The sequence below is a fragment of the Spinacia oleracea genome, chromosome 1 (assembly GCF_020520425.1).
Source record: "Spinacia oleracea cultivar Varoflay chromosome 1, BTI_SOV_V1, whole genome shotgun sequence".
NCBI classification, from domain to species: domain Eukaryota; kingdom Viridiplantae; phylum Streptophyta; class Magnoliopsida; order Caryophyllales; family Amaranthaceae; genus Spinacia; species Spinacia oleracea.
Window position 1 is genome coordinate 100,700,257 of NC_079487.1, and position 72,089 is coordinate 100,772,345.

Below are 72,089 nucleotides of genomic sequence, written 5' to 3' on the forward strand. Positions count from 1 at the left end.
AGTTCCAATCCTCTTTTGTACATTATGTATGCTGGTTCATTTTTATAATTGTTCCATAGACGCACGAGTACTAAATCCTAGTCACTGTTTCTCTGCATATGATTGGTGCATCGATCACTGATTCCTTCAACCCAATGAACAAAGAACATAGAAAGACTCAAGGTTTAAATGTTCAGCAGACCATCTTTCATTCAGAGTTTGCTCTGAATCTCTGATAATTCCTTGATTCTTAGTCGTCTTAGTAGACAATTTATTGGGTCTAGGAAATTAACAATTTAGAAACCATTTAGAAACTGGCATCTCATTAACAGATAGACAATAACAGTTCTAGCTGATTCATCCCGTTCACATTATTTAGATTGACTATTCATATCCTCCAGGGAGAGCATTCCTTTGACTTCCCTAAAACACGCCAGCTGGACAACTGACAACCAGAAATCCTTGATCCACAAAATACAAAATTGGAAGGGGTGAACCAGAACTCGATTGGACCAGAACCAGAAACACTAAAATGGCAGGCCAGGACAAGATCTAAAAAATATTATGATTCACACTGGAACACTGCGAAATACATAACTCCGGTTTGTCCTTGCACCATTTTCACTTCTTTTTTCCCTGTTGACTTATGTTTCGGCCCCGTTTAAAACCAAATTGCACATTATTCATGCCGTTTACCTACTTTCTTTTTCAACTATTTTCTACATTCTTGTAAATCCCATTGGAAGATGAGTGGACAGACCTAATAGAATCTAAAACTTAGGATGGTCGTGTGGGTGGTAAGCCAATGACTTTTCTAATAAAACTTCAAAAATAATTGAAAAAAACTACTATTCGACTGCGTACTTAACCGAATAAGAATCTTAAATCCATTATTTTAAGGAAAAGGACGGATCACAGACTGTTAATCACCTGTTCTTGTTTATCTCAAATTAGAACTTGCAAACCCCTGGTCTAAATGTGTCCTTGTTTAAGCATCAAGGCTTTAAATGTGTCCATGTTTAAAGTGGTTATAATCAATGTACTCCGTATGTTTTAATAATAGAGAATAACATGGAACTATAGTTAAAAACAAATAGGACAGGAGTGATGCATGGAATAACATGGAATGACAGTGACAACATACAGTAAGATATAAGCACATACGTGAGAAGTGACAGCAGTGACAGCAGTGACAGCAGGCAAAAGAGAAATAACATGGAATGAGAGTGACAGCAGTGACTCCCACACGTGAGAAGTACATACAGTTAGATATAAGCACATACGTGAGAAATTATTGATAAATTAACTCATAATGTAATAAAGATATAAGCACTAATTAGGAAACAAACAAAATATCAGGCAAAAAAATATTGAATGATATGTTACTGGTGCCCATATTCCATCTCAATTTCAACAGATGCAGATCAAAGCAAGTGTTATAAAGTTGGCAACACAGCAGGGCAACAAACTGTTTTACCCAATTTCAGCCCATAGCCAAACAACCAATTTCAAATTGAACTATACCAGTTGGAAGTTTCAAGTTCAATATTTCCAAAATCGAACTTTTATCCCAACTAAAAAGAATTTGCTATTTACTTTTCACATAAGTCAGAAATAATACAATAGAGAACAAGAACGAATATTGGAAAATGACCTAGGGAATAAGGGATACGGAAAACCGAAATGCGAATAGTATTGAAATGTGAACACAATTAATTCATCAACCACAAATACTTTTAGTTATTTCAGAATTCAATATCAGAATAAAATCATGTTCTTTTTTATTAGGTTGATTTTCATGCTGGGAGATGTTAACTCATTTGATCATAGCTTGATGCCTCATGCCTTGCAAATTAAATATTGACAGATAAATTATCAGATACCTTGCAAATTAAATATTATCAGATACCTTGCACATTAAACAAGCCCTGCGAAACTTTCAGCAAATTGAAAATTGAAAGAAAATTGAAAGAAAGCTAAAATAATACAACAATCAAACTGAAATTTTCAAAGAAATTTGAAAGAAAGATATAATTTGATGAACAACAAAAATTCGTTTATCTGATGAGAAATTCGTTTACCTTGGAAATTCAACCCTTGGAAATTCTGCCCTAGGAAATTCGTTTATCTGATGGGATTTTCCGCCATTGTGACTCGTGGGAGGATGAATATGAATAAATTATTAGCAAACAATTGGAAATATTAGATTAAATTGACAAAAAAGAAAAATAAAAACAGAGAAGATCGAGCAGCATATATAGGAATTGAATTGAAGGTGGACGAATGAACGAACCTGAAGACAATGGCGAGAGGCTTATGGCGGAAACACAAGACCGATTTTCAGAGAAGAAGAACGATTTAGGGTTTGAACGTGGCTAGGAGGACTGAGTAGTGGAGTAGGGCGGTTTTCCAAATGTTCAGCGCGATTCGGTTTTCCTCAAAATTGAAAGAAATAGCATCACGTGCTTTTCACGTGGTTTATCCACGCTCCTTGGACGCTTTAAAACGTCCCCACATTGTTCGACTCCTACAAGCGTCGAGGCCACACGGAATTTCTTCCCCCCGCAAACTCACTATCTTTGGCGTCGAGGACCAAGCGTCCAGAAAGGTCGCGTTTTGTAGTAGTGATAAGGATGACAACTCTTACCTTATGTTCAAGAGCAAGCACCGAGCGACAAAGGAATTAGGTAATGCACACTTGTCCCTAAGGACAAGTGGGAGACTGAAGGAAATAATGCCCTTGGTCCAAGTATGCATTCAATGATAAGTCTAATAAATGCGGTTCAGTATTAATTAACAAGTTAATAATTCAGTGAGATCAAGTGAGCTGAATGCCTAGCTAGAGGCCACTTCAGTTCAAGTGGAATTAATGATATTAATCCACAGCTTACTCTTGACTGAACCCGTAGGGTCACACAAATAGTACGTAAACGGATCAAGTATTTAATGGCATTAAATACTCTATCTATGGATATTCGGAATCGACGGATCTTGGTTTCAGTGGGAGTTGAGATCGTCACAAGCAAGTGAATACTCTAGAAACGATGATATTGCCGGAAACGGAAATATGGATCGCATCGAAAATATAAATATTATCCAAGTCGTAGATGTTGCCGGAAACGGAAACATGGTACGTATCGGAAAATATTATCAGAAATGGAAATATTGCCGGAATCGGAAATATTGCCGGAAACGGAAATATTGTCAGAATCGGAAATATTATCGGAATCGGAAAATAATTCCGGAAACGGAAATATTAAATATTTGTTCGAAACGGAAATTAATTCCAGAATCGGAAATATTAAATATTGTTCGTATCGGAAATGAATTCCGGAACCGGGAATTTAATCGGAAGCGTATCGTACGAATTAGCATCGGACGAGGCCTGCCGGACGAAGGCCCAGCACGAAGTCGGGCCATCGCCCAGCAAGCAAGACGCACGCCAACACGCACAACCCATGGCAACGCCAGGCCCACCGCAAGGCAGGCCCAGCGCGCCAAGGCGTGGCTGCGTAGCGTGGGCCAAGCGCACGCACGCGTGGGCGCCCTCGTGGCTCCGTGCGTGTGTGTGTTTGTGTCCATGCACAATTCCTAAATCTATTAGGATTTGGTGTATGATTAAATTCCTATTCCTAAAAGGATTATTTATTTAATTAGAGTCCTTGTAGGATTCTAAGTTTAATTAAATCGTATCCTACTAGGATTCCAATTCCCTTTCCAAACCTCTATAAATAAGGGCCTAGGGTCATAATTTATGGACATGGGATTGAAGTATTCTAAGGGTAAGTTTTGAAAGAAAAATAAGCCAAACACTTGCAAACACTTAACCGAATTTCCTAGTAACCTTAAGGGCGATTCTAGTTGGTCTAACTTGAGGCGGATCCGGACGTACTGTGGACTATCTACGGAGGGACGCCATTTGGAGTCCTAAAGGCTTGTTCTTGTTCGGTTCGGGCGCAGCTAGGGAGGGCACGCTACAAAGTGTATGCTCCTAAATTATGCTAAATGATTATGTGTAAATAATATGTTTCCTGGCATTAAGGTTTTTCCGCATGATTTATGTTTTGTCATATGTATCATAACCTATCAACAGGGCTTCACTTGCATTTCATTCGACTGAACCCTGCATTTTCAGGGCTTCACTTACATTTCCAGGGTTTCATTTGATAGGTGGTGATCCATACAATAAAAGAACTAATGCTACCATGAAATATTGACGGATCAGTAAGTTGCACTTGGTACTTATATATTTATATTTTCAGGGCTTCACTTGCATTTCATTCGACTGAACCCTGCATTTTCCTATTAATTGTCGAATCTTCATTGAATATCATATGAAATTTAGCTTCAAAAGTTTATAGAAAATGATGGAAAGTACGTTTAATTAATGAAATACTTGAGGGCTCCGCAACCTTCAAATTATCACATCACTACTGCAATTTTATTTGAGGTGTTTTTCAATTGTGTGTCAGGAAGAAGATGTATACTCAATTTTGAGCCAGGGCTTCCTTCTAACAATTCAAGTCACTTAAGAAACGAAGCATTTGATTCTTCAAGGTCCCCTGAAATATCTCCACCAAATTAACCCACCAGCCAGTAGAAGTGGATCAAAAGCGTCACATGGAAAGACCCAACGTTCAACCTCAAACTCAAAGAAATTGACAAACCGTAAAAACGGTGGGCTCTCACGGAAAAAACCCATCAGATAAGACCTCCTGGAACGTGCTGGACCTTGAGAAAGATAACTACTTCTCCTGCGATGTCGAGGGAACTCAGACCAGTGCTCATTACACAATTGGATCCTCAAATGATGTTGTCTCATTTTTGACGAGATTGTTTAAACCATATTCGTCTATCTCATTTTCTTCAAAACCTTGACCTTATATGAGGTCACAATTCTTGATACATGCTACCTATAGGCATTATGATTGTAGAGCATAATACAAGATGTGTCTAACTGTTAAGGCGGTGCTAAGTTGCTAACTGGTTTTAACAGTCAGTAATTTTCATATAACCTCCTAACAGTCAGTAACTTTTGTCTTTCAATTATATTTCTATCCCCCATTGATCAATTGGGAATCTTGTAGCTATTATTCTTGGAAGACCGAAGCGTTTCTGAGTCAGCCTGATATTTCTAAGATTAAATATTGAATCGTAGTAAGTATATCTAATGCTTTACTGTATTTGATGAATGTCAAAGGATGTTCATATATCTATCTAACCAATAGGTAGCAACCATATTTGCAACCATTTTAACATATAGTATAAATTATTTTGACCATTGAAATACGTACCATCATATCAGTAACTGGGGTACATGGTAACATTTTCTTTGTTTTGATGGAAAGATTTAACATAGGTTAGTCTTCTCTCAAAAGTGTAGTTTTTCAATACTTTTATTGGGTTGGGGGGACTCATGTAGTAAATTATTTGCCTTTTCAAAGGAATGAGAAAGAATACACGTATTGATGTTTGGCGAAGTGTTCTTTCTGAAAAGTTAATCACTTAATCATATCAGTAGCTGCATTTTACCGACTACAGTTGCACAATTATTATCGAGGCATTTTTTTTTTGAAATAATAGGATTGGTTAGGAACCATGTTCATTACCGAGCTCCATGTGTAAAGTAAATTATTGGCAATATGTGTCTAATGACTATTTGTGTCTTTTTTGCAAACAAACTTTAGATATGTTGCATTGCTTCCGAATATGTTATTGGGGTAACTCTAGGTACTATGATTGAGTATTTTGAGGAACATGAAGGGCCGGGGTTTGAATCATCATGTTCAAGGAAATACCAACACACCCTTTTGCTTGTTATTATACGTATACCCGAACTATTAAAGACAACTATATTGTAAATGTATTTATGATTTCTTATCTCTATTATATGCACATACAACTTTAGCATGTCATTTTTAGGATCTACATATTTCTTGCGTTTACCATAAATTTTCAACTTACGTAGCATTTTGACAAAATATTTTTTATAACTTGGGGGACCGTGCGCGCTAGCGCACGGTCCAACAACTAGTGAAAGGAGAAGAGAGAAAAGAACATAGAAAAGAATTGTAGGCATAAAAAGCATGAGGGGAATAAATTAATTCCCTTAAAGTGTTTATAGTTTCTATTGTCTAAAATAAAATAAATAAATAAAATAGAAGTCGTCAATGATTGGTCGATGGACGATGACGTGGCAATGAAACTAGAGCACGACCAAACTGCCTAAGCAACACACAAGGCGCAAAACAATAGTAGGGCGAAGCATGGCAACGAGGGATCTTTCGTACCATCCCTCTTTGGCATGTGTGTGTGACGTAACTGTAGCAAGGAGAGGCAGCTAGGGATCTCGCATGTCATCCCTCGTTGGCCTGGTGAGATGCGTAGCAAGCAACGATGAAGCAATGGGGCAACGAGGGATCTAGCGAGAGAGCAAGGGATCTGAGCGAGAGAGCGAGGGATGTGGCGAGCCAACAAGGGATCTTGTGAGCCAACGAGGGATGCTTCCCTCTTCTATGCAAAAGAGATACCTCGAGCTAATCATCCGGATTGACATAATCATTCCCGTAAAGCTCAATTCTCCGATCAAACACTTCGTCTTCGACTCAAACCATATGGTGATCATTCAATCCACCTCCAAAAACTCTGAATGCATCCAAATGATTGTAAAATCACCTGAAATACCAAGGAAAACACAAACGGAGCGTAATGAGTACAATAACGACGACTTATTCAATTATGACTTTAAATGCAATTAATTAATATGCGACAAATGCCTAGAAATGCATCCTAAATGCGCGTAAAACATCCTATACAAATATGATTCATCAAGAAGCACCAATTTGGGAAAACATTAAGATAAAGATTACCTATCTTGGAAGCTTTCACTCTAGTTTCAAGGAGACTGAACAATTTGATTTGGTGAGAAGAGATCATCTCCCTCACTTTGATATGTTTGGCTTTCCTGTTCAAACCACTGACATTCCAACAAAGTACTTTATCCATTAGGCTTAGGGGCCATCACACCTTTGCCTGTATCATTTCCTGGCATTACTAACTCTTCACCGTGATTTCCATCAGAATCATCCTCTAATATATCCACTAAGTACCTGATACTTATTTGTAGTGTTAACTGGTTTCAGCTGTTGCCCTTTATGTTTACTGAACCTTGCAGCTTATAAAAAACCCACAAGAGTGTGGTTATCAACATCTATGTGAGTGATGATGTAGTCAGACTCATTGTAGATCACCACAAGTGGGATAGGACAAATATGTTGAACAACCTTAGGCACCCACACTCTCTTAGTAGTCTTGGTTGTTTGCATTGTGCAAGAGGTGTGATTGTGGCCATATCCCTTACAAATTGAGCATGAAATAGGGATCCAATCATATTTCTCATTTACAAAGTGTATCATAGCAGGAAACTCCTGACCAATATCCACATCAACTAGGAATTTTGCAAATATTAACTTGTCCCTATTGTGTGTTGCTTGATCAACTTTGACCATGGAACCATTCTGATTCACAATCTTGGAGAGACTCTTGTCCCCCCAATATTTAACACCAAGAAAGGGTAATTGTATCCATATTGGTAATTTCCTGATGGAATCCTTGGTAATATTCATGTTAGCATACCAAGGTTTCAAAATGACAGGTTTCCCATCAAAGAAATTGAATCCACCATTGATGACCTTCTGGCAGTTTTTCATGGTGGTGAAACGAACCAGAAATATACCCTTCTCGACTAGAGAGACTTTGTCGACACTATACTTGACCTATATTGGTCTAACAAATCCCTCCATAACACTATGAGGTGGGTTTTCCCTAAGAACATAACATAAAACGATAGATTCCCAAAATGAAATCTCATCTTGTATGTCCTCAAGATCAATTTGTATGATTTTAGGTTGTTTTTCATTATTCATTGTAATACATTCCGAACGAATATCATTATTCAGGGTATTAACACTATCATTATCAGTTTGAATTACTTGATCAACAATTCTACTCCCGCCAATATTTGAATTCGATTGAAAATGGGAGCGAATATAATTACTCGATTGTAATCCGTTAATCCAAGCATTGAATTCATTTCTTACGTTTGATCGATGTTGCAACTGCTGGAGAGACGAGTTGGGAGTAAGGATTTGATCCTCTAAAATCGCTTCTAAATCCGGGTTTGATCGCAAATCAGAGTGGTCTGAAATTGAATCATTGTCTACCATGTCTGTGTTTGAAGGTCGTGTATTGGTACTAGGTTGCTTCTTGTTGACCGTCGGTGTTTTGGCTTTCGTATTCCCACCACTATTGTTGCGTTTTGCCTGCTTGCGAATGTTGGCCATGGCGTCGAGGAAGGGAACCCTCTCAAGCGCAAAACCGGTTTCATATTTTGTGTATTTATTACACAAATTAATAAAAACATAAACACATTTTAAATTCTCAAAACCCATTGGATCAACCCGAACTCAAAATTTCTAGATTTTGAACAATGTAAATCCGAACGAAAAAACCCAAAAGTAATTTTTTATAACCCGACTCAGCCGATGAGGAAGTGTTAGCCTCAAGTGGCTTGTGTCCATATGGACACCAGTGGCTCGTACTTGTACCCGTTAATTTGACATTGGTACTAAAACTAGTATGGTATTTGTGTACCAATACTTTGCTAAGAAGTACTAATACAAATTATTTGTGTTTTTCATAGTGACATATACTGTGTTGATACTAAAAGTAGTTATATTTGAGTCACTTATATCAACATAGCCCTTGTTTGGTAGTAAGAGTTTTGAGACAAAATTAGAGTTTTGAACCACTATTAGAGGTTTGAGTAGTCAAATACTCTAATAATGGTGTTTGGTAAGAAGAGGTTGGAGTTTTGGACTCAAACCTCCAAATTACAACACGCTGCTTAGAGCAACGTTTAGAAGAGAGGATTGGAAATACAAAATTGTAATTGTCGATTCTGCCCACTCTTTGACCTCTGCTACTACGACCATGATTTACAACACAACCACAAATCTAACTCAAAAAAAAAGTCTAGAAAATGTATTTACTTATTTGGCGATGAAGAATAAAAATCACTATGAGCAGTAAAAATAAAATTATAAACTTCAATTGGATAATTCGGATAAATTTTGGGGGAAAAGTTTGTTTGGTTGATATATATATATTTATTTCCTTAATTTATTTTGGCAAAATAGACTTTTATATGTATATTAAAAAAAATACTATCCTTAATTTGATATACCTGGAGAAACTAATATCAAAAAGTTGCATCCACTATCAAATTGCTTCTCCTACCTCAAGATCATGTTGCATGGTTGAGTTCTATCAGATATGGTTTTTTGTTTTTTGTTTTGAATTGTTGATAGTAATTGATAATTATTAAGGCAAGCATGGTTGATATTTGAGGAAATTAGGATGTTGGTTTTTCCTATTTTCTATTTATGCATAAATGTGTGACGGAGATGTCGAAGTGAGTGTTGGATTGTTGATCTTAGGAGTTTGAAAAATATTTTTTAAAAAATAATTACTTAATGGGCTTGGTTTTTTTTTTTATTAGGGGTTGGATAGCTCACTTTTTTGGTAGATTATTTTTTACTCCGTTTTTTTCCAATATTTTTGTGTGATAGATAATGTTACACATTAAATATAAGTAACTTATGTGATATTTACTCATTTTTCCAAAGTTGTAAAATATTTTATTAATTAGCAAATCCTATTTTATATCTTAATTAATTAAGTATTTAGAAATAAAATGAATGCTACAAAAGAATAATGTCCATAAATGTCTTTTTACACAATCAAATAATGACCAACTTTATCAAACCTCTAAGTGTTACCAAACAAGTTTATATATGGGCGTGTTCGGCGGTAGCGTTTGAGGTAGCGGGTAGCGTTTTGACCTAGTCAAGACGCTACTTGTAAAATCTGTAAGTGTTTGGTAAAGTAGCGATTTAGGTAGCGGTTAGCGGTTGAGGTAGCGGTTGGGTAGCTTTTGTCAAACGTTAAAATTAGTAGCGTTTAAGGTAGCGGGTAACGTTTGACAAATTTTTAATAAAGTTTTAAATAATATTCTTGCTTTTATTTTTATTTTTTTTAATATCAACCGCTACTTTTACCGAACACTCATATTAGTTACCGCTACTTCGACAGCTAACCGTTACCCGCTAACCGCTACTATTCACCGCTACTCGCTACTTTAACCGCTACCCGCTACTCAACCGCTAACCGCTACCCGCTACCGCTAATTTTGCCGAACAGGGCCTATATAAACAGCTAGTCAAATTCGTAGTCAAATCTGTTAAACAAAAAGGTAATCAGCTAACTGCTAATAGAACAGTAAAAACTAAACGCTAAACTCTATCTACCAAACAGGGTCATAGACACAAGCCAATTGAAATTTAACATTCCTCCCTTGGCCGACCCCGTTTCACCGTTCCGTTTCCGTTTCCGTAGTTTATAAAGTTCGATTAACCGCTGTCTGTTCTCTCTCTCTTTCCCCTTCCTGACCTTGAGTTCCGCCTCCACCGCAGACATGGCAGACATAGAGCAGCAAAACAATGTCGATGAAGAAGTAGTACCAAAACAGAGGACTAAACACAAGGGTAAACACGATAAGGACAAGCCATGGGATGACCCCAGTATCGACCATTGGAAAATCGAAAAATTCGACCCTTCATGGAACGATTCTGGCTTGCTCGATGTCAGCTCTTTCTCTACTATCTTCCCCCAATACAGAGGTTATTTTCTTCTCTTACTCTAATTAACTTCATATCCCCCCTTGATTATGGCTTCTATTTTTTATAATTTCAATTGGGTATGCTTTTTTCATTCATTTACTTGATTTTTCGAGCTGCTTTACTTGCGGCGGAACGTTTTTCTGTAGATAAATGCGCGGTTCGATCTATATGTGTAATTTTTTAGCTTAGTTTGTTGTGTTAATTTAGGGTTTTTGCCTCTTTTTTGTGTGTGTTAATTTAGGGTTTATGCGTCCTAATTAAAACTAGTTTGCTGTGTTAATTTAGGGTTCGTGCCTCATACTTAAGCTTAGTTTCCTGTGTCATTCCAGGGTTCTTATCTGAATTGGGTTTGCTCATTTCTTTTTGCATTTGCACTTTCATGGTTTACTATTAAGTTTTGGAAGATAAGTTTGCTTAATTTTGGACACTCCCTCCATTCCTCTGAATTTGTTACTGTCTGCATGCCTTAGGAAGGGAGAGAGATGGTATAGAAGAGGTATGAAAGAAAAAAGCATAAAGTATTTATAGTTTGGTAAAAGTGTAAAATAACAAACATGAAGTGTAACAATTTGAAATTGGAGGGAATACAATTTTCATGATTGTGTTTTGATATTTGGGTGGTTAACCTGTGTAATCAGAAAAAGTGCATTTCCCCACCTCCTCGGTAGTTTGGCTGAGATGAGTAGTTGTCGAACAACTCGAACCTACCTAGCTTGCTTTTGGATCTATCGATGCTTTGGGCTCTGTGTTTTGGAATTTGGTATACATATGCCTCTCAGAATGGTCTTAATCTATTCATCCAGAGTCCTCTTTTCTTTATAATTTGCAGCCATCTGGAATCTCCTTTTCTTTCACGCGTCCTACTTTTTCTTTTTGTTCTTATAATGTTGAAAACCATTTTGTCCAAGAGAAGAACATCTTATTTCGAACCCCTAGCAGAAATGTAGTTCTCTTAAGAACCGCTTCATTAAGTCAAGAACTTTACAAAAATGACTATTACTGTTGCCCTCAGAGGAATAAAAGATTGTTTTTATGAGACATTCCATTTATTCTTATTAGTCTTGTATGTTAAACCATGTTCATTAACACTCTATTAAATCTTGTAGAGGTCTTACCTAAAGAGCTAGTGGAAGGATTTCTATGTTTAGTCAATCTGTGGAAATTGTTGCAAAATGGTGAAACCGGTAAAAGTGAATGTGCGAGGATAGCAAAATGGTATTACAAGATATTAAACAAAAGTTATCTAATATAGAAGAATGAATTGAGCCATATATATTTTCCACTTCTGCTTATGGGACTTAGTGGTATAAGAGTTCATTATGAGTTGGTGACTAGCATGGACTCCAATCAGCCATATATTATCTAATAACTGGTAAGAACTAAGAAAGTTTCTGGGATGAATTTATTTGGATATTTGCATTAAAACTTGCTGGCAGCCTGACAGGCCGGTGCCATTGTTATTCCTTCCCTTCTCTTTGAGTATTACTTTTATTACTTCAGGAGATACAATTTTTATGGTTAAAACTATTTTGTATGGAAAATGTTTGGGTTATTCACTGTTATTTATCGTTTTCTATGTTTTACAGAGAAATATCTGCAAGATGTTTGGCCAACGGTAAAGGCTGCATTGCGGGAGCATGGTATTTCATGTGAGCTTAATTTGGTATGGTTTTGTTCTTTTATGTTCCCAATTTGAAAAGCTATGACGTAGACCTCTGTGGTTACTTATTAGGTTGATGACAGAGAGGCTGTTATTACTTATTAGGTTGATGCATACTTACACTTTCCTCTAAATTCTCTGCCCCCACCTACTAGACAGATGTGATTGTCAAATGTCATGCTTGTACTAATAGCAGACCTACGGCTACAATTCTTTCCACAAGCTCTGCATAACTGATTCAAATAAGAAGGCTAGGATAACTGGAGAAGGCTGATAAGTCCTTTTTTCCTTGGGAAATAATGTCTTACTCTTCTTTTTAGTTTTTTAACCTGTCACGATAATGTTACATAGGGAGTAATACTTGTGAAGTCGGCAGTTCAGTGACTGAGGTTTGTTATAATTTAGGTTCTGGAGACACGGGTCCCTGGGACTTTAACAATGCTACATTAAGGAATAAGTATTGAGACTAGCTTGATTAAGGATGTCTTTGACAATGCCATATGAATTGTCGGTAATAAAATCCGATATTAATTGCCTGGATTACCTTCTCAGAATCTCAAAAGTATTTTTGATTCACGCCAATCTTCTTAGGTAAGTTTTGTGATAAGGTTGAGGACTGCCAGCACTTCACGTTGGGGTGGTGGGGGACTGAAATTCTCTAGGTAAGGATCCTGTGCTTAGCATTTAGCAATTACCTGGATGAATGAGGCGAATCTAATAGACGTTACAGACCACCCTATGGCCACCTTGCTGGTATTAGGATTGTTTTACTTTCTAAGAGGCGTCCACCTTAGTGGTGAACTGAGGAGCAGAATCTATTTCTCTAGAGAGAATCTTCAGTGATTCTAAAGAGGGCTCTCCTCTTGTTTCTGGAGCTGTCTTGCTTGGGTACCTTTGAGAAGTTCTCTTGTTTTCACATTAGAATTCATCCATGTTTCAGTCTCTTTTAGTCAATGTAATTAGAGTCAAATTCACACTCTTGAAAAAATGAAAATAACTGAGCTGTAAAGTAATACACCTACACTTCTATGGATCCCAACCAAAAGTCCGAGACAGAATTTCTATGTTACTATACACAAAGAGTTCACATAATATGACCGATTTTTTAGTCCCACATCAACAAGGCTGCAAAATATTTGCCTTGTACTTGAGACTTATTTTCTTTTCTCTCCATATTGCATCACTTTCTACAAAACAAGCTCTATAACTGCAGATTGCAGTAGCTGTGTGCTGATTCTACCCAGTTGAATACCCTGATGTGCATGTGTGATTAATTAGCATTTCTCTATTTAGTAACCTGTAGCTTCATTATTGCAAACTAATATTTTCCTACACACTTTAGGCTCTGTCCTATTTTTGGTTGGTCTATTTACAGAAAGTATCTCTGTACTTCATTCTCTCAGTTTCCATGGGAAGTCCACATAGCCCTGAAAAAACCATGCAGAAGAAAGCCTATAGACATCAATAGTAGTTAGATTCTTTTCAATTGAGACTGCTCATTTAAGCAACCTGTAGTAGCCGACATCTTTTGGAGAGTTAGCCAGAGAATAATTTCATTCCTCGATGTAGGGTCATTATTACAAACTAATATTTTCAAGCTGCTTTGTGCTTCGTCCGAGTTTTTGGTTGGTCTTTATGTAAAAAGTTGTCCCTGTACTTCATTCTCCCAGTGTCCATAGGAAGTCTACATAGCCCTTTTATCTATAAAAAGATCCATAAACACCATGCAGAATAAAGCCTATAGACATCTGTAGTAGTTAGGTTCTTTTCAGTTGAGACTTCTCATCTCAGCAACCTGTTGTAGCTGGCATCTTTTGAAGAGTTAACCAAAGAATACATACTTCTTTGATTTAGTCTTGTTGCTTTATTGCAAACCAGTTTTTCCACAGCAAGGATCTGTCTAAGTTTTTGTTTCGTCTTTTTTATACAAAGTATCCCTGTACTCTATTCTCTCAGCCTCCATACATAGTCCTCATAGCCTTGGGTCCCGTGATATCTGAGAAAAAACATAAAAACGATAACGTTTTGTGTCCGAATTGTTCAGGTAGTATTTTTGGAGATGATGTCAACTTTCTTCTCCCACACTTCAGTGGCAACTACGTGTCTTTCTCTTTTCTAATATCTATCAGGTTTATAAAAAATCAGCTATTATTCCTTCAAATTAGTATCGACAGTAACTTGAGCAAAAAAAAGGAAGAAGAAAGACAATTAGATCGATATTATATTATCACAGAAGGTTAAAGGATACATTATCAAGCATTCAAGTGCCTGATTCACTGAAAGCTACTCAATATTCTGGATACCTTTCTCTTTGCCTACTAATCCCTTATTTATAGCATTTCTGAGTCTTTTTTCCATGTAACCAACCAACTGTCTTCCTCTTCAAGCTACCCTTACTAAACTAATTGTACAATACCTAAAACTACCCCCTTTCTATTAGGCTAATTCGTTACAGAGGGACTGTAAAACAGTCATTTTATTTGTCTCACATGTCACAGTTAAATTCGACATAGTAATCGCTTAATTGTAGCTGACATAGTCATTTTATGCGTATGGAGATTCTTTATTGATGGAGCAATCATATAATGTATGATGTACTGAAAATTAGCCTCTCATTGAAGGGGCTTTACTTGGTTATAAAGTTGAGACCTAGAGAATCGCTGGAAGGGGCTTTGATTGATGGGAATGCTAAAACTTGATATGGTACACTCACTGTGTTTCGGGATACACCCTTTGCTAAAATTGTTCTTTTCGATGCTATTCTTAGTTCTCGGTTAATCAGGGAATACTGTGGATGGTAGTGATGGTAAATGGGAAAACAAGATGACAGTTGCTTGTGTCCTAGTTGAGTTAGTTGTTTACCAGATTCCCTTGTCCAAAACGAAACAATTATGATTTATTGACAGAGATCACCATAATTAACTCCCTTCATCCCTCCTATTTTATCACAATAGGGTTAAACACACAAATATTGAACCTAGAGCATAGCTAGGGTTTAGCACAGGCTATTTGAAACATTTAAAAAGAAAAAGGGATACTGTTGCATTTTATCATTTGAGATTAGTGCCCGCAAGGGTATTTTGGGAAATGAAATGGGCCTTGTCCCAAAAAAAAAAAGAAAAATAATCTGGGTCATCCATGTTAAGGAAGGGTGGAAAATGTTTAGGGACCAAGGGAGTAGCTGTTTATTCATCATGTTGAGAAATATTTGAGCCTGACTCTAATTTTTCTTGGTTTTCAGGTTGAAGGAACTATGACTGTTTCAACAACTAGAAAGACCAGAGATCCATACATTATAGTGAAAGCTAGGGACCTCATTAAACTTTTGTCGAGAAGTGTTCCGGCACCTCAGGTATGTCTTCAACTCCTTTTTGTGTCATTTATATATGTAGTTCACCCTATAGTGTTCCGGCACCTCAGGTATGTCTTCAACTCCTTTTTGTGTCATTTATATATGTAGTTCACCCTATGTTACTGTCTTTTCTCCCCACTATTTAAGATTCTGTTTGAAGTATATTCCTATAAAACAACGATGATCTACATTCTAGTTTGCATGCAATCTTCCACCCCTCTTCTCAGTTGAAGTTTTTGGGTATACTCACTCGGTGTGGCTGTTTTGTGTGTTTAGGCAATCAAGATACTTGATGACGAAATGCAATGTGATATCATCAAGATTGGTAATCTAGTGAGAAATAAGGTGCGTTTCGTTCTGCTGAAAGGTGTATTTACTGTATTTGCTTCATTTGTCTTTTCTTTTGTGATGGTTAATCACTATGCACACTGCCAGTTCATTATTATGCTCTTCAATTCTGATGCATATAATGATCACACGGAGAACAAAATAGAAGGTGAAGGCGTGAAGCTGTGTCCTTGTCCATTTAATATTATACTTGGGTGGTATGAGCTGATCTAGAATTGCACTGACCTAAGCAAGCAATTTAAGTGTTGAAAACAAACGCAGATCTTGCTCGGATAATCTTATTGTGACACAGTATATGCCACTTGCTGAAGATAGTAACAGTTAGACTATACTTTCTGTAGTATTTAAACTCAACATTCAACCCGGCCTTATTCTGTCAACCACGACACCCGGTTGCGGACAGAAGTTATGGGTTGGATTCTCCGTGGAGAAATGGATACAACATGTTTGTTGAAAGAAGAAAGCAAAAGGCGATGAAATCAGAACTCTCACCTTCTCATATTAAAACAATAGCGTGTTAATGTCGAAATATCAGTAGTTTATCTGACCTAAATCTGAAAATTAAGTCATCAAATCAATACTCAATAGGAAAAGAGAATGAAATGCTGGGGTTTCTGGATGCTGGTGATATTTGACTGTTGTTATGGTGTTGGGACAGATGATTGGGGGTAGCCAGCTGGTCAAGTGTTTCTTGACCATAGTAAAAGAGGTCTTTTGTCAAACTAATTTTTGCTATTTGATAAAAATATAAACAGATGTTCATAATACTAATCAAAATACTAATCAAAATACTACTAATGTACTACCATGAAAGCAACTTCAAATCTCCAATAGAATCATTGTTACTTTTTTTTAATTATGACAGATAAAAGTTTGAGGAAAAAGAAGTTATTCAGTTCAAACTGTTGCAAATAATCATGCTAATTCACCATTCCATTCTATTGCGATGTGAAATTGGACAATGCATAGGAAATAATATCTCCGTTAAATTGTCACATTGAAGTCTTATTTTGAATGTGTCAAAATTTGAAACACAGGTTATATAGCTTTTGAAAAAAGGTTATATAGCTTATGTGAATAAAGTATTTCTTGTCTCTGTCCAATATGTGCAAGTAATTGTGATAGCTTAAGCTTATGTGTATTATGGACACACTGCTTCAGGCGTAGCTTGATTGTTTGTATTGCTGATTGCAGGCTCGCTTTGTGAAGCGGCGGCAACATCTTCTTGGTCCCAATAATTCTACCTTAAAGGTTTGTATTTGTCTCAAGTAGAAGAAAATCATGCCCTTGAGAAATTGGGGGAAAGTGAGCGTGTGAAATTTTGGAGGAAGTATGGTGCTATGGTAGACTGATGGCCAACATAATTTTTTTTAAAAACACTTCTGTGGTTCACGCTTATAATAGCTATGTAGGGAATTTGAATAGGGAGTTGATCGGTGGGTGGGTTGTCGGGAAGACACACTTAATTTCTCTGACTTAGTGTTTCCTACGATGCAGGCACTTGAAATCTTGACAGGCTGCTACATCCTTGTTCAGGTTTGCTTCAAAAACTACTTGTTATGTTTGAGATCTTTTCTTCAGGAAACAATTTTTCAGGAATGTCTGTCTTGTAAGAATCCCAACAAAAAGTTCAAAACAGTATTACCGAATTTCTTAATCACCCCGCGTGCCGGAAACATAACATGAGAATGACACATTTTTGGTCTAATTTATCAAATTAGGTAGTGAATTTCGAACCCATACCCAATCTAACAGTAAAGGATCAGGTAACAATGATTCAAAACTAACTAATAGTGATATCTTTTTAATCGAAATAAGTAACGTATGGAGTATGATTATAAAAAGACCCACCCACAATCTTCCCCATTGTTCTGGGATTACCATGGAGGATATTTGAACTTTATTTCAAATTCGTTTTGATTTTTAAAATAAATATTGTATAAATAAAATAATTTAATATTTGCAACAGAATTAGTTACGAGTCTTATGACCTATTTCAAGTAGATAACTAAAGTTGTGATTACAATGAGTTAACGCCAAGTTGGGATATTCTAAGAAGACTGCCCAAATATGAGATTATTCTAATAAATTCCTCCTTTATTTATGAGATGAGAATTGAATTTGATTCCTCTCTTCTCCCATCTCCGTTGGAATTTATGCAGGGAAACACAGTTGCAGCCATGGGATCTTTTAAAGGATTGAAACAGGTCAGGAGAATTATAGAAGACTGCATACAGAATAAAATGCATCCAATATATCACATCAAGGTACAAACACTCGTCTGCTTCTCTTGTAAGATATGGTTGCTATTGTGTTTCTGTTTTCACCGAAGGAAAATAGTAATTTGGCAATTGCAGACTTGCAGTTGGATATTTGCTGTTGCGAATACCCATTTGTCAGTCATGTTATATACTTACACTATTCAATTTCTGTCACACTATTCAATTTCACTGACAGATTCTCATGATGAAGAGGGAACTCGCAAAGGATCCTGCCCTTGCAAGTGAGAACTGGGATAGGTTTCTACCACAGTTCAAGAAGTATGACATTTGTTATTGCATGCAGTAGCAATTAGTGTTTATTCTTTAAAATGCATTGTTTACCTGATGGTCAATTTTTTTTCTCCTCTTGAATTCAGGAAAAATGTTCAGAAAAAGAAAGGCAAGGGTAAGGAGAAGAAACCTTACACACCGTTCCCACCTCCACAGCAGCCTAGCAAGGTGAGAATTTTATGGTCCTTGTAAATTTCTTGCTTGTAGACAATAATATGGTAATGGATAGCTTATCTATGTAAAAAAGCTGGTTTGATTGACGTTGAAAATATGATGTTCGGATACCTTCATTAACAAAACATTCAATGTAGATTGACCAACAATTGGAGACTGGAGAGTACTTCTTGAGTGAGGAAAAGAAGTCGGCGAAGATGTGGCAAGAGAAGGAGGTGAAACAGGCAGAGAAAACAGCTGAAAACAAAAGAAAAAGAGATGCTGCTTTTGTTCCACCTGAGGTTTGAGACGTTCAACTTGTCAGTGGAAATTGTTAATTCGGAATTTTTGCAAGATACTTAACACCATGTGCTATTATGTTATAGGAAACTACGGCGGAAGGTGATAAGAGTGCAACAGTTAGTAAAGGTGATGTCAGTTCCATGGCACAATCATTGAAGGTAATTGAGTAGAGCAATTTATTCTTGTTTAAACATCGTATGCTTTGCTATACTTGGTTAGTTGGTTTGACATCGAGTTGATGTTGTAATATTCTGCAGAAAAAAGCGAAAGAATTTGGAAAGAAGAAATCTGCCAACCACATAGATCCTCAAGCTTATATTGCTGGCTCCGAAGCACCGGCAAAGAAGAAGACCAAAAGCTCCAAATCTTGATCATTAATCCATATTTGTCAATTTTGATCTTAGTGAGACTGATTACATTATGTTGATGACTTGATATGATTGCAAAGTTCATAAAGTTTAACTTGACTTTATACTCTGAAATACTCTAATTTTCGTGCAATCAAAAGCCAATGTCTTCAATGCAAAGTTCTGTTTTTTTTAATCAAATGTCATTTGGTGGTGTTTTGAAACTTGCATTTCATTTGACATTCATGATTCCATACTCGGAAATTGAAATGTTAACATTCAAATCCAAATCTAAATCTAGTGTTTATACAAAAATCTGTATTCTAGAAGTTCAAAACCTTAGTCACGTTTGAAACGCACTCTATCACCCAATTTTGAGACTGCCTTCCACAGTTCCACCGCCTTCCCACTCACTTAGGCAGATCTCCCTTTGCCGTACCAAAAAAAACATTGATTGAAATCCCCATACACTCCACTATAAATAGGCATTTGTTGGAACATACGAAGAACAAACCACACACAAAAGGTCACCCTCTACATACACTACAAGTCCTCCTTAAATAGTGTTCTTCCTTATATTATTCACCTATCCACTAATCCACTATTTTATACTACTCTTTTGTGAGTTCATCATATCATAGTGAGAGTTGTAATTAAGGTTCTTGTACTCACCTATTTTCCATATAGTGGATTTTTGGGTGCTCGTCGTTTGTGGGTTTTTTTGCCCCGATTTGAGGCTTTTCCCACGTTAAATCTTGTGTTTGTTTTATCGTTTTTCTTGCATTTATCTACACTAGGACCTGGATCGAGCGCTATCGCGCGCGGATGCACATCGGAAAAAAACGATAAATTTTCGTCTCCTAAATCAAACACGATAAAAACAAAGAAAAGAAGATGAGGACATCGTTCCTATCTTATAAATATGGAGGAAAGTGCTTGAATAATTTAGAAACTCTGTAAAATAGTCTCATAGCCAATACAGATAGGACTGTGCACCGGTCCAAATCTGGTCCGGTCTGTGCCAGAATGGACCGGATTTGAAATCTGGTTATTTTCATTTTCGGAGACCGGTCTCGAACTATTCCAGACAAGACCGATCATGTCCTGAAATTCTGCACCGAACTGGTTCTAGACCTGTTGGTACGGTTTGTAATTTTTGCCATTTTCGTTTATTAAAAAAAAGAAGTTGTACATTACTATAGCTACTGCTTCCTGTATATTTATATCACAAAAACCTTCTACATATTTATATGACAAAAAAACCTGTTGCATATTTCTGTGATAAATACAACACCGACTTTTGTGATTATTTCTTGTCATTGTTAAACAAGGGGATTTCGAGAGAGCCGCAGTCAAATTCTTTCATTGTTTCCAATCAAGTTCAGTCATTGCTTCAAAAAATTGCGCTACTTCATCTTACCAGTTAAAAACCAAACACGAGTGGCGCTTCTCCATTTGAAGATGAGCAAAACGTACCGCAGATTGCCCTTCTCTACCATTTTTCTTCGCAAGATCAATAGTGAATTTTTGAAGAAGCTCTCTTTATCACCAGCAACATTGTGTCGCCTAAGAACATCCCCTTCAAAAAGAATGATTCTTGATTCTGGTTGCAACTATCATATGTGTCCTCATAGGGATTGGTTTACCCCTTATGAACCTGTTGATTGTGGTATTGTGTTGATGGGAAATAATGTTTCCTGCAAGGCTATTGGCATTGGGTCAATAAGAATCAAGACACATGATGGCGTTGTCGGGACCTTAACCAAAGTTCGTCATATTCCTGACTTAAAACACAACTTAATCTCAATGGGTACCCTTGAGTCTCTTGGATATAAATTCTCGGCTCAAGGTGGAGTTTTAAAGGTTACCGATGGTGCCATTATTGTCATGAAAGCCAGTAGATATGGTAGTACGAATGTTTTGCAGGGACATACAATGACATGTTCATCATCCATCTCATATCACTCTTTGATTCAGATCTCACTCATATGTGGCACATGCGCCTAGGCCACATGAGTGGGAAGGGTATGGGCATCCTGAGCAAACGAGGTCTTCTAGGATCACCTGGTACGTGTAAACTAGAATTATGTGAGAATTGTGGCTATGGGAAACAAAAGAAAGTAAGTTCTTTACAACTACTTACAATACTTGACTATATTGACAATGTTAAAAGTGGTGAGTTTATCTTTCAATTCATAGATTGAGTTTTTGCATTCAGAAAGGGGTGAAAGCACATCTTGTTTCTAGACTTACATCCAATTTTATGTAAAATGTTTACACGTTATTAATAAAATTAAATAATAATAATAATAATAATAATATGATCTGAAATAATTAGGAAGGTCCTGAAATAAGGTGATATAAACGATTCCTTACTCAAATTAAAAAAGTTTATCGCTACAATTAAATAAAGAAATTAATAAATAAATTAGATGTTTTTTTAAACAAACAAATTGTCAAAACAAATTCTGAAAGTAAAATTAGATAATCGATTTTTTTAGTAGGTAATACAATCAAAAGGATGTTTCGTAGTTGTAGAGTAAACAATTTAAAGGAATATACACATAAACAATTTAAAGAAGATTTGGAATTACCCTTATAGCATCGTTAGATTCTTATGAACAACATGCCTTCCCATCTCCAGTGCAGTGAACTAAAATAGCCTACGTACATGTGTGATGTACGATTTTTGCGGCTTAAGCAATAGACAGTCGCAAAAGATTTGCGGCGGACGACGGTGACCATGGCTCTGCCGCAGATCTTATGTGGCTGGCCGTGGTTTTTGGCGCAAATCTTGTGCGAATGGCCATGGGTTAAGCCGCAGAAACCATGCAGCACCAATTAAAAAAAGAAAATTTGACGCCCACGTAGGGAGGTCGCCGGTGGAATAACACGAGATTCAGATTTTCCAATGTCGATCTAGATCTCAAGGGCGACGTTAATTTAACAATGGTCATGATGAGCGACTGGGATTATCTCTTGGGTTTCCTTTGAAATCGGCGGAGTGCCATCAGAGTGAAAGGAGGAGGATGGTGGTGGACGAGGGCAAGGAGGGGGTGATGGGAGGGGGTTGATTTTCTTTTAAATGGTAAAACCGTCATTTTGCATAATAAATGCGGATTATTTTAAAGACGTCAGTAAAATACTCCTGAAAAAAAGACTGATTTTAAAAAGTGTAACTTATATAAACATAGGGAGGAAATGAGGAAGTCTTTGTCACAAGTGACTTGTGTCCATATGGACACAAGTGAGTACCAATACAGAATGTAGAGTACCAATACAGAATATGTTAGTACCAATACAAATTATGTGGATACCAATAACACAATATGACTTGTATCAGTGGTATTTCTAAGCAATTTTGCATTTTGGTACTGACATATTATGTGTTAGTACTCAAGATGGTTGTATTTGGATCAATTGTATTCATTGTATCAATATAGACACAAGCCACTTGAGGTTTAAAAACCCTCGGAAAGAAATATACGTAAATCACAAAAAAAATGTCGAAAAAAGTATTAAATGTAAAAATATTTATGGAGTACTCCGTAATAAAATACGTCCGCTTTAAGAAAGTGGATCAGAGCGACTATCTCAAACGAGAGGTATTTCGGACCCTTCATCAGCATATTCACCTACTAGGGTTTTGTTCTCTCTCACTCTACTACCCTGCAATAAAAGCGCAGCTGCTTCTCATTTCCCCCTTCATTTCCTTTTTCTCCACTCATTTTTCCTTTGGCCGCCGCATTCGGATCCACAACGAACCCTAAAACCACCTTCTCTTCGGTGGTGTTCTTCTTCGTCTTCTCAGGTAATGATCGCAACCTTCGTCTCTATCTATCCTCTCTTTTCCAGATGATGTTGTGATGTTGTATTGACTGTCTCTTTGAACTTGAGTTTCTCGGTTTTTTTGGATTGTGATTCTGTTTGTAGCTTGATTTATCGATTTTCTTCCATCTGTTTCAAGTTGAGATTCATTGATTTTCGATTTTTTCTGTACTATTTTGATTTGCTACTTATGGTCCATGATTCTTATCCGTTAGTGTTTGATTGATGCTGTAGTAGATTCTCTTTGTTGAATTTTCTCTTCAATCTTGCCAATTGTTTGAAATGATTGTATTTGTATCATTTTGCTCAGTGTTTGATTGAATGGTGTAATAGATTATGTACGGCTATTGATTTGAAATGATTGTTTTTATTCATTAGTTCAGTGAATAATTTTTCGATGATGATGCGATGTCTTGTTTTTGTTAGAATTTGATATTGATATGCAATGGATCTGTAATTTTGATGCAGTATTTCCAGTGAATGTGTGTAGTTTGCTGACTTCAGCGCTTTCTATTTGCTCATATAAATGCTGAACTCATGCTTTAATAAGCCTTGTTTATTAGTCGTACCTTGATTCTGTTTTCATTTTATGCGAGGTCGGTCATGTATTCATTTGGACTTTTTATATACGAAGTACTCTGTACATGATATTGTCATAATACAATTACTTATGGATTCATTTGTACGTTTAATATACGACGTACATGATGATATTGGCATAATTCAAGTACAGAATTATTGTTCATCGAGCTTAACGACCTTTCTGATTGGTGTGTAGGGTTTGTCAAGGAAATTTCTATATTGGCGAATTGCCGTTGATTCTCAAGAGTAAAGAAAATGGTACGTATACTTTGCTGACATTTAAAAATTCTGTTGTAGTTCATATTTAGAATGTCTGGGTTGTTAATGTTTTAACTTCATTGTTTGCTTTTGAAATTTGCAGGTGAAGTTTACAGCTGATGAGCTCCGCAGGATTATGGACTGCAAGCATAACATCCGTAATATGTCTGTTATTGCCCATGTGGATCACGGTAATATGCATCCTTTTTAGAGATTATGTTACGTTCCTTTCTGTTGGCAATTAATCAAGTTTTTCATTCTATATTTTTTTGATGTGATCAAGTTAGTACTTAAAATTGCGCTCATGTGTTTTTTCCCTACTTGAATTGCTTTTATAATTTAGGCTTTTTAAACTGTTGATTTGTTGGGTAATGTTGTTTCTGTTGTATTCTGATGACTTTTCTCACACCTCTTGCTGTTTTCTTATCTCACAGGAAAATCTACCCTGACCGATTCTTTGGTGGCTGCCGCTGGGATCATTGCCCAGGAGACTGCCGGTGATGTCCGTATGACTGATACCCGTGCAGATGAAGCTGAACGTGGTATCACTATCAAGTCCACTGGAATTTCTCTGTACTATGAAATGACAGATGAAGCTTTGGCCGCATTCAAGGGAGAGCGTGCCGGCAATGACTATCTTATCAACCTGATCGATTCTCCTGGACACGTTGACTTCTCATCAGAGGTTACTGCTGCCCTCCGTATCACTGACGGAGCTCTTGTCGTGGTTGACTGTATCGAGGGTGTGTGTGTCCAGACCGAGACTGTCCTTCGCCAGGCTCTTGGTGAGAGGATCAGGCCTGTTCTTACTGTCAATAAGATGGACCGTTGTTTCCTTGAGCTTCAGGTTAATGGAGAGGAGGCTTACACAACGTTCCAGAAGGTTATTGAGAATGCAAATGTCATCATGGCTACCTATGAAGACCCCCTTCTGGGTGATTGCCAAGTCTACCCTGACAAAGGAACAGTTGCTTTCTCAGCTGGTCTCCATGGTTGGGCATTTACTTTGTCCAACTTTGCTAAGATGTATGCCTCCAAGTTTGGAGTTGATGAGTCTAAGATGATGGAGCGTCTCTGGGGTGAGAACTTTTTTGACCCAGCCACCAAGAAGTGGACCTCCAAGAACACCGGAACTGCAACTTGTAAGCGTGGGTTTGTTCAATTTTGTTACGAGCCCATCAAAGTGGTCATTGCTACTTGCATGAATGATCAGAAGGATAAACTGTGGCCCATGTTGGCAAAACTTGGAGTCCAATTGAAGTCTGAGGAGAAAGAATTGATGGGTAAGGCATTGATGAAGCGTGTCATGCAGACCTGGCTGCCAGCTAGCAGTGCTTTACTTGAGATGATGATCTATCACTTGCCGTCGCCTGCAACGGCTCAGAGATATCGTGTGGAGAACTTGTACGAGGGACCCATGGATGATGTCTATGCTACTGCCATCAGGAACTGTGACCCTGAGGGACCTTTGATGCTTTATGTATCAAAAATGATTCCCGCACCTGATAAGGGTAGGTTCTTTGCTTTCGGTCGTGTCTTTGCTGGAAAGGTTGCAACTGGTATGAAGGTGAGGATCATGGGACCTAACTACGTTCCTGGGGAGAAGAAAGATCTTTATGTGAAGAATGTTCAGAGAACTGTCATTTGGATGGGAAAGAGGCAAGAGACTGTTGAGGATGTTCCATGTGGTAACACTGTTGCTATGGTTGGTTTGGATCAGTTTATCACAAAGAATGCCACACTTACAAACGAGAAGGAAAGTGATGCCCATCCAATTCGTGCAATGAAGTTCTCTGTGTCACCCGTTGTCCGTGTTGCTGTGCAGTGTAAGGTTGCATCTGATCTTCCCAAGCTTGTTGAAGGTCTTAAGCGTTTGGCCAAATCCGATCCTATGGTTCAGTGTAGTATTACAGAGTCAGGAGAGCACATTATTGCTGGTGCTGGTGAACTTCATTTGGAAATCTGTTTGAAGGATTTGCAGGACGACTTCATGGGTGGGGCTGAAATTACCAAGTCAGACCCTGTTGTGTCCTTCCGTGAGACAGTTCTTGAGAAATCAAGCCGTGTTGTGATGAGCAAATCCCCAAACAAGCACAACCGTTTGTACATGGAAGCTCGTCCAATGGAAGATGGTCTTGCTGAGGCAATTGATGATGGAAGAATTGGCCCAAGAGATGATCCTAAGATTCGCTCCAAGATCTTGGCAGAGGAATTTGGATGGGACAAGGATCTAGCAAAGAAGATCTGGTGTTTTGGTCCAGAAACAACAGGTCCCAACATGGTGGTTGATATGTGTAAGGGAGTTCAGTACCTGAATGAAATCAAGGATTCTGTCGTAGCTGGTTTCCAGTGGGCTTCAAAAGAAGGAGCATTAGCTGAAGAGAACATGAGAGGTATTTGCTTTGAAGTTTGTGATGTGGTTCTCCATGCTGATGCAATCCACAGAGGAGGTGGACAGGTTATTCCAACAGCTAGGAGAGTCATATATGCTTCACAGTTGACTGCTAAGCCCAGATTGTTGGAGCCAGTCTACCTAGTTGAAATCCAAGCTCCTGAAAATGCACTTGGTGGTATTTACAGTGTTCTGAATCAGAAACGTGGACATGTGTTTGAAGAAATGCAGAGACCTGGTACACCACTTTACAACATCAAGGCATACCTTCCTGTTGTTGAGTCATTCGGGTTTTCAAGTACCTTGAGAGCTGCAACATCTGGACAGGCCTTCCCACAGTGTGTGTTTGATCATTGGGAAATGATGATGCAAGATCCTTTGGACCCAACTTCTCAAGCTGCTGCTTTGGTTCAGAATATCCGTAAGAGGAAGGGATTGAAGGAGCAAATCACACCACTTTCCGACTTTGAGGACAAGCTGTAGTATGCCATCTTCGAGTTTTCTGTGAAGTTACATTGGTCATTTCTGTTGTTATTTTCCATCTTTTTTGCCCTCTAGAGAAACTGTTCTATGTCAAAGTTACTTTTTCCCACCTGGGGGAGTTTTAACATCTTATTGTTGTAGTAGTTAATCTTTCGAACATGTTATGAGTAGATTGTTATGGTTTCTTATAATTTCTGAATGCTGATGTCTTTTTGCATGATGCTGCTGTTGTTTTTATACAGGCAACTGCTGTGTTCTATCTGTCAATGATTGCATTCTTTGAAGTCAGATTTTCTGATAATTTGTAACATTCAGTTGTTAGGTGCATAATATTTTCTATTTTTTGAACTTTTTTTTTTCTTGGTTGTTTATAATTGGAGCTTTGGGTTACCCAATTGTGTAGCAAAACGGTACTCAATAATCTTCATCCCCCAAAATTTATTCATGTACAAGTCGGAATCAAATATCAACAAAGTAGTACGGAGTACAAGACTATAAGTCCATTTCTAGGAAAAAAAGGTACAAAAATTCTACTACTGAGCAAAACAAAACCCAAAGGGGTTTAATTTATACAAAATTCTTCTATCCTATTGATGTTATATGTTTACAGAAAAGGGTTCTTAACAGCTAACTCTACAACTGAATTGAGGTCATCCCAATTATGCTGATAATAAGCAAAATTCTGCAAATCATTCCCATCATTTGTTAGAACATGACTCATCGTGCTCGGCCGCGATGTACATGATGGAGTATGAGACATAAGGTTCCACTGTTGATGATCTGCATGACTACCTGTAGTAATATTTTGATTTCCTGTATAGATATTGTTAGTATTGTTATTATTATTATCCCCTTGATTAACGACCAAGAGATTATTGTAGCCATTGTCAAGTGCTGCTGCTGCTTGATGTGTTCCAAAGCTAATGTAACATTCTTGATTAGTGTTAGAGTCAATGCTGCTTGTTTTTGAACTTGAGTTTACTGCATTTTTACTCCTAGATAATTCCCTCCAATCAGGAGTGTGTCTTTTGTATCTCTTGAATATCCTGCAAAGTGTCCATATCTCCTGCAATAATTAATAAAACCCATCATCAGAAAAATAATGTTACCTATATTTTATGCCCTTTCTTCAACCTTCATCAACTAAACTACTAAACTAGTTACTAAAAAAACATTCAACTAACTAGTTAATACTAGTCTTATAACCTTTATCAACTAAACAAATAAACGGATTAGTGGATAAAAAAAATCAACTAAGCTAGTTAATACTAATCTTTTATGCGTACAAAAGTATATAACGTATAAATTGTGTTATTAACGATAATAGTCGTCATAGTGCAACACTATAATACCAAATTAATAAATTAAAAAAACATACTTCTTACAAAATAGTGGGTTTCAGTTGTCTATTTACTCACTTGAGAATTGAGATAGATGCTTTATCAGGAGCTTCGAATTATTAATTCTGCTATTGCCTTATCCGACCGTTATAAATTGACCCTTATGGCAGATAAAAATGGTAAGAATAAATTACGAAGGAGAGAATGAAGCGTGATTAACGATTTAGCATCAAATATTTCTATTGGTTTGTTGGTACTACATTAATAATCATTTTATTTATTTAATACAATCCGGTTTATTTAAATGTGAATAAGGGGTATTATAGTCTACTTAGGGGACACAAAAAGATTATTTACCGTAATGATTTTAGAAGTTCCCTAATAGAAAAGAGATTATTATGATTAGATACTACGGAGTAACCATAATTCTATTTATCAGAAGTTCGTTAATTCTATTACAGAGTACGTTATAAAAACAAGGTGATTGGATATCAATAATTCCCCCCCCCCCCCTCTAAAGTCTGAGAGTTAAAGAGTACACCTAATTTGACACTATATAAGGTAACAAGGTTACCTCAAGCTACAGAATAACAAAACAAAACAGTCTTCAAAACAAACCAAGACAATTTAAGGCAAATTCATAATGAGTTTGAACAGGATTAGATAGGAATAATGTTTGGGTGATTCCAACGTGAGTCAACTTCGGGTGCCCAAGAAAAGTTGAACCACCCCTTATTAGTTATTAGTCATTACAGACAAACTCGATCCAGTTGACTCTTTAAGTGTTAAACTCTCATGTACTCTGTATATCCCAAACGGAGTTTATGACTCTGAACTACCATAAAATGGTAAAAATCGTCCACTTAAATTAACTAAAACGGCCTTACTTTTTTTTAATTTACTCTTATATAATGTACTACATCGTTTCATAAAGATTTTTACGGTTACTATTTGCACAAATATTAAGACAAAAGTAGAAAAGTGGTTGAATATAATAAAATGTGGATAAAATAAAAAAAAAGGGTGGCTGTAATAGAAAATGAAAAGTAAGAGAAAATGAGTGGGAAATTGTAAATATTGTAAGGTAACAAAGGATAAATCAAAGTATAAAAAAAATTTCATGTCCAAAAAATAGAATAAATATTGTAAGGTAAGGTAGTAAAATTTCATGTCCAAAAAATAGAATAAATCAAAGTATAAAAAAAATTATGAAACAAACTAAAACGAAAAAGTGTAAAAATCATTCTGAAACAAATGTAATAATACTTTTAATATTAGGAGCTATCGTTGTACTTCATACGTAGTAGTATGTATTTAAGCTAAATTACAACATACTTTCCCTGCTCTTTTTTCTTTTTACTTTTTAATTGGAAAGTTTTAAAATGGCCAAGTCAGTAAAAAATAAATAAACAGAGGAAGCAGAATAAGGCGAGGTAAAGACCCGCTCTATCATTCTCCTCATCGAGAGTGATGGATAGCTCAGTTGGTTAGAGTTTCCTTCCCGGTTTCAGGTGATCCTGGGATCGATTCTCATCCCCGTCCTTTGTGGCTCATTCGCACCAAAAAAAAATCCTTAAAACAACTATATAGTAGCTACACTTGAAGTTTGTTATGAAATTCTAACTTGATTTCAAAATGGTCTTTATAGTTACTATTTTGCATAAATATTAAGAAACGGACTAATTAAAACGGAAAATGTAAATATCAGTTTGAAACGGAGGCATAAATAAGCAGCTTCATAATCATGAAATGATTAATTTATCAAAATTAGAAATAGAAATATACTTACAGCTTCAAGGGCAGTGTCCTTAGGGTTAGGGTTAGGGTTATGATGTTGGTGTATTTGATTGGGAAGACGAAACTCATGCATCATCCAATCAGTCTTTGAGCCTTTTCCAGCACTACCTCGATAGTAAACTAATGACTTCTTCAGCCCAATGCAATGCTGTGACTGTGACTGTGACTGTGACTGTGACTGTGAGTGTCCTTCCCCTCCGTCATTGACATTGTTGGAGTATATCGGCCTGTCGATTCCTGTTGCTTTCCAAAATCCAGACCCTGTTACTCTGTTTGGTCTTATGCTGTTCCTGTACTTTCTTCCTCTTTTGCAGTAGAAATACCACTCTTTATCTCCTATGCTGCTACTTCCTTCTGCAATTCAGATCACTTCTTTAATCTTAGTATACATAAATTTCATCATATAACAAACATGTTTTTCCCACATTGCATAGAAGAAAAAGGATGACTAGTTTTTAGTTAACCATATAAGTCTACTCCCTCCCCCTTTGTTCCTTAATAGTTAATACTCACACCGGTTTGACTTTTTGCACTATTCACATAATTCACTTTAACCCTATTTTATTTATACTATATGAAAATAAATATTAGTATATACAGAGTAATATATTGTTGACTTCATCTTAATATATATTATTCAAAATATTAATATTTTTTATAAGTTTTTATAATATGTAGTTAAAGATATTGGTGGTCAAAGTTTTGCATTGACAAACATGTCCAGTTAAAACGGTTCAAGTATTAAGAGACGGATGGAGTTTAATAGCTACTACCTACATTCCAAAATGATCTTTACACTTTTCGTTTTAGTCCGTTCCATAATATTCTTTACAACCATACCCCTTTTACCCCACAATATTTACAAATTTTTCACTCACTTCGGGGCTGTTCTTTGTTGGGCCCCCCGGCCGAAAACTTTTTGTACTGTATTTTTAGTTACAAACCCCCTTAAAATTTGTATATAATTATATAGTTACATAGTATATTGCTTAATTTTTTTTCTACTAGCCCCTCTCGTAAAACCGTTCAAGGTCCGACACTGATTCACTTTATCTTATTTTATTCATTTTTTCTTACACTTACCCACCTTATTATATATTTCTCTTACTTTATCCATATTTTAAATATTTTCTCATTTTTTACACTATCCATTTTTTGTCTTAATATTTGTGCAAATATTAACTGTAAATATCATTTTGAAACGAAAATAGTACTCCCTCCATTTCTTTTTGTTGTATCCGTTTCCATTTTAAGCGTTTCTTTTTGTTGTATCCGTTTCTATTTTTGGACATACATTTTATCCTAAAATACCCTTATATTTCTATCTAATTACCAAAATACCTAAAGATTCTACCCATATTCCCACCTAAATTTCCCCACCCCTATTATTTAATTCTTTTCCCTTCCCCATATACCCACTCTCTCACCTCCTTTATCACCCATCATTATCACTCCTCTCTCTTACCTTATTTCTTTATTATTTTCTCTTTTTTTTTTTTTTTTTATTATAATCTCTTATATAAAATCATTTTTCTTACACCCAATCATTACACTTATACCAATACAAACCAAGATTCTAATTTTCTTAAAAACTCCCCACTTTCTGAAATGGATACATAAAAAAGGAATGGAGGGAGTACTTGTTTACTTCAGCTGTTATCGATTTTAAGATGGATTCATGTCTAGACCGAGAAGATCATAGCAAGGTACGCGCGTGTTATAAGATGGATTGGGCTTGTATGTGATTAAACTGTTCTCCGATGTGATGCTCGTGTTTAGGTAATGTTGGAGATTGAAGTTGTAACAATAGATGTGATTTGAAATGGTCAAACTAGATAACTTCTTATTGTCAAATAGGGAGATCTACTAGAAGATTTATTACTTTTACGAAGTGGAGTACTTTATAAGAAACCCTTTTCAGTTTATTAAGGTAGTTATACCTTTTCACCAAGCGTTTTGTTTTTGTTGGTTCATTTGGAGGTATGACTATTTTGAAGACAGCCCTTTCAGAATCTATTTTACCATACATTGAATTTGAATATTTGATATCTATGTAAGAAGAATTCATGTAGCATATAGATTGTACAATTAATTTAAGAATCTTATACAAAGAAATGAATAAAGTAAATACAGTATATAACTTAATGACATGTAATTTGCATTCTAGGTTTAATTCTCGTTTAGAAGTTGTTTCTTGCAGATTTAATTCAAGCAGAAAATTTTGTAATCTCGCCTTGAGAAAAAGGCGGTCCTTACTTTATTGGATATCATGCATACATAAAATATGGAAAAAGTTACAAGAATTGAGGCGGTATTTATGTAATTTAGATCAACGAGTAAACATAAATTAGATCATTAAGTTAACTCATGAATAAACTTCATGGTAAAAGTCGTAAGTTGCAACAATATTTAGTTGTCGCAATTTTACGTGTCGTAGTTTAATTGGTACATATAAGCGCCACGTAGGTTATGCGTCATCGGAGTATTTTACTATCAATGCAATATTTTTACTATGAAAACATGTAAATAAGGTAATTGATATAAAGAAGGAAACAAATTACAATTTTAAGATTCTCCTACCTTTTTTTGAAAGGTGTATAATATTTTCATAAGTTAAATTTAATATTTTAATTTCTAATTTAAATAAGTTAAAATTAATATTTTAATTTCTAATTTAAATCATGACACATAAGCATGCCATGTCATCGTTGTGACACGCCTTAAAGGTCGCATGTTGCGACCTTTATCATTTTAGAACTTCATGAATAATAAAAATCTAATAATTTTGTTAAAGAAATTTTGATTCGCATTTGCAGAATGATCATCAACAAAGTATGCATCAGTGCAACCAGAAAAAGGCAATGCATGCATGAACTTGAATTTTTCACTTTTATTTTTGTTATTTTACCATGGCCTGTTGTAGAAATATTAGAAAATTAATTAAGGGTCTACGATATCCGCAAAAATATGCTCTGTTTGTTTTGATAGAAGACTCTTTTCAGGAAAATGATCATTTTCCACTACAATAATTTGTATCTTTAACGACAACCTAAGAATAATGGGTCAAAAATCTCGTCGTAAAAAGCTTTTGTAACGGGGATAACAACCAAACAACGACACAACCGTCGCAAATGTCTATTACGACGGGTTAACGACTGCCCCTTTTATGACGGGTTCACGACAGAAAATCCCGTCGTTAATCAACGATTATTGGCTTTTAGCGACGGGATTTCCCGTCGTTAATGGTACAATTTCTTATAATGTTCCTTTGTTTGTTTTAATTTGTAAGGGTGAAAAGTAACTTTTCTTTTGAAAAGAAGGAAGGTCACATTTTCGTAGCTAATTCATTACATTTTTTTCTTCTCATCTCATCCTTTCCATCTCTACTTTCCTCTTCTGTTTTTTTCCGGTAACTTTTCTTATAGGAAACAAACAAACCAAAACAATTTTCCTATAATATTTTTCCCTTGAAACTAGTTTCCCATGGAAAATCATTTTCCTTTGAAAATGTTTCTCCACTGAAATAAATAATGGAACGTTAATACTTGGTAAATGATTTTCATACCTAATTACTCCACCCATCTTTTTTCAAGTGTTTCCAAGTATCATTATAATCAAACCCTTTGATCAATTTTAGCATATGCATGGATTTACATGATTCACATGCAATACAGAAATAATTTGAGAGGCATGCACTAAAAATATCATAATAATAGAAATAGAGATGAATTAATAAAGTAGTAGTAAAAGTTTGAGTAGTAAAGGACATACTTGCAAGATCCCAAGGGTCATGCTTGTAGATATCAACTTGCTTAATAATCTCAATACTAAGTGGTCGTCTTTTCTCAACCTTCCTCTTTAAGTAAAACGACACCAGTTCTTCATCGGTCGGATGAAACCGGAACCCCGGCAACGGTCCTTCTTCATCGTCGACACCGACAACAACATCGTCGTCTTCTTTTGTGTTGGTGCTCATTATTTCCTGCTTCTGATTATCTTGGTTACTACTGTAGCTCTTCACCTCCATTATTAATTATTGAATTATAATTTCTTTAACTTATTTTTTTTTGTTTGTTAGAAGTGTATTATATATATAACCAGAATAAAAAAGAGTGTGTGAATAGCAAAGGAGTTAATCAATGAAAATGGGTGGTAGTGAAAACGGCTAAGTCAAGTCATGAGGATTGACCTGTTGGGGGTCATGACTCATGAGAAGGGCCATACATTTTAGAAACTTTCTTCTTTTCTTTTCTTTGCTTCTGACCTTATCATTTTGAAATTTCACCCATTATATATACTACTATCTTGTGTCTTTTTCATTTTATCCTGATGTATGCAACATCTAGAACATTTTTGTTTTGTTTTTTAATTAGTCATTTGTGATTAGTTGTTTTTTCAATTGGGCTTAAATCTATCTCAGCCCTCATTACTGTTGTACTCTCTTGTCAAATGAAGATTTACATAATTTGATATACATAAGGTGTAGGGGTGTGCAAAAATTGGACCGGAGCGAAAAAATTGGATCGGACCGGACTAAAGCCAATCGGTCCGGTCTCTGGATCGAGAAATATCAAAATTTGGTCTTTGGACCGGACCCATTTTTCCTTAATAAAATATAATATAATTTATTTAAATATTTAATTCTCTCCTTTAATAGGTTGTAAATATTACTATATTGTGATATATTTTATTTCAAATTTCAAAAAAAGGCTTAAACAATTGATTTATATATATATTTTTCTTTTTCACCATACTTTTATGAAAAAAAAGAAAATACTACATTTGGTCCGGTCTTCCGGTCTTGAATGATCAAACTTTCGGTCTTCGATCCGCTTCAGATCGGTCCGGTCCGGATCGAGTTTGGACCGATAAACTCCCCTAATAAGGTGTGTGTATCCCAATTCCACTTGCATGGACCCGGTCCACCATAAGATTACCATGGACCAGAGTAATTAGGTAATTTTAACAGTGAGTAAATTATAGAAAATGTAGGTTCTGTAAAGTAACTATATCTCCAGAATAATAACTATGAACATAATAATGATAAGAATAACTATTCTATCCAAAGAGTAACTATATCATATAGAAAAGTAATTTTAACTGTAAAACAATTACTACTATATATTCATTCTTGCAGACAAAAAGAGTAAATTATAGAAACTATAGGTTCTGTAAAGTAACTATATTTTCAGAATAGTAACTATGAAATAAATAATAATAATATAGTAATTTCGATGAGAACAATTATTCTATCCAAAGATTAACTATATTATATAGAAAAATAACTTTAGCTGTAAAACAATTACTATAGTATAAAAATAAACAATGTGATATAGATGGTTTAGAGGTCATATAGTAATTTTTTCTATTATATATCACATAATTACTGAAATATAAAAGAGTAACTATATCAAAAGTAACAGTAATTATAACTCTTGAACAATAATAAAGAAAACATTAACTACTTGGTTAGTTGTTTTAGCTACGACATTCTAATTCTTTGCATCTATTCAATAAACCATGTTAAACTCAAATGTTTTTTGAACTAAAAAATACTAATCGACACGTCCATGTGGACCACGTCTCTTTTTTCCACCAACACATCATGTCCTTCCTCTACCACGTTCTTGGTTTCCATTGTTGTCAGGATTTTCTTCTTCTCCTCCTGCTTTTGTTTTCCTTGCAGAATTTATTCTTTGCACGATTTCAATTCTGGGTGCATCATCTTTGTATTTCTGAATCAATAATATTTAAACTAAGTTAATAATTTAACATTTAAATATGAAAAAATAACATAGTAACTATGTAAAACGTGTAGTTTATATTATGCATCATATAGTAACTCTTACAATTAACGATGGTAAAATACTTGCAGAATTGCATATATGTTATTGTTATTATTATAGTCATATAGTTACTGTCAAAATAATATAGTCACTTTTATTAATAATAACATGGAGTACAAAGAAAGATCATAAAAAGAACATAATGATAAGATAATAACTATTAAAAATATATAGTTACTATTATACATGATATAGTAACTCTTAATATTAATGATAGTCATATACGAGCAAGGTTGTAGATATAGTTATTGTTATGATCATATAGTTGTTGTGATCATAACATAGTAACTCTTATTACTAATAACATAGAAGACAACAAAGAACATCAAAAGAACATTATAATATACATAAAAAACTATACCAAACATATAGTTACTATAATACAAGATATAATACCTATAAATATTATTGATGGTCATTTAGTCACAGAGTTGCAGACATAGTTGATGTGATAATAATATAGTAACTCTATCCATAATACAGTAACTATATCATTAAAAATATAGAATAACATAAAAACATGCACATAACATAATAAACTAACATAGTACCTATTTCAAAAATATAGTAACTATATAAAACGTACAATAACTATTAAAGAAAATAAACATATGGTAACAAGTCATGATAAAATAAACATAATATCTATTTCAAACATATAGTAACTATATAAATAATAAAGTAACTATTGAAGAAAATAAACATATGGACACATCATGATAAAATAAACATAGTACCTATTTCAAACATATAGTAACTAATATAATAATATAGTAACTATTGTACACATATAGTAACCATTATAATCACACAACAACTAGCTTAACATATAGTGACTATTATTATAATATAGTAACTATTGTACAAATATAGTAACCATTATAATCATATAGTCACTATTTAAGAAGCAGACAAAAATATACTCGAAATAACATATTACATAATGTAATCGTATAGTAACTGTTATTTATCAAAAAGTCATTATAAACTGTTCTTAACATAGTAACTATCTTAAACACATAGTTATTGTTTTAAATTTATAATAACTTTCTAAAAAATATAGTAACTATTTTAAACACATAGTTACTGTTTTAAAGTTATAGTAACTTTTTAAAAATATAGTTACTCTAAAAACAACTACTAACATAAACACAACGAATATTCCAATGACTATTAAAAATATTATTTCGCAACATAAATTAAAGGTAACTATATCATTTATATACTAACTATATGAAACACTAACCCTAATTTCACCCAAACAACAAACACTATTTCTACCTCTTGTGCTTTGCTGCATCAATTCTTAAAGTTCACAGCCTTTGTCTCTTTTATCTAAATTTAAGGCATTATTTCTTCTTATACAAATGATATTGTAAAGTATTTTTAGAGATTCGTCACTAGATAGTGCAACTTTAATTAGGACCTGGAATAACATGTGATTGATACTTCGTATTATTTTCTTATACAAATATCAAATATATATAGTAACTATATAAACCATATAGTAACTATATAAAACATATAGTGACTATTATTATAATATAGTAACTATTGTACAAATATAGTAACCATTATAATCATATAGTCACTATCTAAGAAGCGGACAAATACATACTCTAAATAACATAGTACATAATGTAATCGTATAGTAACTATTATTTATCAAAAAGTCACTATAAACTGTTCATAACATAATAACTATCTTAAACACATAGTTACTGTTTTAAACTTATAATAACTTTCTAAAAAATATAGTGACTATTTTAAACACATAGTTACTGTTTTAAAGTTATAGTAACTTTTAAAAAAAGTATAGTTACTCTAAAAACTACTACTAACATAAACACAACGAACATTCCAGTGACTATTAAAAACACCAATTCGCAACATAAATTAAAGGTGACTATATCATTTATATACTAACTATGTGAAACACTAACCCTAATTTCAACAAAACAACAAACATTTCGAATCACTCAACAAAATAATAACTATTGTACACATATAGTAACTGTTGTACACATATAGTAACCATTAAAATCATATAGTAACTATTGTACACATATAGTAACCATTAGAATTACATAGTACCTCTTTAAACCATATAGTTACCGTATTACTTATATAGTTACTATTTAAAATCGTGAAGTCACTGATCGAATTCGCGAAGTGAAAACGATACTTCGGTAAAACACAAACATTAATTTCTTCAAAACAACAAATATTTTCAATTTTAAATAAAAATAGACTTAAAATTCTTTAAAAAACAACAAACCGAGATGTGATCTCTAAAAATTCTTGCGAAGATTTGTAGGCGAGCGCAAATTCTTCGATTCGATTTCGGCAACGACGAACCTCCTTCTTGATCTACTACTTCCTCTAATTTTTCCTCATCAAATAGATCCAATCATAAGAATTATAAGATAATTACGAAAAAAATCGAACAAAACCTAGAAATTTGGGCTAAATTTTGAAAAGCATAGAGAGAAAATACATAGTAACTCTTTAAAACACATAGTTACTGTAATACGCATATAGCTACTATTTAAAATTACAAAATAACTGTCACGTGACAGTTACATATGTTACCCATAAAAATTACTCCGTTGCCCTGGTCCACGCTAAGTTAGCATGGACCAGGTTTATATTAGTGTAAATATGTGTATCCTGGTCTGGAGTGAAGTTTTAACACGAGTCTTTATCCAGATTTTTGGGTTAATTAGTTAAAAGACTATTTTTTAAGTGATATTGGGTAACTTTTTATTTATTTAGGTAATACACAAAATAGAGGGAAAAATAATAGATAATGCTCTCCCCATTCCAAAAATGTTTCATATTCTATCTTACACGGCAACGCAACAACGACGTACTATTACTACTTTAGTTCGTATAAGTAAAAATTATGAAAAATAGATATTGTGAAAATGCACATTAACACAAGTACAATAAGATCCCACAAGAGTTGTCTTTTATACAATTTACTAGAGACGTCAAAGTTTTATAAGCCTGCTCAAATAATAAATACTCATACAAAAATTAGTATGAAGTAAATAAATAGCTTGAAGAGTACAAATTTTTATTTACAAAGGGTGTACAATAACTATTGTACATCAGAGTAAAAGTTAACTCAAAATGCTTAAAAATTAAGCTTATATATGTAAAAGTTATCTACTTTTTAGTGATAAATTTTTTCATTTAGTACTTATTTCTTCAAAATCACTAATAATGTATAACATTAATCATTTAACCCTTTAAAATATTTATCTATCAATTTTTTTTTGCTAATATAAAAATTAATCAAAATTAGGTTAAAGTTACAAAAAAAAATAGGTAAAAGTTGTGCACGCAAGACCTTTTGTCCGGAGAGATCAGTAAATTGGAAGATTTACTTTTCTGCGAGACTTTCCCATGACTATGAGACCACTTCTGTTGTCCGTGTGCCATTTTTTTTGTACTCATTTAAATTATGGATAAATTATTTTGTACCACTTAAAAAAATTAAAAAATTATTTTTTATCACCTACAAAACTAAAACTTGTATTTTACCATCTATTTTTTTGAACACTTGTTTTTTACCACATGAAAAATGGAAAAATAGATAAATATGTTATGTGTGGGCCACAATAACCGTAATATTTCTAATATGTTATATTCTTTCACGATTTCATGTATTTACCGCTTCCTTATTTTCCACGAAGTCTTATAATTTTTAATCATCATTAATTCACAAAATTGACAAAATTTAATGAAAGTAAAAAGAGAAGGGTGAAAATGTTAAAGAAAAACCACACACATGGAGTATAAAAAATGGAGGGAAATTGAATTAGATAGCTACACATAAATGTTTCATCTATTTTTTATTTTTTAGGTAGTAAAAAAAAGTTTTAATATTTTTTTAAGTGGTAAAATACTAGTTTAGTTTTTTAGGTGGTAAAAAACAAATTTTCGATTTTTTTAGGGGGTAAAAATAATTTGTCCTTAAATTAATATAGAACTTAACTAAAAGTAATAGAATCATAACTAATTCAAAAACAAAATAATTATACGGAGTAGTACACTAGAAATAGTTAATTTTTTATGTAAATTAGTTAAAATGTAATACTACTCCGCAATAGTTTACATATGAGCCAAATAGTTATACAAAGTAATAGAATATGTATGAAAAAAGTTATAATATAACACATAGTTATAATAGAATATTCATGTATGAATTTTTTTTATAAAATATTACGATTAGTTGCACATATAAGCCGAATAGTTAAATCCTTAAATAAATTAGTTAATTATAATACAAATGGTTTTATTTATGAGCTGAACAGTTAAGCTATTGTCTAAATTAGTTAAGAAGTACTCCCTCTGTCCCTTAATATTCGCACCGTTCTGACTTTTTGCACTATTCACATAATTTATTTTGACCCTATTTTATTTATAGTATATAAAAAAAATGTTAGTATATAATATAGTGTTGCCTTCATCTTAATATATATTTTCAAAATATTAAAAATTTTATAAGTTTTTATAATATGTAGTTAAAGATATTGGTGGTCAAAGTTGTGCATCGGCATGCGTGTCCAGTCAAAACCGTGCGAGTATTAAGGGACAGAAGGAGTACAAGAATTTGTATCTTTAACGACAACCTAATTACGACGGGTCAAAAATCCCGTCGCAAAAACTTTTTACGACAGGGCTAACAACCAAACAAAGACGGGAACAACCGTCGCAAATGTTTTTTACGACGGGTTAACTACGGGATTTTCCATTAACGACGACCCACTTTTATGACGCGTTCGCGACAGAAAATCCCATCATTAATCAACAATTAATGACCTTTAGCGACGGGATTTCCCGTCGTTAATGGTACAATTTTTTGTAGAGACAATACAAATTATTGCACTTATAAACCGAATAGTTAAGTTATTATCCAATTAGTTATATTGAGTACAAATAATTGCTTTTGCACTTATGAGCCTAATTAGAGTATTAATATAAATAATTGCACTTAATAAAAAATAAAAAAAAACTTGACATCACCATGACGCCAGTCTACGCATGCGCCAAACACCAAAATGTGGTCTATTATAGTCACAAGACCGCATTTTTAAACACTTGTATTTTAAGAAACCGAATGAAAAAATATGAATGGAGTGAGTTGCATGACATGGAAAAGGTGGGCCATTATGAATTAGTAACAAGCATAGAATGCAATACCGACTCGTTGTTTGGCTCGTAATTAAGGTGGACTAATTCTATATATTTGACTATAGCCTACAATAAGTGAAGTGAAGAAGAGGTAATACATATATGATCTATCTATTTATCTCCCTTTTGTCAAAGCAATCAAGAATGTTACAACTTTGACCCTTTCCTCTAATAATTCAAAGACTATAATTCATAGTTATTTGCCACAACTCATTATTAATTATTACTTTTTCTATTTTTATGAAAATTATGGGCACTTTCAAGTTTCAACTCTCGTGTTTTATCTACTTTTATTTATTTCTTTCTCTTGTCATCATCTCTTTTATAAATAGTCACTCTTTACACTAATTCTAGAGAGTGTGATGCGAAATTAGGGTTAATTCGTGAAATGGTATAAAACGATCCAATTTTGGGGTAAATTATACTAGTATTACCGCCAGTCTAGTTAATTCTTTTAAAGTACTTTGGCTAAAATACAACCTTCTTGTGCCAAATAATTGAGCCGGACCCGAATTTGGGCCAAATATTTCTTGAATAAACCTGCTTTTTTGGGGTATTTTCATGACAAATATAAATCTTTTAGTTTGCATTGTGGAAATCCTAAAAATCGAGTGGAACCTGAAAAACTGGACCCAATTTTTTTTCCAAATCAAGGATGGGTCTGGTCGTGTTACCTAGATTAGCTCTAAATCACACACATATTTATTTCCTAACTAAATAATCCTTGCGCTTTTCAAAAGTTTATCCATGTAGTCATGAATTGGATTGAAATAGTCAAAGTTAGAAATAATCATCAGAGGAAAAAATGATATAAAGTGAGATATTGCTGAATTCATTTTGTTTTTGTACTTTTAATTAAAAAATCAATTTCATAATTTTATTTGTATGCTTTAAAAGACATTATAATCGCATCATCTTGTTAGATTTGTCTCGATAAACTAAATATGTATGTTTAAAATATTAACGGTCAAAGATATTCATTATGACATGGGTGGAACTCTTGTTATGCAATAGACAAAGGTTGGATATGATTCGACTTAACTTGGATCCTAAGACATGACAAACACTCCTTGAGTCCTTGCTACGGTTTTTAGGGAAAGCACACTTAAAATTTTGGTACCTTCAGCACCTTCGAGTCAATTCTAACTTGCATAAAGGTCCGATCCGTCCCTAAATAATTACGTAGTACATACTTTTTAGCTTTTTGAGAACAAAGTCCGACCATTAGTCCATTAATTGTCTTTAAAGTACATCAATAATAATTATAACAAATACACCGATTTAATCGTTTAATTTAAAATATTTTTATAATTTTTTTTCCTACCTATTTACTTATCTAGAGTAAAATCAACTGTTACAGTTATACCTCAAAAAGAAAAATTAACAGTTATTTAAAATTGAAGAAAATATTTTTCTTTATGAATCTCGACATAATTTTTTTAGTAAAAAAAACGTTCGGGTAAGTGGTTTATTGGTTTTAAGTTGGAGGTGGAAAATTAAACCTATAAAGTTTAGTGAAGCTTATTAACTGCATATAGAAACAAACAAATTCACGGATTTGATGATAAAGGAAGGAAATCGAAAGGAGGGGGAGGGCCGGAGGGGGGAGGGGAGAAGAAGGGAGGGGAGGTAAATGAAGAGAATTTCTTTCTTTCATTGGTTAAGTGCAAAATCTCTACAAAATCTGAAATATTTTTGTATGGAAAATGATACGAAATATTATAAACTGAATAACTATAAAAAGACAACTCTACCCTTTTTATATTTTCTAAAATCAAATTATGGTTGTAAATTTTTACCTCTTTTCTCTCTCTTACCTTCACCCCTCTGTCTACTAGAAAAGTGGAAAAAAATAAATCTTCAATCCATTTACTTTTTTTCAATTTAAGACTTCAGGTACTGACGTACTCTGTTGATAACATTCCACTCCCCTTCCTCTCTCTTCTCTACTATCCAAACAAGGGAAATATTTTTTCTTACGCCCTCACCTCCTTTTCCCTTCCTTCACCTTCCCTACCCTTCCTTACTAATTTGGTATCCGATCATAATGCAAGTTTAAACTTTCATAAGTAATAACATATATTGTACTTTTTTTTGACATATGCTAAACAAACTGAAATAAAACCTAAGCAAAGCTAAAAAATGAAATAGAAGTCGAGGTTGCTTCATGTGCACGGTCATGCGCCATTTGAACCTGTTATCGACTTACCTTATGAATGTTACACCAATTCAAGGTACTTCCCAGGCGTCGTATCTCATTCAGAGTCCAGAGAACTTGTATGTTGCAAGCATCTTTGTGTGTTATCATGTCAACCAGCGTTTGAGAGTGAGTCAAAATTTTAATGCGCCGAAGAGAAGCCTCAATACTCTATTTGATAGCAAATAAACAAGCGAGTGCTTCAGCTTGTAGAGAGGACTCCGCTGCTCCCACTTGTGCCCCTCCTAAAATCCTATCTGCAAAACTTCAGTGATTTTCAAGGAACTAACCCATACCAGCAATTCGAGTTCGTTTTTTCCACGAACCATCTACCTGGATAACCTCAACTGACCCTTCCATTTCTATACCAGTAAGTATTGCTCTATAAAACCCGGAGGATACATCATGTCAATCTCCGGAGGGTGAAGAAAGCTTGAGTTAGGCAACGACTGACAGGTGAAGATTCGATTTTGATTCATTCCCTCGGTAATAAGAACAAAAACAGTTGTAGAGTTACCTCAGAAGTTCTTGAAAATACTGTTATTCCCAAATAACCACATATAGAAGCAATAAAGTAAATAGTCCTCAGACTATCTTTCCCATCCTGGTATTGAAAAAGCCGGATATAATAGAGAATACATTCAACAAAAGAAAGGTCCTCATAGTTTTATGAATGGATCGCAAGAGATACCGGCCAAACTCCACCCTTGTTTCGCTAGATCACAAAAGCAAAATCCTCATTCTCCGTTACACAAAGATCGCAAGTAACAGGAAGCTAATTTCCTCATTTCACAATACACCTTTGTAGCAAGTCCGTTGTGCACTTTCCACGAGAAAAGTTTCCATTTTGGAAGGATCTTGAGCGCCCAAAGAATCTTAAAGAAATTAATACCTTGATAAGGCGTAGCTAAGTCATTGCTAACATGGCGTAAGCAGTTTTGATTGTACCCGACTTATGGAAATGCCAATATTGAAAATTTTCTGCACTACTAGAAGGTAATTCCGTTGCAGCAATTTGTCGAGCATCATCAAACTCGAAACATGAGTTGACTTTATGAAGATGCCAACCAGTACCGATTGGAAGAATGAAATGAGTTCCTTTCCAAGTCATAGCGTTACGGAGGGTAACATTTGATTTGAACTCTGGAACTCTACCATTTACCCATATATCTTTCCCCTTTCCCTACTCAGACGGACTTCCCATTCCAATTTTTCATCACAGCCTCGAAGAAGTAAATTATTGGCTCTGTAAATTCCTATCATACCCCATGATAGTTTTCAACTTGTGGGAGCACATACATTCCCAGTTGCAAGAGGAGAAGCAAACTTCCTCCTGCAAACTTCACCGAGCAAAGAATTATGAGTTTTATGAATGCGTCAAGCTTGTCTCATTAAAAGCGCTTTATTAAGCTAGCCATACTTTAGATCCCCAATCCTCCTAAACCTTTGGGAAGTTGGATGATATTTCTCCTCACCCAATACACCCCATAATTTTCTTTGTTAGCACAGTACAATCTTGCCAAAATAGAGTCAACCTTATTAGAAATGGATAGCGAATTTTTCATACGATTGAGGTTATTGGAAACCATTGCAATGAGTACCGAATTAATGAGAATATGCTTTTGAGTTTGAGAAAGGTTAACTGAGTTCCAAGAGGTGTCCTTGTCAATTACCTTATCTACAATAAATTGGAAGTGTGTGATCTCTTTCCCTATTATGTTAATAGAAACTCCTAAGTGTGAACCTAAGTTTAAAACCTTCTTCATTTGCAAGATATCTCGAAAAGAACTTTGTTCCAGCAGGGGAGTTTTAGAACTGAGTTTAAAATGTGACCTTTGAAGGTTCAGTTGCTCGCTGAGATGCCGCAAAATCTATTGATGATGTTAGTGACACGAGCACAACTATCCTTATTTTCTTTGAAGAACATGATTGCACCATCAACGAAGAAAAGATGCGAAATTTGTGGGCAACCCCTTGTGAGACTAATCCCCTGAAAAGACCTCAGATATGTGTCTAGTTATAACATTCTTGAAAGGATATCCATAAAAAAGTGGAACAAGAATGGCGATGAAGGATCCAACGCCCATGCCGTATTAGAAACTGATTCGACGTATTCCTGTTAACAAGAACTTTGTAAGAGACCATCGAAATACATTTTTGTATTAACTGAAGCTAGTTATTTGGAAATCCATAAACCCTGAGTACACGAGGAAGAAAATCCCAATGAACCCGATCATGGGCTTTACTCATGTCAATTTTGATGGCGGCCAAATTTTCACTTCCTTTCCTCTTATTATTAACCTTATCGAGAAGCTCATGACCGTGAAGAATTCTGTACGACATAAACCTTCCAGAGATAAAGAGATAAAGGTATGTTGAGAGGAGAGCTGATAGGTGGCAAAACTAACTTCATACGGCTGACCAAACACTCATAAGCACACTTGTAGATTGTATTGCAAGACTGATTGGTCTCAGGTGGGACATTACACTTCAAAATCATAACCAAAAGTGAATGATACCATTCTTTCAACAAATAACTAGTTGAAAGAAAACTGTTAATCGCTGCACAAACATATTATCCTACCTTTTCTCAGTGGAGTTTAAGAAGGCCGCAGTGAAACCATCCGACCTTGTTGGAGATTTTGAACTATCCATAGTAAACATTTTAGTTTTAATGTCAGAATCCGTAAAAGGTCACCCAAGTAAGGCAGAATCTTAGTAGGAAATTTGAAGCACCCAAGCTCTCGTAGTACCATGTCGAGATCATCATTCCTAGGTATGTCGATGGTAAAATTGAAGATGTGTTCCAAAGAGTGTACCACAAGGTTCTGAACTTCTTGCTCACCTTCGATCCATAACCCTATGTAATCTTTCAAGGTCAAAATTTTGTTCTTCCCCTGTCTCTTCCCCTGTCTGTATTTCACTCTCGAATAAAAAAAAAACTTAGTCGAAAAATCCCATCCATAGTCCAACGCTCTTTCATCCGTTGCCTCCAATATTTAACTTTGACAACTATTTCTGAAAATGATTCATCTACCTTAGACATATAATCATTTCCTACAACTAAGGTCCTAGTTCCCAAACCCTTCGCTTAAAGGGTATTATTTAACTGCCTACGGTTGACACCCCATAATTTTTTATTCCACAAGCACCGGTATTTAATTTTCAAACGAAGGTCGACAAGTTTCCTAGACAATATAAACACTGGAGAACCTTGGTAGGGAACATCCCAACAATTGTCAATAAAGTCGCATATATCTTTAAACCGAATGCACCAATTTTCAATCGGATAAGCATATATTGTTTTCATAACTTCAGAAAATAATTTCCCACATTTTATTATAATAATTGTACATAAGAAAATCCACCGTAACACTATCTATACAATTTTGAGTTAATATTTATTGGTATTCCCTCCATTTTCCATGTATATCTATCTTTATTTTATAAAGAAACTCTTTGAGAACTTGGTGTCCCATTTTAAAATTTCTATTATGCTCTTAATAACATGTTGACTCTTTGAGGATTTGGTTTCTCCTTATGCAATTCTTATTATACTCTTAAAAACGTGTTTAGTTTGTTTAATATGATAAAATTAATAATTCTCTTTTCTAAAAGAAGTATTATTATAAACCATTTTTTTAAAAAAATCCTTTCATTTATCTAAGCAATTATCCATCATCAAAATTTTCAACTATTTAAAACACGTAAAATTAATCTTAAATAGGTTATAACATCATTTAAGGTTGACAACTAGTATTTATGAACTTTGACAACCAATGCTTATTTCTTTTTATAAATAAAGTAATACGTCATTCGAACCAAAAATATCATAACCAATTAACATCGCATTTAGGCTCCTTTATTTGGACTTATTATGATATTTTCTGAATTTAACTGAACTCATCTAAACTTATTTTGTCTGAAATAAACTTATTTGAGTGTAAAATGTCTGAAAAATCCTTATTTTTGTTGAGCTTATACTCCGTACATTTCCTTTTGTTGGTTACTTTTCCTTCTTAAGTTCTTTTTTGTTAGTTACGTTTCTATTTTTGGACTCTTTTTTCCCCCAAAACACCCTTATATCCTTTCTTATTTACCAAAATTACCACCTAATTTTCCCAACCATCAATATTAAATTCATTTACCTTTCCCATACCCCTCCCATCCACCATTTTCCTATTTCTTTAATACTTTTTCTCTCCTTACTTTATTCTTTAAATATATAATTTCTTACATCCAATCATTATTCTTACACCAAACCATTACTCAAATTCCAATACTAACCAAAATTCCAATTTTCTTAAAAATCATCCCATTTTCCAAACGTAACCAACAAAAGGGACCGGAGGGAGTATTATCTAAACTTATTTGAACTTATATTGTCTGAAATATGTCAAAATAAATCGAACATCACAGAACCTTTCAAAAAAATTCTCCTTCATGTATCACACTTTTCATTTGGACCACATATAATTTTCCCAAAATAGTCCATTGGATTGCAATATTGCATCATGTCATAATATTGTATTACATCATTACTATGAAAATGCAACATCAAAATAAATACTTTTTTTTATTATGTACTTATTGTGCTTTATGACTTTTAACCCTTCATACTTCATACCAAAGACAACGGTTAATTTTATCAACTCTAATGACATGAACTATAAATACTACTCTCTCCATTCCTAAACATATGTCATATTTGGATAAATGCGGGGTATTAAAAAAATAAGAATTATGTAAGAAAAACAATGATTAAGAGTGTTTTTTTGGGAAAATGATTTTTTTTTGGAAAGGATAAAGTAGATAAATATTTATTGATAAAGTAAAAAAATAAAAGTGGGAAAAAAATGTAGAATGTGTAAGAAAAAATAATCATGATTTATAGAAAAGTGAAAAAAGTGTATGGAAAAGTGAAAAAAGTGTAAGTTCAAAAATAAAAACATGATCTTATAAGGGAATGCTACTTTTAGAAACAGGACATGTATTTAGGAACGGAGGAAGTATGAGGTAAATACTTAAAATACACATGAAGTATGACGTTTCCTTTATACCAAATTATAGTATTCATATAAAATATCACACGCATCAATTATAGTATTCATATAAAATATCACACGCATCCCATGTATAAACAGTAGGTCTATTTCCAAAGAGCAAATGAGTAAATGTACCATAAAGATCCAAACCATACCCATATCTATCCAAATTTAGAGCCCTCTTGTAAAACTCCCTTCCATATATCTGCTGCAAGAGTAGAGGTTTTATTGAGCTTCCAACACAGTATGACCATATACTGATTTCATCATATGGTTAGTTGATACAATTTCTCACAGTTGAAAAAAATTAAGCAAATGTATTTTGGCTAATACTTCGTATATGAGAACATGTAACAATCAAACCTGAAGACTGGTAGCAGAGAAGACTTCTGCTTGGTTATTACCATTTTTCTGTTTTCAGCCAGCACCAACTTGTGAGCTATAATGTTCAATACATGGTTTTTCTAACGAGTGCCCATGAGCGAGCCCCTTTTAGATCTACCATATTCAATATTCGAGGCTTAATAAATGTTCACAGACACTCTTTAGAAAAACCTTTCAATATACCACACAAGCAAACAAAAACGGGTTTTGAACCACTCAACGAATGCAGAGTAAACCAGTATCAAATTCTAGAGATGAATACCTTTTAAAAGGAGTAAAATAAATTAAAAACAGAGGATGTATATCACTACCGAACTGATACCATGAGCTTTTCTGAAATACTGCTGCTACTCTTCGGCACTTGCGACATTCTCTTCATTTTTAGTCCCTACAATTTCTTCATTTTCAGTCCCTACATTCTCTTCAATTTCAGGCCCTTCCTCTTCAGCTTTTGTGGAAGTTTCCGGTCCAGCTAAGGCCATTACCTCTCCTGGAGGAGGGTGGTCAAACTTGCAATTAACCGCATAACTGCATGTACCAGTCTTCATATAAAAAGGGCAGTGTTGAACACCCTGTAAACATTGGATCCAAATTTAGATCTTAGCAAAGAATGCATTAGTGTGTCTACCTTCTATGCCACACATATTACTGAAGAATAGGGTGAGGCTAATACCACATTCCACCAGAAACCGTCTTTACATTTGCATGTCTACCTTCTATGCCACACATATTAGGCAATAGTTTTCATGACAGACATTTTTTCTACTAGGCCCTTGGTTCCAATAAAAAGTCAAGGCAGAAGCACGAAAGACCCATTGTCAGGTTACAGTTTCTTTCCACAATTAATTTATCTAATTAATTTTTAATATCTTGGGGGACAGTGCGCGTTAGAGCACGATCCAACAACTAGATAAAGAAAGTAATAAAAAACCTAAAATTGATGCATGAAGCCATAATTATCAAAGAAATCAACAGGTATTATATTGACCGTCTGGGAATGGAATAGAAACATTGTTAATATATTGTACACAAACAATTAAACTATAGAATATGTCAAAGCGGAGATGCTTTCTTTTCAACAATAACTAGAAACAGAAGTGTACCTCTCTCCTGGGAAGACCTGCAAGAGTAAACTTAAGGGTCTGGTTACTTGTGGGTGCAGATCTGTCTATAGGGTGATGGAACCTGCACCTTTCTCCAAATTTACATTCTCCAGTTTTCATATAGTACTGCCCAAAAGAGGAAAAGTAAAACAGAGACCATAATCAGAAATGGCAATAGACCGCATATCTTTAGACCCTTGACCAAACTAATATACTCCCTCCGTCCCTTAATACTCGCACCGGTTTGACCGGTGCGGAGTTTAAGACATTTGAATTGACTTATTAATTTAATGGTGTTAGTTGATAGTGGGGTATTTTTAAAATATAGTTAATGGGAAATGTGTAAGGGGTGGGGAGTGGTGAGTGGAGGATGTGAATTTTTAAATAATTTTTTGTAAAGAATAGGAGTGTAGGTGGGACCGTGGGATAGTAGGTAATAAGTGTGAGAAATAATATAAAATATTGATAAAAATTTCCATTTATAGAAGCGGTGCAATTATTAAGGGACGACTCGGAAAGGAAAGCGGTGCAAGTATTAAGGGACGGAGATAATAGATATTATGAGAGAAATACGAAAGAGACAAAAAAACAAAAAGTGACTAATTAGTCACCAAAAGTTAACTATGCACAAAAGATAGAATTTAGTCCTTAAAGTAAGATGTAAGGGGTGGAGGCATATTATTAGCAAAGAGAAAAAGCTACAAAGATGACCTAAAAAGAACCTAAGAAGTTTCAGCATACAGTCCCCAAAAAATGACGTTAAGGGTCGACGATTGATCGACAACCATAGGTTAGAAGAGAAGAACATCTGAACATGTTATGAAGGCTCAGAGATGGATCTGATCATAGCCTCAAGTCCTGACAGATGGGTCAAAACTCTCAAGTAAAAAGGGGAAGAAAAAAAACATGTAAATACTTACATCACATTCAGTCTGGCTCGGACGCTGAGGGTACATAACTGGGACCTGTCCAAACTAAATTATAGAAAGACAAACAAAAAAGCAAATGTATAACACATTAGAAAATGAATACTGATAATGGCAGGAAGCAACGAAGCACCAAAGAGAAAATAAAGGGAAATGGGTAACATTATCCATAAGTTATGCACATAACAAGGCAGGAGTATATGCATAACATTGATGAGGAAGGAATCGAAGGATGTATTTCAAGTGCTTTAAAGTATTCACATTCCATTTCTTATCATAGCATGCGAAAATTCAATTTCATAACTAAAGCAAACCTTCAAGTATTACTCCGTATTATTTGCAATTACTTATTAACTCTTAATTACAAGGAACTCTTTTTATTGATTAGCTTGCAAATACATATTAACTAAAACTATAAAAAGTCCACGTTTCAAAAAATTACATATTGAAACAAATCTTATAAGAAAGAATACATTATACTACGTAGTTTATAAACAACATAATTTATCATAAATTAATGGACAAAAAGTAACATTTTTTAGAAAAATTGGGGTGGACGTCTGGATGGTGTAACAGTTGTGAGGCTTAATTCTCACGACTTCACAGTAGAGTAACTAAATAACAGAGGGGACAGGCTATGCAGAGGCATCTGGCCATCCATATCACACAAGACCTACTTTGCATTAATTTTTTTACACATTATTTAGGCACCATGCCCTTTATTCAAGAAACATATTATCACTGCAATAAAACATATGATACTCCCTCTGTTGGTTTTTAATCTTCCTAATTATTGTATACACATAAACCAAGGAAACTAAAGATTTAGTGGAAAGAGTGTTTTTTTTAAAAAAATTGGTTAGGAAAGAGAAAGTTGTTTAAAAGACATTAGTGTTATTAAACCCATAATGAATCGTTGAGGTTGAGTATCAGCAAACATGAAAGTCAAAACAGGACAATTAATTGTGGACGGGGGGAGAAACAGTGAATTGTACAAAGGTCAACATGGAACAATTTAAAAAATGAACGGAATAGAAAATATGTTGATTATAATATGCGCCACAGAGCCAACTCAAACAAGCACACATTTCAAACAAAGATGCCCATAAGTAGGGGGAGAATGCATAATTTTACAAATGCTCAATGATGGTGTTGTGGGAAGGAATCGAATAAGTAGTCCAATAAAAGCACACAAGGTTTAAGAGGTAGGGATGGGAATTGAGTCCAATTACGTCCAAGCCAAGTCAAACCCGATATGAAGAAAAAAGTTTGATCCAAATCTTAAAAAAGAAAATCCGAGTCCGCGTTCGGATGCTCCAACCAAAATCACAACTTCTAAGACACGGTTTGTGTCACTTAATAGCAAAAAAAACTATATCTTCATAACTTCCACCGCCCCTTTCAGAGAATCAGAGTCACTTAGGCCACAACTTCTCTCTCGCTGTCTCGCCTCTTCCCATTTGTTACCTCTTAATCACTCATCTGCATATCTCATCCAACATTTGAAGTTCAAGAAATCAGACAGGAAAATTCAAAGTTCATTGCCTCACAGGGAATCAACTGCCCTTTGTACCAGATCTAAACTTATCTTTTCCTCTCTTGCTAGTTGCTCTTATAAAAGGTACAGTAGAGTTTAACTTCAATACTAGTTTAAATGGAACTGAAACTATCTGTTATTTTATACAAAATGTATCATATAATTAGGATTCTGATGCTATTACCTATTTTTCACTCTAGTTCTTTTAAACTATGTTTTATGAATTTCATATTTGACTACAAGTTTGTTGTATTAATGGATTTTAGATCTACATTTATAAACTTCTGAATGAGTTTAGTGAATTCTGGAATAGTTGTTTAAATTGATTTAGCATATGGCGGCTCCGGATTTGATTTTGGAGGTCTGACGTCCAGATGGATCGGATGTGGATGATTCAGACTCAGATTCATAGGTGGACAAAAGACCTTATTGTAAATCAAGTTGGATTTGAATCCTTTAAGGTTTGACCTGAATCCGACCCATTCCCATCCCTATGCACACAAGGCATATGCTAATGAAAAACAACGCAATACTGTGAGGAACATTCTTGATCAAAATGCATCACATTATGTTGCATTTGTATGCACGTCAATCATAAGAGGCAACGTGAAATTACCATTGTTTGCGCCAGCCCAGGTTGAAGACTTTGGAGAAGGGAGACAGCTGGATTGACAAGCCCTGCATTAAATTTCGCTAATGAAGGGAGAACTCCATGGCCCACCATTGCAGCAGTGGGATTGATAACTGAGTAGGGGGGTAAGAGTTCTGTGAACCAACTTTACAGAGTTAACCTACGGTCATAGCATTTCGACTTTACTTTGTAATTATTAAACATAAATGAAACTAAAGGGGAAAAATAAGAAGCAAAGATAACTATTACCGTTCCTGTCAGGATGATTGTATCGGCAATTGACCCCATATTTACAGCTGAGAGAAATAAAAAATACTGTTATACTACCAAATATCTGAAGCGAGGAACTAGTTGCGAAATATTCACCTGCCAGTTTTCATGTAAAATGGGCAATCCAGTTCACCCTGTCACAAGTAGGTTACAAGCATCAGTTCTAACTGAAGTAATATCAGAAGACATTATATTGTAAACAGGCAGAAAGGCAAGTATTGATTTCCATCTTTCGAAGTTTGTAGAAAGAAAACTTGTGCCATGTATGAACTAAATATAACACTTGTCGCCTACCCGGTCCTTCAGATTATCCAGCTCGGGATGAAAAGAAAGATTACTTATTGGCATCTGGTTTTTCTTTAATTCAAATCCATTTTGATAACCCATAAAAATACATTTATTGACAAAAGCCAGTCAGCTTACTGTTACTGATGACTCAGGAGGGCTGTGAAGATGAATATATAATCCGAACCAATTATTCCAGCTAAACCCAAAAGCTGTTGCGGTGGTTGACAAAAAAAATCATGCAACGAACCATGGAAGTCAAGAAAAATAATCACACCTAGATAAACCATTGAATGTTTTTGCGAAAGTGTGGAAGCAAAGTGTTTGCGAAAGATTAACTTTTTATTCTGTCTTTTTAGTTTTGGACTGGGATTATTTAACAAACAAAAATGACATTGAGTACAATTTATCTGTCCTTTTCATTTCCAGGGAAGGGTATAATTTATCAGTTAATTATGTTCTGTGTGTGAAAATGGATCGAAAACAATTTGTTGGAGCTGTGCATATGATTGCACAAAAGTTCCATTTTGTCTTCTAATCAATCAATGCATCTGATTGGTGAGACACAATTTTTGTTTGACACGGATTACTTAATGTGTCATGTCCATATTTCATTAGTCTTGATTCTTGTTATCTAGCTGGAAGATTTTTTTTTTCTCAATAAACCAAATTGCATGGTATCCTTTTAGAAGAAACTAGTTGTTTAGTGCAATTAGTATTTAATATTTTGGCTTATTTTATTATCATTCTCGCCTATATAAAGTCTTAGGTTGAAAACAATATTAGACAGAGTTTAGTTATATAAGATAGTTAATTTTTCTCTTGATTATGGTTTAGTTAAAGCCAAAGGAACTATAAATGCTATTTGTGGTTTATCTTATTAATTAGGAAATTTTGTGAAACACTACCTTAATGTTTGGACGTTTTGTGAATTACTACCTTATAAAAACTTTTTTTATATTTTCCTACCTTATAAGTTTGATATGTTTTAGTAACACTACCTTGTAACAGAAAACGTTAAATCTCTCTGTTTGTGGGCCCCACTTCAACTACTTCATTCCATTTCTCTTTCCTCTTTCTCAATCTCTGTTTTCTACTTCTCTTTCTCAATCTTTTTCCTCTCATTTCTCAATCTCTATTCTCTTTCTCATACGAATTCAATTCAAATTCTTCTTCTTTCTTCTTCTTCTTCTTCTCCTAGGTGGGTTCTGTTTTGGTGTTAGTAATGTCGCACAGTCCAACATAATGGAAACTCCTTTCACTCAACCTTTGGGGAATAAGGCAGTCAACAATGATCATATACTCATCCAATAATCTATCAATCAACTATACTATACCAGTGAAGCATCCAATAGTAAGGATTCTGTAAACAAAAATGAGAAACTGTCCACCAGCCAAATGATGCGACAAATGCTGGTTTTGCTGCATATTACATATAATTTAAGTTAGTGATATACATTGACATTTGACAGTGATCAAGTCCACCATAGCTTAAGGATTGTAATAATATTTCTCCTTTGTCATCCAGTTAATCTCCAGACTACCCCCACGCCAGCACACCCACACCCCCTCAATTAGCAATTTATACGGGGTATGTTAAAAAGCTACCTAGAACTTCATATTCAATGAGAGGTAAAAGACTATGCCTTTAATGCACCTAAAAAATACAAATATTTTTCCCTGGGGACACTCCAACGGTAAAGTCCCCCACTTCTTGCTGGTCTTGGATGAGCCTGCATACTTGCATAGGCTTCACAGCAGGGTGTTCTCTACATTAATTATGAACATCGAAAGCTAGAGGGGAAAGTGAGACATATTAAACCTTTATTCCCCAAATGTTCTGTTTTGATTTCGTGGTTAAAGGGTCACATAAAACTTGAGAAAGAGAAATAGAGAACATAGATTAGGAAGGAAGAAAGAGAAATGGAATAAAGTCGTTGAACTGGGGCCCATAAACGGAGAGATTTAACGTTTTCTATTACAAGGTAGTGTTACTAAAACATATCTAACTTATAAGGTATGAAAATATAAAAAAGTTTTTATAAGGTAGTAATTCACAAAACCTCCAAACATTAAGGTAGTGTTTCACAAAATTTCCTATTAATAAATAAATAAAAACCTTAATTTATGTGTTGAGAATTGTCCTTGTTTTATATCAATCACGGTCAATTAGACACAAAACGTAGGTAGCTCCTTTGGTTTTAACAAAACCGAAATCAAGCAAACACTAAGGGCTCGTTTGGTATCACCGCTAGTTTCCAGTTTTGGTTTTTTTGATTTTAAAAGTCATGTGATTTAGATTGAATCATGAACTAAAAAATAGCCATACTTATAGTAAACATATTGATTTTGAAAACTGACAACAAAAAACTGGAAACTACTTTTTGTGGTTTTCTTATTTTGGTTTTAGTTTTGTAAAAAACAGAAAATTGGAAACAAAAAACGATACCGAACGGGGCCTAAACTATTTTCATATAACTCAACTTTGTCTAATATTGTTTAAACCTAAGCCTTTACACGAAAATAATAAATCTAGAATATTCTACTTGAATTATTAAATAAGCCAAAAAAATCCTAATTGCACTGGTTATAGACTTATAGTGTAACACAGACATCGTAACACATTGAGGAATCCGTGTGGAAGAAAAATCTGCATCTCGTAGTTTTACCCCCACAACCCCACTTCAATTCAGGCAGCATATAAATATTTTGATGGTTAGATCACATATATTCCTTATTTTAATCCAAAAATAGCATACAGTCACAAATGATAACTAGTCTCATAAAGGAACAATTAGACAGTTAAACAGGCTGAAGATGTCCGTTTTGAATATAAATAAAGGAATAACTAAACAGTCTATAATTCAGATCATATGATATAAAGTTCTCTTTTTTGGACTAACCGTACGCATGGGCATTCCTTTAGTGTTGTATGATGATGCAGGATTTGAGGTGAGCGTTTTGACTGCATTTACATCACCAGCAGTATTATGCTGGTCTGCCGAATGCGTCTGTGCTCCATCATCAGCTTCTTGTCCATCTGATGGTACTTGGATATCTTTTGGATGATGGAATTTGCAAGCTGCACCAAATTTACATTTTCCAGTCTTCATATAGAACTGTTGACACAAGAAGCACATATGTAAATCACCGTGATTTTTAGAAGACATGGAATTGATTAAAAGAGACAAAAGCTGGAGCCGTGGACAGAAAATGGTTGAACGAACACACCGAACACAAAGGTTCAGATGGTCTGTCAGGTAAATCCGGATCGTCGGTTTTGCTGCCAGAAGTATCCTGGGGAAAAAATCTAACTATTAGACATAACAATGACAGTCTGGAAAAATTAAACAATGCAAATCTATTCTCCTACCAGTTTATCCTTCGGATGATTAAATTTGCACATCAAACCATATTTGCACTTTTGAGTCTTTAGGAAGTACTGAAACAAAGCAAGAGTCAACTTAAATCAACTCATCAAGGCGTTTCAAAGAAAATAAATGAACTTATATTTATACATACCGGACAGTCTGGCTCTCCAGGTCTTTCCGGATAGGATTCAAAAGAAGGAACTGAGGGAGGCTGCATCAAGCAATTGAAATACATCACAACTTCATCCCATGATTCCCTTTGTCTCACAAAAGTTTATATAGCATAGGTTGTTTAAAAATCAAGGATTCCAAATAAGCCAGTGTCATGAATCAATGTGTTCCAAATTACATTACTAAAAAGGAACAGTTAACATATCTACATCATCTCCTCATCATTATCATTACCCCATTGCCTCAAAGAGGCTCCCGCAAGAAGCAGGGTAAGGGGGGTCGGGTGTACGCAACCTTACCCCTGCAATTGCAGAGAGGTTGTTTCCAATTGACCCAAAAGCGATAACGGGACGACCATCTTCTACTTCATGGAAAGGAAGCAAAGACGTTTTAACTTTTAAGAGCCATTTTGATTTAGTCCATTACATCCCACAGCCAAAAGAACAAATGAATCGGCTTGTAACGGATGAATGGAACGTATTGCGGCCAACATGTATTTTTTCAAGACTTTAGGTTTAGAAGTATTCTTTCCACATAATATAACCAAACTTATCCAAAAATGAATGGGGTGATGTATTTGTTGCATTAATAATAGCTTAGAATAACCGGTTTCATAACAACATCATAAAATAGTGGATTACTTTTGGTCAATTTGACAAAAGAAAGGACGTAAAAAGAAAAAAAGGTTCCAACGAGGCATGTCACTGTTACATGACGAAAAACGGCAAGAACATGATTTTAAGGTGTTACATAACAGGGTTCCAAAATCTGTTATAGGTCGTGCTGTGTTGGAATCCTTATTATTAAGAAACTTGTAAGATCCGAGGAAGGGAAAAGGAAGAGGAGATAAATCTCTCCGTTTTTGTAAATTTCAAATAGGATGTTAGACTGACTTCCTAGCTCCCCCCACCCCACACACCACCAAAAAGAAGCATACGCATGAAGGGGAGAGAACATCAAAAGGGGTCCGGGTGGGGGAGGGGGGGGGGGTCGGGGTCGGGGGGGTGTTAAGATGTAATGAACTCTGAGGCATCACTAGAACAAGAGATCTCGAGGATCCTCAGAAAAGTTAGACAAACAAGTTAAACTAACCATACAAAGAACACCCATGATGAAGCAATGAGTTTCGGAGATAGGAAGTCCATTAAACAATTAGAAGGGCAGGAGAAAATAGAAAGTTTGGTTCTGTCAAATGTCTAAAATGCTTCCGAACAAAAAAAATTTGTTGTTAAGAAAAAGGAACCAGAAAAATGGTACTCCCAAGTCCAAAGATTTTTGCAAAAAAGAAATAACATTTCAGGCTCACTCTGAACAATAACAGTGGAAGAGATGGAACAAGCAAAAATAAATCAGGACACAGCGGCAACTTAGGGAAACATGAAGCAAAAACACAAGTGGGGAGACTGGGGACACACTGCTAACAAAGTTAAAAGCCTAAACTTGAAAATTAGAGAATTTTCCTATGTAGGGTCAGAAGAGGGATCCCTATCAAGAGTCATGAGCATGTCTTTGAGCTAAAAGGTTTCAAATTCTAGCTAATTGCTTTAGCCTTGACCTTCCACCAAGTCATCATAGGTCCACCTCCTCTTCTCTTACAAGTTACAATACATCAAAATGTTCTATTTTCATCTATATCACTCTACGCCTCCTCTTAACCTGCCCAAACCTCTAAGATGTTAACTTCAGCCATCTTACCACAAATGCTCATTCTTAATTCTGTTTCTTAACTTTGTAACTCCTAGAAAGGTGGTGTACTCAATAAAGAATTTTCAAATATACAGCCACCCCACCCCCAACACACACACACAAACCCCTACATACGCTCACTTTACTTCCTACTAACATAGTAAGAACAGCCAGTGTCATCTCCGAACTCCATATCTTCATAAGCTCATGTAATCTCATTCTTCCCTCGTCCCTATAAACCACGAGTACACCCTCAGTGCTCACAATAGGAGACTGTACACACAACTTCAAGAGAGAACCTAGAGCAATCTGTAAAAACTGTAGCTCTTCTTTGCATATTATCTCAAATTATTTTGTAAACAGAACCGCAAAACAACTTATATAGACAGCCAATAGTTAAATTGTCTTACAATTAAGTCTGCAATATGAAGTGAAGAACGCAGAGTATCCAACAAACAATCTATAGGGAGTAGTTGGGAAGTTGGGGTGGCATATGAGCCTCCCCTTACAAGCCATCCAATAGTACTGTCTAGTCTCTAGTCAATGTATGAGGAAAAGCTTGTAATTTATGCTTTACTTATATTTTTGGTAACATAATTAATCAGCTAAACGTCAAGTGATAATTCCCCAACAACCCCACATCCCTTAGAAATGGTGAAAGAAAAAAGCTGGAAGTAAAAATAAACAGTACATGCATGCATGGCTTAGATATGGCACACACAAGTACCCTAAAAAGAAACCCCAGTTTCATCTTTCCGCAATCTTAAAAATGATGAACATCTAAGTACAGAAATAAAAATCTACATCTCTGGATTACAGACGTCTCTTCCTAGTTTAAAAAGCAATATGCAATATGTTACACACAACTACAGTATCAAAAAATTATTAGCACAATGCTTGACATTGAACATATTGCGCAAACTTGGTTTGATTTGGAACCAAACACCTAAACATGCTTTCTAATCCCAGAGATATTTTGAAGATTGCTCAATGCAAGCAGCTATTCACTAATACCCATTTTTATACTTAAAAATCAACCATGAAGGTAATAAATTATCCTCTCAGACTTCAACATTCTAAATCATCATAATGACTACTGATAATATATATGAACCATCCTAGTATAGCCTGCCTATCTCCATACTCCATCATTGATGGGGTTACAAATCCCACCTCATTTTTATTTATCCCATTCTTAGTCGTGTCAATTCTTGTATTGCAGCACCTTCATCGAATTATTGCTTGTCCAGTAGCAACAAGATAATCAGAATCTGATTGCACCATCATACCGAAAAGCTGCACTACTCCTTTGTTTCATCATTATGTCTAAACTTTCTAAAAATGGATGTTTAAAATTAATTGTTACACTTTGCTTTATTCCAGTTAGGATATATGTCCAACCATACTTAATGTATTTACTCTCTATTTTTCCCACTTTACTTGCAACATTCCACTCAACCAATTTTTTGATCTCTTTTTCCTCACAACTTTCCACTCAAACCTATTTTTGTTTTTTTCCTTCTTTTCTTACAGCACCCTACAACGAAGTTTTTTATTTTTCTTTTCTTACAACATCCCACTTTTTCCATACTTCTTTCTCACTTTCCAAACATTTTTCTTGGTTGTTGTGAAAAGCTCAAGTGTAACTATTATAAAATGAAGGGGGTACATTTTATAGTAATATGTATGATGTCATCACTTAGGCAAAATTCAACTCAAAGTATCAATATTGTCCGTGTACTGCCTTCCAAGTTAGTATTATTGCTATAGTACTATTGCAACCCCCAAGATAAATATAAGAGAAAAGAATTTTGCTTTAATAAATACATTGTAGACAAAAGTCAGTTCTTGCCCCTTGGCAGGTACAAAACATGGTCATGGCTTTTTTGGCATGAGATTAAAGCTTTATCTACTATGCAATTGGACATGTGAAAAAAAGGATGAGGAACTGAAAGATCCTGAGCAATTTCTTGGCACATGACAAGTGATCTAGCAACCTAAGCATTGGAGGAAAGCTTAAAAGGATTACTTAATATCCACCTCACTATTTCTAGATTAAGCCACAAAAGAGTTTCACCATTCAAGTCAAGCAAGGGGCCCAATGGAGAGAAATGAACTAAGCAACTACAATTATTTATTTAGCTTATCAGTTATCACATCATAAATAGGGTTGTAGATAGAAGCTTCCTCAAATCCACAAGTTTTTTCAATTAAGTAAACGTGAAACCGTGTAGTCGTGTACCCTCTCTCTTTTTTCTAAGCTCAATCGCATTGAGTTACAGTTTTCCTAAATCACTCTTGAACTCGGAAAAATAGATACCCTCTCCATCTGCAACATATTTAACATTAATACTTTGGTTGCCTCAAAAAAGAGTTGTACTTCATTTTTATAAGGTAATGCTGGTGTCCTCAAATATGCCCCAGAATTGTTTGACAGTCTAAAGTATGACAGGAATAAATGTGAAATTTAAGAAACTCACAATTTTCATCAAAACTCACAGATTTAGGTACGAGTTTCAGATATTAAAAGTATTTTTTCACAACCAACTAAGCGTAGCTTGAATCAAGAGAGATGAACTCAATACAATAAATGAAAAGAGAAAGACCGTGTTGTATTAAGAATTAATTTCAGGAAGCAATGGATCCAGTCTATTTAACTGGTTGTAGACACTTCTTAAGTGTCAAGGGAGAAACGGAAATTGCTACTCAAAATATAGGAAATTACTGAATAATAAGCAGTGTTTCCAAACTCAACTTCTACTACATTAAAATTTATAGAAAATTAGAAAGGCAATGACTAACAATACAATGTTGCTGTAGATAAATATATTTATATAAAAAGAGTATATGTCTTTAAATTATTATGAATAGTAGAAAATCAAATAATTAATAAAGTATCAAAGAATCACCTCTTTCCAATCAGGGATTCCACCCGCAGGAACCCAGATAGGGTGATCAAACTTGCAATTATCTCCAAACTTACAGATTCTAGTAAGCATATAGTGTGTGCAGTCCTTTTCTCCAGGTCTTTGCGGATAAATAGGCAAATTGCTTGCACTCTCCAGTCTAGGGCGCTTGGTCAAAGAGTCAGAAGTAAACCAAGGCTCATATTGCCCAATCATTTGGGTCCCCAGAACAGGATGGTCGTAGAGAGCTATAGTAGATAATATAAGTACAAACAAGAAAACCACAAATATATGTGTTACTATATAACTTTAAATAATTTTAAAATAAAACGTAAATTAGCTAGAAAGAAAGAGAACGGAGTATGATATAGGATATAAGAAAGTATGTGATCCATTGATTTCAAAGAAAAGGAGCGAGAGAATGAAAGAGAGCATAATACTATATCAGCAATTTGTCACAGCTGGAGTTTTTTATTAGAAAAATAAGAAATGGCAGAGAACCATTATACATGGGCAGGGATCAGAAATTCTCACAAAAAAAAAAAAACAATTAACATACCCAAAAAATTCAGCATCACTTTAAATCAGTTGAAGACAACCCATGAAAGACGAGCAGTGCAAAAACCCAAAGAAAGGCTAACATACGGCAAACTTTACAGTTTAGGGGGATATTGGTCTTTTAAAACCTGGTATTTTACTTGTCAAAACGAAAAATATTTATCTCCGCTGACCCACAAGTCCACAACATCTCTAACTTCTATCTGAACATAATAACTTAAATTTGAGAGAAATCTAACATGCTTCGTGAAGAGCATTGTGTCTTAAAAGAATGATAATTAGCAAAAGATTTTCATTAATCTCCCCACTTGGAAACATAGTTTACAGAAATCCAGGATTATGCCTTACAGCAACTCCTTCCTAAACCTTCCCTACAGCACTTGCAACTAAGCAACAGTTCTAATCTCAGATGAAATCATCTGCAAAAGCTACATTCCTTAGTGGAAATCATTCTTCGAAATGAAGTTCAGCTGGAAATAATTCAACTAGTATATTTTTTGAAGAAGGATTTAAGTTTAAGAGTAAACCCTCGAAATTAGAACTGCACATTTTCCAAGGACTCCAATCTTTGGCATCAGAAGTTGTAAAGGATTCCGACAAATGAACATAACACAAAGTCCTTATGCAATCTTAAGAAACAGTTCCAAGACACAGTCATTCAATCAAGAGAGCAAAAACAAAAAACAGCTTAGTGGAAAGCCTGCAAAGTCGAGTGAAAGAATTCATCAAAAAAGACAATCAGAATGTCTCGGTAAAAGCAGACGTCTCCAACCAAATCTTTAAGTCCATTGGCGGACAAATTTATTGGAAGACAAACAGTTCACACGACCATTTGCATATCAATGTATGGTCTGTATCACACCACTTTACCAAACATTGTCTTAGCTTTTTAATCACCTTCCTAGCAGAGACAATATCTTGGACACCACAATTCAAAGACCTTACCACCATCAACCTCATGCGAAGAAACTTTTGCAAACCCACTAAGTTGTCTTAAACTTCTTTCTTACCCATATGAAGCAAAGTCCCTAATATAAATTCAATCTTCCAGGGAATAGCTCGAGGAAAAACCTCTAACCCATATTACACTATTACCCCCAAAACATCAAACTTTTGCCATATCGTGTCTAACACAACATAATGTATACACTGACATGGAATAAGCAACGAATTCAACAAGGTCATCGGATATTAACGTAATGTATTGAATCAAATAGAGGCAGAGTTATACAAAGGACACTTGACCTTTGCATTTCCATTGACTCCCTCTGAGCATTTTCAGCAGTGAGATTAGGTAGCCCCTCTCTCCACTTCACCCCCCCCCCCCCCTTGGGAAAAGAGAAAAACAATATTTATTATTTTCATTTAGGTTTAGGTTTAAGGAAATATCTGAATATGTAGGCTATTCATGAATATGGTTGACAATACAACAATGTTCAAGCCTTAATCTCAGTAGGATGGGGTGGACTGCATGAACCACATATTCTCTTTTGATGTTATCGATTCACATCTATAAAATTTAATCATTCTTAACTCTTTCCTTCCAAGCCATCTTTGGCCTTCCTCGATTTTTTTATAAATCCCCATTATCCAAAATCTCTACTAGGAATCTCACATGCCCAAATCAACATACTTGGTTGTTTCTTATCTTATTTTCAATATCCACAACTCCAACCTTTGTTTGACTATCTTCATTCAGAACTCGACCCCTTAAGTTACCACTCACATCCACTTTTCCAATGCGATCCTTCCCTAAATGCCTAACATTTCATCCATGTTGGTTTGGTAGATATCGTATAGAATTTTCCTTTTAATAACATAGAACAATATCCTAGTAGCTACTCTCCATTTAAGTCACTTCCGTGAGTTACGTCTTAGTTAATATTTCCATCTCAGTTTTTAAAAAAGCGCTCCCATGGGCGCAAGAGGAGTCAAGGCAGCTGTAAAGGTGATGGTCGTCGATCAAGCTCTCCACTTCCATTCTTTCATTCTATATCTTCAATCTTCTCTCTTCACTATCTTAATCGTCCCCTTCTTTTTTTTGTTCTTCTCTCTTCCTCTTCAATTTGGAAGCTTATCCTCTCTATTTTTTCTCTTCTTCAACCTCTAAAGCAAGATGTTTGAAGTTTTTGTTTGATTTTGTTTTTTGACTTTTTCCCCCATTTGTTTACCAGCTAGCTGACATGTATGTTAGGGAATAGGGATCAAATTGGTTTCCTATCAAAACAACAATCAACATAGAATATTAATTATAAAAAGAATAAGAACGAAATTGGGGAAGAAGATAAAGCTTATATTGATTGATCAGAGTAAACAAACAATTACAAGCCAACCACAATTAGAAGAGTAGATAACCTCCCAAGTTAAGCAACCCAATACAACTTTTTTTAATGGATCCCCAAAACTCTTCTTCCCTTATTGTCGTGATTCTCCTCTCACCTTTTAACAACTACTTTTGACAATATTCCCACTACTAATTGTGTCACCCCATTTCTCACATTCACCACATTCATTGTATGATACCTTACCTCTTTTTTTACCCTTTCTTCTAGAATAGGTAAATAGTGCAGGTGATGTTACTTGATTCCTTACATTATCGCGGCCTAGCAGTCACCTTGTCCTCAAGGTGGAAATCAGGAAAGAGCATACTAGCTTGGCGCTTATCTTCCCATGTTACTTTCCAGTGGTGGCGCCTCCCATTTAAGCAGCACTTCGGTTCAAACTCCAAACACGACTTCCGGCTCAACTTCCAACACCAATTCAGAAGTGAGTTGTGGTGGAACAGTTGGGATATATGTCTGGAACCAATGGTCCTTTTCAATTGAGAGATGTGGAAAATCTAATGGTCCTTTTCAATTGAGAGATGTGGAAAATCTAATGGTCCTTTTCAATTGAGAGATGTGGAAAATCGGGCTTGGGAAACTTTAACTTGTAGGCTTTTGTGCCCGCCCTTTGCATAATAAGAAAAGGACCATGGAATCTCGTTGATAGCTTCGCACGCTTCGTTTTCGCTAGGGACTGCAGCCTATAGGGCTAAAAATACACTTAATCTCACTCAGAACTCTACTTCTCTTCTCTAAGCATCCTCTTGTTTCTTCATTCTATGATGTACTTTAATTAAGTTGGCCTTAATATCATCCAAAACAGCACCTCTCTCCAACAATTTTTCTTCAAAGAGAGGCGACTACAGTGCTTCCCCTTTCAAACCTGAACAAGGAAGGAGGGTCCCTGCCATACACCGGTTCAAAAGGGAAACAATTGATAGACACCTGGAACGAAGTACTATACTAGAGCATTCCACCCACAAGTTACAAATTCACCCATGATCAAGGTTGACCATTGATGAAACATTTCAAGTAGCTCTCCACTGTTTTATTGACCACTTCGGTTTGCTCATCCTAAGGAGGATGAAAGGTTGTGACTCCCAAGTCCCAACTCCAAAGCGCTCCTCTTTACTCTTACCGTACACCAAAATATCATCAAAAAAACCAACAAAAACTTCCTAAGATAGGACCAGAATACGCCATCCATGATGGCTTGGAATGTAGTTGCGGCATTTGTGAGCCCGAATGGCATCACCGAATTGATAATGGCCTCGTGAGTTCGAAATGCGGTTTAGGTCACATGTGGAGACCTCATACCTCATTCTCACCTGGTGATACCCGGACTTAGTGAATATAACTAACTCATGTAACTCATCGAGAATCTCGCCAAAGATGGGTATAGGATATTTGTCAATGTCATAGAAAAAAAACGCGGAAGCGGTCGCGGTCGCGTTCGCGGTAACGGTCACGGAAACCGCTTGTAACGGAAGAATAGAACGGATCGCGGCTGACGCAGTGTGAATTTTTTTGAAAAAAAACCACATAACATTTCTAAGCCTAATTATTACATTTTTTGTCTAAAAAGTATTATATCAACACAATATAACCAAATCTATCATAATACGAGTGAGTATTATATTCTGTGAACAAATAAGCACTCGAAATATCATGTTTTATAAACTACATAACTAAATAAAAAAATATTTTTGATGAATTTATGTAAAAGAACGGTGTAACGGAGAAAAAAGCGTCTGACGCGGCGAGTCGCCGTTACGTAACGGACGACGCGGAGATAAAGACGTGATTTTTGTCAAATCGTAACGTAACGGGTTTTCGCGGAACGGGCGAACGGCAAATCCAAAACAGGATACAGGACGGCCGTTACGTAACGGAACGGCCGAGTTTTCTCCAAGAGGCATGTTAAAGGAGTTCTCAGTTTTCTCCAGGAGGCATGTTAAATAGGTTACAGATTCCTACTTGGAAGGAGTCCAAGAGGCATGTTAAAGGAGTTCTCAGATTTCCACCACTTCATTCCCATTCCGGTTGACCCTCCAAGTAATTGAACTCTGCCAAAAAAAAATCCAGTACCTTCCTTTAATCATGGCTTTTAAAGAAATTCTACTCCTTCCCACCATATAGTCATATACCCCCTCTTTTTATTTTGCAAGTCACGCGACCCCACTTCTTTTTTATTTTATTTTTTACGTACTTCTTTAATTTATATTTGAGTTTTATACTAAAAATTTAATACCAAAAAAAACAATATCATAAAAGTAAAAATGAAGTTGTGCCTCGTTACAGCAAGACTCACGCCTTCTCCTTGGATGCAACTTTTAAAACTAAGATCTCTGTTTAGTCCGTTCATGTAACTCGCCCAAAGTACTTAAAAGACTCACTTGTTGGTAACTCCTTAGTCCTTAGTTACCATCTAATGCAAGTACATCCCTGTTTACTAAATAGGCACCAATTAGAACCGCATGTACTTAGTGTTGCTTCAGCTTAGTCTAAACCCTTGAGAAGTTGAGATTTCAACGCTCCATTTTAGCATTAACCTCCACTCTAGTCACATCCACCAATTAAGCATTAACCACTGCTCTAGTCCCAAAGTTATTTGTGCTCTTTTTATATTCCTTGGTAACAACTTGCCGTCCTGCCTTTCTATCAATGCAATCAATCATAAATTTCATATTTATAGAGGTCACCACGAACATTCATACTTGACAAGGGTCCTAAAATATATGGTTTTGACCAAAGAAATGTACATGTACATAAAAAAGAGTACTTGAGCCCATTTAACATAAGAACCTGAAGTTAAGATCGACACAATCCGATGAACCAAAGAGGAGAAAGCAACTTCCCATCAATCCAACATAATAAAACCCCGTCTAAAACTCGGAAATATAAGGTGTTATAGCACCTCTAAGGACAACCATGGATGTAAGATGCCAACCTAAGATAAAATCAGCCAGCAAGACAAACAGTAAGTGAAAATCAATAAATTGTCGCTCTTACAACGAGTAGGAATAATGCGGCCTATTTTCATTAAGAGTTGATTTTGTCATTTTTGCTAGATTTGAAAATAAGCTATATAAGCCTCGTTATTGCTGCTTAGTTGCGGTTAGGAAATTTGATATTCGTTAAACAAAAAAAGTATTCTTGAACCTCAAAAACTTACATTCTTAATGGTCATTTTTCAATCTGTTTGATTGAAACAATTGGTTTTGAGCCCATAGTATTTACAACTCCAGCAACCGTTTTTGTTTACCAAGCAAACTTACTAGTAAGGTTCAAATGCATGAGGTAGAGAACAAATCATCTCAATCTTGATAAAGGGAAACCTTGAGACTACAGGATACGAGTGGACAGCTATAAAATTAAGTAGAGAAAGGTCGTATAGGCTTAGCAATCACACTCAGGAAATGGCAAACCCTCGTAATTAAAATCAGTCCAGACCCCGATGGTTTTCATATAAAGAAGCCAAGAACAAGTGAGCATTAAGCAAAACACAGCTACCAAAGAGCAAATAAGAAGCCATTTGCATGCTTACATTGTGCGAAGGAGATAATGCAGCAAAATGTCGAACTAAACCTGATCTTTACTCGATAAAAACCACAACATAACTAAGAAACTGTCATTATAACAAAGAATACTACTGGATAAACCTATGAATTACTCCATAATGATTGAAAAACATAAAGCCTCTAGTACTTTCAAGCAAATATAAAAACATAGAAAATGAATAATGGTGAATATTAGCTTAATGGTTCATAGTAGCTTCAAAGCATTGAAATACAAAACGCGCATTCCCACTATACCAAAGAATTTAACACTCTCTCCGTCCCACTTTAACAGGCCACATCTCTAGTTTAGGACTTCCGAAATAATAAGCCACTTTTCACATCTAGTAAGTAAATTAGCGAAGCACGATTTTCCCACATTAGTCAATCTATTTCGGATAATTGTGGTTTTTTAAGCCAACTTCACAATCCACTCAATCTGAGCTCTAATTTCAGCCTTTAAAAAATAAGTTCAATTCTTCTGGCATTGCTAAGAAAAAAACTCGATGAAGCCCGGTGAACTCAATTAACAGAAAGTAATTAAATGTTGTATGACTTTCAAGCCCTAAACAATGCTCAAAACCGAAACGCAAGAGATCTCAATCATATCAAAACAAAAAAAACGACGCTAACCTTCAGAGGGTCGCTTAGTGATAGCGGAAGAGACATCAAAGGAAGGCCATAAAGAGCCGTAAGTAGAAACGAAGCTTCTGGAAGCAGCACCACCAGCAGTGGAGACGGTCGGTCGAGGGCTATCATAAGAGGAGAGAGAGTGGCGTTCGGAGGCGGTGGCGGCGGCGGCGGAAGATGGAGGAGTTCGGAAGTAAGAGGATGAGGAAGGAGGGTCAGAAAAAGTAGAGAGGTAGCGAGAAGAGGTTCGGAAGGAGGATGGTGGTTCAGTGAGGTATGAATCAACGGTGGATCTAGAGGTGGTGTTGTAGATGCTTGAGTATGGTTTTTGGTGGTTGTAGAGTTGATTCGCCATTGTTGGTGGCTTAATTTTGAGGAATTGAAGTGAAATTGGTAGTGGTTGTGGACTACGAAGTGACCGGGCGAGGATGTGGAACTGAAAATCGAAAGAGAGGGGGTTTCTTTAGGAAAACACAAATTCTTATTTACAAAGGGTGTACAATAAATATTATACACCAGAGTAAAAGTTGACTCAAAATACTTAAAAGTTACATTTATATGTGTAAAAGTTATCTATTTTTTAATGATAATTTTTTTCATTTGAATAAAAATTATTTCTTCAAAATCACTAATAATGTATAAATTAATTATTTAACCTTTAAAATGTTTATCTATCAACTTTTTATTTTTATAATACTAAAAGTTACAAAAAAGTAGGTTAAAGTTACAAATAACTGCATAAAAGTTATCTTGGTGTACAATAAATTTATTGTACACCTTGTGCGCGCAAGACCTTTTGTTAGGAAAATTAGGGAGTGATTGGTTTGCGAATGATAGGCACGACTCGAGGTAGAGGTTATCAAAATTTGAGGCAGTTCGGGCCTTAACACTAAAATTCATGTTTAAAACTTTAAATTCATAATTTTGGTATGGCTTTTTGCTTTTCGGGTCAGGTTTAGATTTTTGGTCTTAAAATGTGTGTTTGAGGCTGCTGAATTCGTACTTTCTTATTTTTTTTTATTTTTTTTATAAGGGTAAGAAAAAGGTGCTTAGGTACCCCTTCGCACAAGGGTGTAGCCTAAGTAGTCACTCTGTACAATTTCGTCTAACTTGGGACTGGAGTTTGGGGAAATACACATGGGATTACAAATAAGATGACCTACATTAGCAATCCAATCTGCAGCTCTATTTGCTTCTCGGTAAATATGATTGATGTGCGCTGAGTCAAAATGCTGAAGAAGAATCTTGCTGTCATGAATAATGTTTTGAAGTTTCCAAGGGGGCTTCCAAGTACCTTTTAAAGAGTTGATCACCAGCAGGTTGTCTCCTTCGATGTGAATATCCTTGATACCTAGCCTTATTGCTTCTTGGATACCTTTGTGAAGGGCCAGGGCTTCGGCCATGTAGACTTGAGAGTTGCCAAAGTTGAAAGCCTTTGCCTCAATAGCTGTCCCGGTGCTATTTCTGATGATGATTCCTCCTGCTGCTGATGAAGATTTGCGAGAACCGTCGAAATTGAGTTTGAAGGCGCCCGTGGGGGGCGGAAACCACCTCACAAGGATGGTGGGAGAGGTGGATGACTGGTTAGGAAAAGGTGAGTGAGTGGTGAAATGGGTACCTCTAAGTTGATGAGAGTCAATAAGGAGTCTGAGTTCCCATTCTTTAAAGGTATTGAGGGCTCTGAAGTAACTACGGCAAGGAGAAACCTTCGTGTTGGAGAAAACTAAGGCATTCCGTTCCTTCCAAATAATCCAGCATAAGTTGATGAACTTGCGAAGAGCAACCTGGTTCCGTCTGAAGTAGTCTAGGGTTTTGAAAAAATCAGTCACAGGAAAGGTGAAATCTAGCCAGTTTTTAGTAAGTGTGTGAGTCCAAACATTTTTCGAATGCTCACAATGGAGGAAGAGGTGATCTAGGCTTTCGCTAGCTTGGTTACATCTCGGGCAGCAATTTGAAGGAATGATTTTCCTATGGAAAAGCGTTTCTTTGGTTGGTAGGCTTTTATGACAGATTTGCCAAAGAAAGAATTTTATTTTCGGAGCTATATTAAGCTTCCAGATCCATCTAAACTTCCATTTGTCATTATTTTTAGGAAGATCGTGAGCAAGCCAGGTTGCAGATTTAACTGAAAAGTCCCCAGAATTTGTGCAGCCCCAGATGGGAATGTCCTGAAGGTTGTTGACAGGAATAGGAATACCTCTAATCAATTGGACCGCATCGGGCGGAAGAACTGAATATAACTTTGGAATATCCCAGTTTCTAGTCTCGTCAATAAAAAAGCTAACAGTCTTACTATCGTCAATAAGATTAGTAGATATGCCCGGAATCTCAGCCAATGCATATTGACCAATCCAATTGTCTTTCCAAAAGTTAATGGTGTTCCCATTTCCTAGTTTCCACCTTATACCTTTTCTAAGGATTTCTCTTTGATTAAGAATGCTGGACCAGATAGGCGAGTCTCTAGATTTCTTTTTTGTTGAGAAGAAATTGTTATTCTAGAGATATTTCTTACGCATGATTTTAGCCCACATATTGTCTTCATCTGTTAGGACTTTCCATCCAAGTTTAGCTATGAAGGCTCTATTTAGAGGATATGTTCTCCGTAAGCCGAGACCCCCTTGCTCCTTGGGCTGACAGATTTTTCTCCAAGCGATGAGAGGGAGTGCATTCCCTGATCCGGTTTGGTTCCAAAAGAATTGACGGTGAAAACCATCCATCTGATGGCACAACTTTTGTGGTAGCAGGAAGGAGGAGCAGATGTAGGCAGGAAGCGACTCGAGGTTACTCTGGATGAGAGTCATTCTTCCTGCCTTGGAAAGAAAATTGGCCTGCCATGAGTTAATGCGGCTTTCGTTTCTTTGCAGAATACGTTGATAGTCTGCTCTGGTGGGAGTGAAACCCGAGAAGTGGGCGCCCAGGTATCTACCCAGCGACATGGATTTTGTCATGTTGAAAATGCTTGCGAGAGAGTCTCTCTTTGAATGAGTGATGTTCTTTGTGTTAGGTTATGATACATATGACAATTCATAAATCATGCGGAAAAACCATAAACCCAGGAAAACATATTATTTACACATAATCATTTAGCATAGATTGGATGCATACTCTTTGTTGCGTGCCTTCCCTAGCTGCGCCCGAACCGAACAAGAACAAGTCTTTAGGACTCCAAGTGTCGTCCCTCCGTAGATAGTCCACAGCACGTCCGGATCCGCCTTAAGATTGACCAACTAGAATCGCCCTTAAGGTACTATTATTTTCGGCACTTTATAGGCAAATGTGTGACTGAATTTTTCTCTCAAAAACTCACTTTGAATACTTTGAAACTTGTGTTATAAATTGTGAGCCCT

At 35.3% G+C, this 72,089-nt stretch overlaps 4 protein-coding genes across 4 annotated transcripts; 2 read left to right on the forward strand and 2 right to left on the reverse strand.

Moving 5' to 3' along the window:
• Nucleotides 1–10,368: 10,368 nt before the first annotated feature.
• Nucleotides 10,369–19,613, forward strand: LOC110793739 (KRR1 small subunit processome component homolog). Its single transcript, XM_021998642.2, has 12 exons — nt 10,369–10,718; nt 12,305–12,381; nt 15,620–15,730; nt 16,007–16,075; nt 17,273–17,329; nt 17,576–17,614; nt 18,241–18,345; nt 18,536–18,618; nt 18,717–18,798; nt 18,942–19,085; nt 19,170–19,244; nt 19,344–19,613. Exons 1-12 carry the CDS (start codon nt 10,514–10,516, stop codon nt 19,455–19,457), a joined length of 1,161 nt encoding a protein of 386 aa, XP_021854334.1. The 5' UTR covers nt 10,369–10,513; the 3' UTR covers nt 19,458–19,613.
• Nucleotides 19,614–22,987: 3,374 nt separating this feature from the next.
• On the forward strand, nt 22,988–27,196 carry LOC110781023 (elongation factor 2). The gene is made up of 4 exons (XM_021985280.2): nt 22,988–23,244; nt 24,040–24,101; nt 24,205–24,292; nt 24,536–27,196. The coding sequence occupies exons 2-4, from the start codon at nt 24,099–24,101 to the stop codon at nt 26,974–26,976; spliced, it is 2,532 nt and encodes an 843-aa protein (XP_021840972.2). The 5' UTR covers nt 22,988–23,244; nt 24,040–24,098; the 3' UTR covers nt 26,977–27,196.
• LOC110793738 (transcription factor JUNGBRUNNEN 1) lies at nt 27,194–34,335 on the reverse strand. The gene is made up of 3 exons (XM_056837626.1): nt 33,885–34,335; nt 30,106–30,467; nt 27,194–28,042 (listed from the first exon to the last, which is right to left on the reverse strand). The coding sequence occupies exons 1-3, from the start codon at nt 34,138–34,140 to the stop codon at nt 27,581–27,583; spliced, it is 1,080 nt and encodes a 359-aa protein (XP_056693604.1). The 5' UTR covers nt 34,141–34,335; the 3' UTR covers nt 27,194–27,580.
• Nucleotides 34,336–48,605: 14,270 nt separating this feature from the next.
• Nucleotides 48,606–69,202, reverse strand: LOC110793737 (zinc finger CCCH domain-containing protein 37). Its single transcript, XM_021998638.2, has 12 exons — nt 68,746–69,202; nt 61,677–61,921; nt 57,062–57,121; nt 56,913–56,981; nt 56,771–56,836; nt 56,443–56,658; nt 53,351–53,388; nt 53,234–53,280; nt 52,970–53,118; nt 50,811–50,864; nt 49,891–50,016; nt 48,606–49,359 (listed from the first exon to the last, which is right to left on the reverse strand). The coding sequence occupies exons 1-12, from the start codon at nt 69,095–69,097 to the stop codon at nt 49,135–49,137; spliced, it is 1,647 nt and encodes a 548-aa protein (XP_021854330.2). The 5' UTR covers nt 69,098–69,202; the 3' UTR covers nt 48,606–49,134.
• Between the last annotated feature and the right edge of the window lie 2,887 nt (nt 69,203–72,089).

Excerpts from the sequence above, each read along its gene's own strand:
- LOC110793737 (XM_021998638.2), bottom strand. The coding sequence starts at position 69,097 with ATGGCGAATCAACTCTACAACCACCAAAAACCATACTCAAGCATCTAC. Across the intron at positions 53,281-53,350 it reads TTTTACATGAAAACTGGCAG|CTGTAAATATGGGGTCAATT; the intron begins GTGAATATTTCG and ends TATTTCTCTCAG. Across the intron at positions 53,119-53,233 it reads CAATCATCCTGACAGGAACG|AACTCTTACCCCCCTACTCA; the intron begins GTAATAGTTATC and ends GTTGGTTCACAG.
- LOC110793739 (XM_021998642.2), top strand. The coding sequence starts at position 10,514 with ATGGCAGACATAGAGCAGCAAAACAATGTCGATGAAGAAGTAGTACCA. Across the intron at positions 16,076-17,272 it reads GTAATCTAGTGAGAAATAAG|GCTCGCTTTGTGAAGCGGCG; the intron begins GTGCGTTTCGTT and ends TGCTGATTGCAG. Across the intron at positions 17,330-17,575 it reads CCAATAATTCTACCTTAAAG|GCACTTGAAATCTTGACAGG; the intron begins GTTTGTATTTGT and ends CCTACGATGCAG.
- LOC110793738 (XM_056837626.1), bottom strand. The coding sequence starts at position 34,140 with ATGGAGGTGAAGAGCTACAGTAGTAACCAAGATAATCAGAAGCAGGAA. Across the intron at positions 30,468-33,884 it reads TGACCCTTGGGATCTTGCAA|AAGGAAGTAGCAGCATAGGA; the intron begins GTATGTCCTTTA and ends TCTGAATTGCAG. Across the intron at positions 28,043-30,105 it reads AGGACACTGCCCTTGAAGCT|GAGATATGGACACTTTGCAG; the intron begins GTAAGTATATTT and ends TAATTATTGCAG.
- LOC110781023 (XM_021985280.2), top strand. Across the intron at positions 24,293-24,535 it reads TATTGCCCATGTGGATCACG|GAAAATCTACCCTGACCGAT; the intron begins GTAATATGCATC and ends CTTATCTCACAG.